Genomic DNA, 72,089 nt, shown 5'->3' on the forward strand with positions numbered 1-72,089 from the left:
TTGGATCTTCAGCTTTGGCATCAAATGAATATTGTTCTGCTGCTGATGCTAAGTTGCTTTAGTCATGTCCGACTCTGTGCGACCCCATGGGCAGCAGCCCACCAGGCTCCCCCATCCCTGGGATTCTCCAGGCAAGAACACTGGAGTGGGTTGCCATTTCCTTCTCCAATGTATGAAAGTGAAAAGTGAAAGTGAAGTCGCTCAGTCATGTCTGACTCTTAGCGACCCCATGGACTGCACCCTACCAGGCTCCTCCATCCATGGGATTTTCCAGGCAAGAGTACTGGAGTGGGTTGCCATTGCCATCATGTTCTACTACTTCCCAAAACAAAACACATGCTTTCAATCACGTGACAAATAGTCAACTTCGGGAAAGATTAATACCACTGGGGTCCTGTCCTCAATACTGTCTCCACTCCAGGTGGAGAGAACTTATATCCAGCTTCCCCAACAGCAAGGTAGCATGCCAGTCTGAGTGTAGAGTCAAAATTCTGAATTTTAAAGCCAATTAAGTAATGTTTTGTTATGTGCAGATCCCCTGGAGGAGGAAGTGGCATTCAATTCCAGTATTCTTGCCTGGGAAATTCCATGAACAGAGGAGCCTGGAGGTCCATGGTGGTCACAAAAAATTCAGACACAACTGAGCAACTAAAGAACAAGAACAACAAATGGCAGGCAACACTTTTCATTCACATTAGTCAGTCTATGAATTAGCACGTGATCTTCCCCCTGCCATGGCAACTGGTGACACTGCAGATGGTGAAGCATTCATCAGTCTGTATCCCAGGAAGACAATGTCCCAGGTCAGAGCCCCAGACAATAGTGAGATTCTTTCTCAGTGTCTCCCTCCATGCCCCACCCTCTTGTCCTCTCTGCTTTACGTCCAAGTTCCCTAAGCCCAGGACTAAGGAGCAACTGGATTAACCATTAGACAGATATGAATTTAAATCTTGGCTGTACTACTTAAGGCCCTATATCCTTCAGGAAGATGCTTAATGCCTCTCAACCTCAGTTTCCTCATCTGTAAATTAATGACAATTTCAAGCTTTCAAGGTGCCCATGAAAAGCACACAGGAAAATGAAGTCAGTGTCTATGGGCTTTTCAAAAGGATCAGGCTCTGTGCTTGTGATACTGGAGTGGGCAGAGAAGACCTGCCTGAGGAAGACACATTTGAGATGATGCTGAATGTGGAGAAGGAACCAGCTATGCAAAAAGCTGGGAGAAGAACATTCTACATGTGAGAAATAGCCATTGCAAAGGCCCAAGGTAGCCAAGCTTAATAAATCATTACTTTTTCACCTCCAATCTTCCTTCCACTCTTGGAACTTGGCTACAGGTCACCCGCCAAGACTTCATCAAATACTTCACTCATGAGATACCAGCAGGGAACCATCTCAACCTTCCAGAAGGGAAACCCTGGGGCTGTCACAGGGCTGAGTCAGCTCTGAGCCCGGGGTCCAGTACACAAGGCGGTTATTGCCAGGGGCACCACAAGTGACTCTTAACTTCTCCATGTGCTTGTCCTTTCCCCTAAATCCCCAGGGAACTGATTGAGCTAAGAGACAAGTAATAGCTCCTGACTCATCTTCCCCTGTCTGATGGTCCCGTGATCCCCTGATCATACTGCTCTCTGGACACAATCTGTTTCCTCTAGTCCTTCTCTGGAGGTGGCTTGTGAATAACGTCAGCACCTGACCCTGAAGACTGGTGTCTGGAACTTAACTCACAGTCAGCTGTGACTCAGGGATGCCTAGCCTTGTCCTGTGCATCTGTCCTTTTTCTCCAACCAGATGCATAAACCAAATCCTCAGAGAACATGACTGGTTTACTCCCTCTCAAGGCCTTCACAGTTCCAAGGTCTATTTTGAGCATCAAAAAGGGAACATATCCCTTGAATTTAGGCTAGTCTCAGCCTCCAACCTCACTCCACCAGGGGTTTCCTGAGGAAATAGTAATATACTGCATCAAATTTGCCAGAGGGTTGAACAGAAAATGCTCCTCACTGTGAACACAGGTCCATGTCACCCAGTCTCCCAATGGTCTGTGTTGTGTGAATGAGGAGCGAGAGCTCTGGGCCTGCTGAGCTGGGAGTGAGTCAGTTACCACCTGCATGACAGCTTCCTGGGGCCACTCCAGCTGGGGCTGCCCCCACTGTGTCTGGAACCCAGCAGAATCAGCTCCCAGTATTGCTTTTCTGCTGCTACTGGAAGGCAAGTCAGCTGATAGAATTGCAGCCAGACTGGAGGCACAAGGGGAAAGTCCTTTCACCCTCACGCTTGCAGACCTCTGAGGGCTGCCCAGCATTGGATGCAATTGAGTTTCCTCAGATCTTTCCTTTCTCAGAGGTCTCCCAGCCCAAAAACCAGAGGTCTTGGGTCCCAAGTCTTCACTAATTTACCTGCAGCCTTAGAGTGAGTCATACACCCCAGGGTTCAGTTTCCCATCTCTTGGATGAGGGAGACTGGACTTGCTCCAGAATACTTGTTCCAGACTGAAGCTCAATGTCAATCAGTGGACAAGTGGCTCAGAGGTGCATGTTGCCAAGGATGCTGAGGCTGCATGTGGTGGGAAGGGGGCCATGACTGCCTGGTGATGCTCATGGATCCTGAGCTCAGGACTGGGAGTTGTAGACCACTTGACACACAGTTGTGTGAGGCCTTGCCCACTGACACTTTCCATCACTTGGGTTCTGTACGATGAGGTTCTGTGCGATGAAATCAGGTAGTTATAAATCAGAAGTTACCAACTGGAAGGCTGTAGATTCCTCTGCAGAAACCTGAGTTGGGCTAATGAATTAGCTCTCCTAAAGGAATTCTGGACAGGACATGCCAGGATTCTTAGATAAATTAGGAAGTATTTTAAATGCTTTAGATGACCTGCCATTTTGCTGTCCAGCTTGGGATGATGCCCACAGTTAGAGTGGAATCAAAGGGCCCCTGGGGGAGGCTGTCCCTCTCCCTGTGGCTCATTAGCAGAGAGTACGGCTCTATCCCTTCATGTCCAGAGCAGGAATTCCAGCAGGAAGGAAGTGACCTCCAGTAAGGTTAACCAAAAGACAGTAGGCCTGGTCCCCTGGCAGGCACCATTCTTTTCCCAGTGCTTATTCCTTCCTGGATCCTGAGCAATCTGCCCACCTTTTAGTAACTGGGTTATGAACTCCTCTTCTCTTCCCTTCCAAATGTCCCCACAGCCCCTCTAGTGGTTCCCTCCCTACCCAAGCCCTCTCCCTCACTTGCAGATGGCATTAAGAAGAGAAAATCAGGAAGGGGGCTGTCCAGTTCATTTTTTAAAAATATGTTCCCATTCCTTCCACCTCCAGGCCCTGACCTGATTCATCAAAATCTCCAGCTGGATGAACAAGCAAGTTAGCAGGAGGGTGCAGATGGGGGTGAGGGTGGGGTTGTTGGCTGTGGGTGATGGTGATCAGATGACAGAAGAGCTGGACAGAGAGCACGTGGGTCTCCAATCACTCAGTCTTTGGGGGACCTGCCCAAATCTGCTTTGCTTGGGCCCCTCAGGGTACCACTAAGACCGAGACTTCAAAATAGACATTTTTTAAACTTCTTACTACAAAATGACTTCAAACATAACAAAAATAATAAAGAATAGTGCCATGAACCCTGTATTTCATCATTCGGCATCAATAACTGCAAAACTACTCTCTTAGTCCCAGAGGTTGTCATAGACTGGAGACTAGAAGTGCAAAATCAAGGAGGGAACAATTGGGTTCCTGGTGAAGACACTCTTCTTGACTTGCATCAGTTCTCGTCTGGCTGTGTTCTCATATGTGGTAGGAGAGGGGACGGAAGAAGAGGGAGAATAAGAGAGAAAAAAAGGGAGAGGCCGAGAGATTGAACTGAACTGAACTGAATGCCATCACGAAGACCCTACTATCATAACCCCATGTCAACTTAATTACCTTGCAAAGGCCCTACCCCCTAATACCATCACATCAGGATTTAAGAATTCAACATCAGAATTGGGGGATGGACACAATTCAATCCATAGCAGCTATGCAGATCTGTTTTTAAATCAAGACAGATCCTCACTTAGTTAGTTTTTACTATTTATTAAATTTCCTGAAATATATTAAGGAAGAAATGACCATTTCACAAAATGTACATAACCACAATGTGTTTTGTTTCAAAACAATTAACATTTAATATCCAGCCCATGTTCAAATTTCCCTGATTCTCAAAAAACAGATGTCTTTTCACAGTTTATTTAGAGAATGTGTTCATATGTTGCACTTGATTGTTCTCTCTCTTTTTTTTTTTTAACTTTACAATATTGTATTGATTTTGCCATACATCAACATGAATCTGCCATGGGTGTACACGTGTTCCCCATCCTGAACCCCCCTCCCACCTCCCTCCCCATACCATCCCTCTGGGTCATCCCAGTGCACCAGGCCCAAGCATCCTGTATCCTGTGTCGAACCTGGACTGGTGGTTTGTTTCTCATATGATATTATACATGTTTCAATGCCATTCTCCCAAATCATTTCTTTTAAAACTAAATTAACTGTCTCTCTCCCAATTTTTATGCCATTTATTTGTTCAAAAAGTGGGAGGAGTTAGGCTGGCTTGTCGAATATCCCAAGTATTGGATTTAGAACAGGGGTCCACAACGCTGGTACCAGGACCAGTACCAGTCCTTGGTCTATTAGGAGCCAGGCAGCACAGCAGGAGGTGAGCAGCAGACCAGTGAGTGAGGCTTCATCTGTATTTACAGCTGCTCCACATCCCTCTGCCATCACCCCCAGATGGAACAGTCTAGTTCCAGGAAAACAAGCTCAGGGCTCCCTCTGATTCTGCATTATGGACAGTTGTATAATCATTTCATTGTATATCACAATGTAATAATAATAGGCATAAAGTGCACAATAAATGTAATGCCCTTGAATCACCCCGAAACCATCCCCCAACCCTGGTCTATGGAAAATTGTCTTCAAGGAAAGCAGCCCCTGGTGCTGAAAAGGCTAGAGACCGCTGGTTTAGAGGATTGCTTCTCTTTTCCTTTCTATGTGTTTCAGTTTCCCTGAAAACTGGTAGTTAGATCTACACTTGAGTTCAAACTTTTTTATTGGAAAATTTCATATACAGATACGTATTTCTAACAGCACCACTTCAAGAGGCTCATAATTTCTAGTTGCTTCACTCTGATAGATGCTCATATGCACTAGGTCCTGATGTTGCCAACCTCACACATGCATTATGTACTCCCTCTCTAGCTTTCATTCACTGTTTTAGCATCCATTGACACCCTTTGCCTAGATCCGTTTTTTTCACAAAGATAGTGCAAAACAGTGGTTTCCTGTTTCCACCACTCTTTTGGATTTAAATACTGAAAATTTTCAATTAAAAAGAAAATTCCTTTGACTGTTTGTAATTACATGAAATATGCCTCATAGAAAGAAAAAGCATATATATTGATGATTATTTTCCTTTCTCAGGGCTCAGAATGGTGAGTTGGTGCTCTAGCAATTGTCAGAGTGACAAATTAGATGTTGTCCATTAGCATGTAGAACATCTGACTTTTTATGCATTTAATTTGTTCCAATTGATTGGATGTTATGCTAAACTAGCCCCAAGTTTGGCCTCTTTATGTGGATTTCTAAACTTTATGTCTAGTCCCCTCTGGTCTTTGACGTCCCTCAACTTTCTGGTTCTTCAAGATTGCTAAGATTATTTTGTGCATTTCTTTACCCAATTCTGAAATCAGTCATCTCTTTAAGAATCCATGGATCCTCTGGTGGGAAATGCATTTAGTAATCACAAGTTAGACCTCAGGATAGCTACTGTTATCGACTTATCTTTGCTTCTAGGCTTTTCAGTGGTCAGAGCTAGGAAGTCAGATATTCTTTAAAAAATAAAAAAATGAAAAATTTGATTGGTACAGACTTATGCTTTCAATAGAAATTTTAAGATAGCAGGGTTTACTTAAGCTTTTTTTATTTTATGTGTGAACGTCTTTTCTCTAACCACTGTAAGCTTTACTTTAGAAGAATTTTAGCATTTATTACTGACTTGCTTTAACCTGTAACATACATATGATACTGTCACAATAACAGAAGCTATATTAGTAACAATAAGTTGTTGAATATTTTTTGTTTTTGTTTTGAATGAGGGGGTTATATTTGTTTGTCTTTGTCTTTAGAAGACACTCTAGTCTGAATGTTGAGTCATAAGGCTGAAATTTAAAGCCACTTAAGTAATGCTTTGTTATGTGCAGCTAGTAATCAGCTTGATACAATTAGGTATATTAGTCTTTGTTCTCAATTTGACAGGTGTGATTATCTGTTTTTTGATTCTGTAACACATTTGCATTGCATATCAAGGTATAAAACAAGAAAGATCTCACTTTCCTGTCCCTCACCCATAAATTATATTTTAGTTGTTTTTGTCTGATTCTACTGTTTCTAAATGAAAATAGACATATATGTGTATACAGAAGCAGCAAACTATAAGAATTTTTTGGATTTTCTTTTAAAAAATAAATACACAGTACACCCTGAACATCTCACCCACTCCACTCCTTATTCCATCCACATTTTACCCAGTTGTTGGGATGCTCTGTGCCTTATTCCACACACTCCTGTGGATGGTCACTTCTGGTATCTTGCTGATATTTTGCTTTTAAAAACAATGTGCAGTAGACAGCTTGTGCAGGTGGTTTTTTATATTCTTGGCAGTGTGTATAGTTGGGATTGATCCCTAGAAGTAGAACTGCTGAGTTAAATGGTGTATGTGTGTGTCATTTGTTAGATATTCCCTCTGTCGGTATTGAACCAGTGAAATTGAATTTAAACAATGTGTAAAAATGAAGGTTAAGACACAACGTCCCATCTATCCACACCTGGTGAGCATGCCAGGTTCCCATTGTTGTATCCAAGGGATAGGCCGGGATAGACCTCATTTGGAAATAGGCCCTAGGACACCTGCAAGCAACCATAAAACACTATTGCCTTTACTTTGGCTGAAGTAAGAATTTAACAGGTAGCCCTGTTCATCTCAGGCTTCCCTGATAGCTCATTTGGTAAAGAATCTGCCTGCAATGCAGGAGACCCCTGTTTGATTTCTGGGTCAGGAAGATCCTCTGGAGAAGGGATAGGCTACCCACTCCAGTATTCTTGGGCTTCCCTTGTGGCTCAGCTGGTAAAGAATCCGCCTGCAGTGTGGGAGACCTGGGTTCGATGCCTGGGTTGGGAAGATCCCCTGGCAAAGGGGAAGGCTACCCACTCCAGTATTCTGGCCTGGAGAATTCCATGGACTGTATAGTTCATGGGGTTGCAAAGAGTCGGACACGACGGAACGACTTTTGCTGTTCATCTCAGGCTGGGCAGGAGCTCTGAGTGGTTTTCTTTGTCTTCTTTGACTGATAAGACATTCCAAAATTATTTCTTTATATGTTTGGTTGGGCAGACAAAATTTTTCATGGCATGGGCCCTACTGGGAAATTATATCAGAGATATATCCATTTATCTTGAGCAAATGGACAGTATTAAATTCATTGGTTTATATGTGCCTGGTGACTTAGTTTATAAATAGAAAGAAAACTAATATGTTTAATATGGATTCAATCACTTTACATCAACCAACTTGAATTAAATCCCTCTCTGTCCCCACTGCACTCTCACCTCTAGGCCAGAAATAAAAACCTACATAGACTGAAGGCCGAATCCAGCACTCTGTTGTGGAGATTTTATTCTCACTATTTTTTTTCTGAAAAAAGAAAAAAATGTTGCTAACATTAAAATTAGGAGATTGTACACAAGTATCCAGACTTCTGACTTCTCTTGAAAACTTGGCCTACTGGCCCGCTTTCCAGCATGATTGGAGCGGAGGAGAGGCTGCCCTCAGTGGTAAGGCTTGTGCTGCCCAGTGTTTAGCATAGCCACCTAGTCCTTGTATTCATTTTCTTGCCTCCTGGGCCATGAATTTGTGAGAACTGCCCCAGACTGCTAGCTTGCTGAAGATATGGACCACTTGTGTCTTGATCCTCTTTGACTCTTTCCAGCATCTAACCCAGACACCAGCACACAGGGTTTTCTGTATAAGCTTGTTGGATTATATAAAGTATCTTGTGGATGCATGACGTTTATTCCAATATTGAAACCATGCAATTGAAATATTGCTCTAGTCTAGCTCTTTGATGCAGACTGGCATCACAGGTGCCCCTGATCTGTGCCATCTCTCCCACTACCTAAAGTGACTCGTATGTCCCTGGGCTGCCCCTAAAGTCTTTTTGATGGCTTTTCCTTCTTGCAATCTCCTCTCCAACTGAGGACATCAATGCATATCTCACGAAGTGGCTAGGAAGACCACATGAGATCACAAATGTCTAGCCTGGCCCCTAATGTTCACTTTTATCACGTTAATAGCAGTGTTTTGTCTCTAGGTCGGCAAATTTTTCCACACTCTCAGATAATGCATGCACTTCAGTTTAGTTTTCTAGCCAAGCCTCAAGGAAGAGATTATAGTAGACTCTTTGTATTCTGAGAATCTTCAAAGTCCACTCCCCAAGGGCACTGATTGAGGTAAAGATTTTATCGAGAGGTTTCTATTTTTATCAAATCTAATAATGGCCTAAAGGGAACAATTAAGGTAGTTCTGAACATATATAACTGGAAGGGCCTGATCACCACTGCAGACCAGAACCGGATCTTCTGCGAGCACTTGGAGCCAGGAAAGAAGCATGAAGTGGCTTGTGCTCCTTGGGCTGGTGGCCCTCTCAGAGTGCATAGTCATGTAAGTACAGGGACTGTAAGTGGCATCAACTTCCTTTCTTTTTTTTTCTTATTTTCCTCATATTCTTCTACCTGTCAAGGTTAGAAGGGAATATAATCATTCCAAGATGGTCTTAAAGTTCAACTCTCACTTATTGGCAAGTACTTTGCCATGGGAAATGTGGGTTCCAAGGGTCTTGAGGTAGACCTGCAGGGTTGTACAACTCTGGGCGTGCGGTCATGACCTATATGAAAATGGAACACCTTGCAATTGTTCATTGCTCATCCTATGCAAATGTACGTGTGGTCCTGCTGAGTAGCATTTTCTACATTTTATTCTAGGTGTCCTCTCTGTTCTCTCTCTACTTCTGTGTGTATGTGTTCACGTCTGCATCTCTATATCTCTCTCATTTATCTCTTCATCTATTTATTTCTCCATCTCTTTGATGTCTCTGTTCATGTAGATCTCTCTGTTTTTTTTTTTTCCTTTTCTTTTCTCTTTTCAATTTTGACTCTTTCTTGTTTCTCTAGCCTCTTAATTTCTCTAATTTGTTCTCCTTCTCCTGGATTCTTCTCTCACCCCTCTCTTTTGCTTCAACTCTGGAGAACGATTAGGCTACATCTAGACTGTTTTTACCTCGAACAAGCCATGTGATCACAGTCACTTCACAAACACCTTGCATTTCAAATTTCTTCCCTGTAAAGAGAGAATCAGAATCCCCCTTCTTCCTCCCTCCCTAACCTTCTATGAGAAAGATATAGTGGGGTGGCAACAGCAATGGTAATGGCTGTCTTTGTTGAGACTCCCTATATATCAGGTACATTATATCCAAAATGTTATTTAACAGCCAAAGCATTCTATATGGGGGGTGGGTGGGGGTTATCCCTTCCACCTTTTTACCGATAGGGAAACTGAGACTCCAAATGTTCAATTGGCTGACCCTAGATAACACAACAGAATCTGTATTCAAACCTATGTCTCTGCCCTGTGTTTGCACAGCATTCTGATAATAGATGGCAGTCAAAAAAAAAAAATGCTTGGAAAATATACAGTGCTATTACAATGCCAGGTATGACTGTTATACTATAACACTGACAGTTGACTACTGTTCCTTCTTTGTTTCCTTTTCCTCATGCTTGGTGAAAGAATGCCTCTAACTAAAACGAAGACAATGCGAGAAATCCTGAGGGAAAAAAACTTGCTGAACAGTTTCCTGGAGGAACAAGCCAATAGAATGTCCGATGATTCTGCTAGTGACCCCAAATTATCTACTCACCCCCTGAGGAACGCTCTGGATGTGAGTGGGTTGGGAGGCTGGTGCTCCACAGCGCCCCCTTGTGCTCTGGCCTAGCAGTGGGGCTCATCTAGAGGTTCCAGGTGGGATATTGGATCTGGGGCTCCTGCAGGAGGCAGAAATAGTGGGGAACAGGGGCCCCATTACCAGAGGAGAAGACATTCTCATCCTTAACTCTTGGTCTGTGGTAACGGCCCAGCAATGACCAGGTGGCAGGTAAACATCTATTTCTGTGCCAAAGATGTGGCATTAGTTTGAGGGAGACTGTTCTTTCTGAACTAAGTGAGCCACTCAGTTACAGGTGAAGTGGTAAGCCATCTCTAATAAAAAATAAAGCCAACTGGAAATCAAGTGTGAATCCCCAGGTAGAGGAATTCAGCTTCCAGAGATCCAAGAATCAAAACAGCAAAAATTTACTGAAACCCTATAGCACATGATGCCATAAGAATCTAACACTATAATTATTATTGACTTGAAAAAGGTCTCATCTCTTATTCAAGAATGGCCAAGCTACCCTGAGAGATGTGCAAAGAGTAAATACATGTTTAGTGAAAGGGCCAATTGTGTGGTGTTGATCAAACATGGTCTGAGTTTAGAAGGAGTGGCTGGGGTTGATTAAGGAGGATTTCCTGGAAAAGGAGGTGCTCAGGATGGGTTTGAAGAGGAGACTAGAGAGCTTCTCAGATGAGGTCACCGGACTTCCTTGGGGGTTCAGTGATTATGACTCTGGGCTTCGAATACAGAAGGTACTGCTTCAATGCCTGGTCATAGAGTTAAAATCCTGCATACCACATAGCACAGGAAAAAATATCAAATGCAGGCACTCTGAGCAAAGGTTGTGAGCTGAATGGTGGTTGGAAAGTGATTTCAAGAGCCATGTGACACCCAGAGGAAGGCAGCAGTCTGGGAATCGAGGGGAGCCCTATCTGCACTAATCCACTTCTTCCTGGCCCCTCTAGATGGCCTATGTGGGTAACATCACCATTGGAACACCCCCTAAGGAGTTCCGGGTTGTCTTTGACACGGGCTCATCTGACTTGTGGGTGCCCTCCATCAAGTGCATCAGTCCTGCCTGTCGTGAGTACCGCCTTCCCCATCTTGACTCATCCCCTCCACCCTATGACCTGACTGACACTCATCTCTCATGTCTGCAGATACACATATTACCTTCGACCATCACAAATCTTCCACCTTCCGGCTTACGCGCAGGCCCTTCCACATCCTCTACGGATCTGGGATGATGAACGGAGTTCTTGCCTATGACACTGTTCGGGTAACATGGAAACAGAAGCTGAATCAGATTTGCACTAACCAACCCCCTCGTGGTCCCCATAGATGGCCTATGTTAGGTCAGAACTGGCTATGGAGTGACCACTGCTTACACAACAGATGCAGGACCAGCTGGCAGGGCCCATCCTTCCCTAACTCCCCTTGTGACTAGCCGCCTTACCTGCAGAATCCTGTCCCTGGGGAGACAGGGCCCCTGCTGACACTCAAACTCCCAGAGTGGCTAACCCAGAGAGTGGCTTGGGATGTGGACTTGCAGCTCCTTTGCCCGTGAGAAGCTCAAGGTTCATTTGGCTGGGAACAGGGACAGGGAAAAAAGCACCCACTTTTATATTCTCAAACTGTGCTGGGTACTTTCATGGTAATAACTTGTTTAATCCTGCAACAACCCCACACAGAAGTTACTATGATTAGTTCCATGATACACATGAGGGAACTGAGGTATAGAGAGCAAGGGCCTTGCCAAAGTCACACATCTGGGAAGTGGTAGCTGGGCTGGCTTGTCAGGACTCAAGCAGGTGTGGGGTTATTTGAGAGAGAATAAAACTGATTGGGCAACCCTGGGGGCAGCCTAGGGCTTCAGATATCCAGGCAGCAAAAGCAGGGGCCCACACATACGGGAGGGACTTGATAAATGGGTTCTCACTCTAGGGGGCCACTGAAAGTCTAGTAAAATCTATGGCCTCCCCCCCCAAAGTGCCTGAGGATTTTCCCTGTCTCTCTATTTCTCTCTCTCTCTCACACACACGCCCCTAAATGTATATTTCCCAGGTGGCATATTCATAAGAACCCTACCAGTGACATTGTAAAATGGGCTCCTGCCTTCCTTGGCAAACGCAGAATCCATAATACATTGCAATAAATTCAGTCCATTTCTGTCATCAGATCATAGTGATGCCAAAGAGAGGACTACCCTGCTCTCTACTCATTTTGTCCTCAAGAGGGCACCATTGGGTCCAGTCCTGACTCTTGGTTTCCCTACCTGTGCAGAAGGCATGAGGCCAATTTGACTCAGATGGTGTTTGCAGAAATGGCTGGTGTTGATTAAAATTCACGTCCGCACACCAATGGAACCCGAATTTCTGTCCCAGCTTGTTTTAACCATTTGAAGTCCACCCAGGGCACAGCCAGGACTCAGTTCTTCTCTGAGGTTCTAATGTCATCTGCACCCCCGAGACCAGTCCCACTTCCAATCCTTTATGTGCGAACACTCTTCTCTCCCACAGATCGGGAAACTTGTCAGCACTGACCAGCCGTTTGGCCTAAGCCTGCAGCAATTCGGGTTTGATAACGCACCCTTTGATGGTGTCCTGGGCTTGTCCTACCCCAGCCTCGCTGTCCCAGGAACCATCCCCATCTTTGACAAGCTGAAGCAACAAGGTGCCATTTCTGAGCCTATCTTTGCCTTCTACTTGAGCACGTAAGTCTGAGCTGGACAAGCCCTCTCTCCAAATTAGCTGTGAGATGCTTTCAGTTGGATGAATATTATAGAACACTTGTTACAGAAGTATCCTGAAAGACTGTGTAGCCCAGGATAACTATGGCCCCAGGGCTTCACCTGGCTTCACCACTGGCTTTTGTAAATGAAGTTTTATTGGAACACAGCCTAGCTCATGGGCTCAAGGGCGGTGGCTTGGTCTCGGGGGTGAGGGGAGTGGGACAGCAATGGAAGGTGTCAGGATAAAAGTTGGAGGAAAAAGTAACACAGTTTGCTGACGAATTTGAAATGGAATGAAAGTGAGCGATGGTGGAAATCTTTCCTTCCTCACTAACATTTCACTGGGACCAACTACATAATTTTCAGGAGACAGTGCAAAATGGAAGTGTGGGACACCTTATCCAACAAGTCTTAGGAATTTCCAGACAGAGATAACAGAGGTGGGGGGCCCTGCTGAATGTGGGGCCCCATGGACAGCACAGGTCACAGGCAGATGAAACCAACCCTGGGTGACCTGAAGCCACACCCTTAGCACTCTCAGGCCTTGATTTTTCTGAAAAAATTACAGGCTGGACAAGGGAAGCCCAAGCCCTTCAGCACACTGTCCTTTGAGGGTATTCAGGTTGCAGGAGGTACAGGGCCTCTTCAGAAGCCTAGGTGGGTGGAACCTGGCCAAGTGACTCAGCTTCTAACCTGCTCTGTGCCACTCTAGCCAGTGACTAATCTTGGTCTGGATCTCAATCCCTCAATTTCTGCATCTGTAAAATGGGGACCCTATTAGGGCCTTGTTGGGTGGACAAGCACAGCCCTCAGACTGCCCAGCATAACAGTCCTCCAAGGAATCCCCCTCTTTTATTCTCTCGACAGCCACAAGGAGAATGGCAGTGTGTTGATGTTAGGTGGGGTGGACCACTCCTACCACAAGGGAAAGCTCAACTGGATACCAGTGTCCCAAACCAAAAGCTGGCTAATAACTGTGGACCGGTAAGCCTCTTCCTCTGAATGCCACCCCAAGTGATGCTCCCACATCTATACATAGACACATGCAAGCACACAAACACATGCACAGATACATGGTCACACACAGAGATATGCTCCACCCATAAAGCCACACATATAAGCACACACAGACACATATAAACACACATATAGGCACACATATAAACATACTTAGGCAGACAGATACACACAAGCACACAGAGAGACAGACACACAGAGCCACATAAATACATACACAAACACACAAACACATAGATACACAAATCACCCATGGGTTCATAATCATCCCAGGCCTTCTGACCAGGGCTCAGACTAGGGTCCTTCACAGGGTCCAGAGAGGTCTGTGCAGCTGGGGGAGGGCTGCACCCACTGCTCTGTGATGTGGGGAGCATGGTTAGAGGACCTTACAGTGTGGTGAACAGAGGATCAGGGAGAATTTCCTCAGCCTGAACAGAGTTGTGATAAGATGACCAATTGTCTAGGTTAAGGAGAGTTACGACCAACCTAGACAGCATACTAAAAAGCAAAGACATTACTTTGCCAACAAAGGTCCGTCTAGTCAAGGGTATAGTTCTCCCAGTAGTCATGTATGGATGTGAGTTCGACTATAAAGAAAGCTGAAGGCCGAAGAATTGATGCTTTTGAACTGTAGTGTTGGAGAAGACTCTTGAGAGTCCCTTGGACTGCAAGGAGATCCAACCAGTCCATCCTCTCCAGTCCACCCAGGAGATCAGTCCTAGGTTTTCATTGGAAAATGAATGGAAAATGAAATGACTAATGTTGAAGCTGAAATTGCAATACTTTGGCCACCTGATGCGAAGAGCTGACTCATTTGAAAAGACCCTGATGCAGGGAAAGATTGAGGGAGGAGAATGGGATGATAGAGTATGAGATGGTTGGATGGTATCACTGACTCAATGGACATGAGTTTGGGTAGGCTCTGGGACTTGGTGATGGACAGGGAGGCCTGACGTGCCGCAGTTCATGGGGTCACAAAGAACTGGACATGACTGAGTGACTGAACTGAACTGAACCCAGGACTGAGGAAGTTCTCAGTACATATAAATGTCAGTTTAAAAACAGAGAAAGTCCTGAACAAACGGGACAATCTGGTCTCCTTAGGGAGAAGCTACCCAGCTATGTAGAGAGGTTGGCTGCAGTCTTGAGACCTGAAAGCAACTCATAAAAAGAGACACTCCACATAACCATAGCTACCCACCCCTGACCCCCATCCTGAGCACACAGTGGAGGAGGCTCTGTGATTGATAGAATCAGGAAGGTGGGATCCAGGAGTGGCCTGATAACTAGCATAGTAATTGATGGGAATCTCTGTGATACCCTCAGACAAAAGTTGCCCTGTCCTTTGGAGATTCCGTGGGCTATCAGGTATCATCTGGCCAGGGCCTCAGTGTCTGAGCTTGGTGAATGAGCAGTAATGGTAGACACCCTCTCCCAGGGCAGCTTGTCTCCCACTATGAGAATCTGCTGCCCCAGGGAACCTCCATCTTCACTGTGCGTTTGACCCGTTATCGTTGAGACACTGGATATAGCTCTTTGGATGTTCCTGATTTATTATTTTCACATTCATTCATTCACTCACTGTGCATCCACTGTGTGTCAGGCACTTTAGCGAGGCAATGAGAATAAAACTTGCCCTCACACCTAAGAAGATGTACATGAAATGACTCACACACATAGTGAATTGTCACTTTGGTAAATGCTAGACATGAGGAAGGGTCTACAGAAAATGACCAAGACAGGAGTTTGATATACACTGGGGGAAAGACTTCACTGAAACCATGACAGTTAAGCTGGAATTTGAAAGATGAGGAGAAATTAGCTAGTCAAAGGGGAGTGGGGTCTTCTAGGAAGGAAGACCAGCTTGTGTCATGGTCCTGAGGTAGGAAAGAACCTATTCAAGTACTGCATTTTATTTTATTTTTTTTTACATTTAATTTAATTAATTTATTTATTTAACTTTACATTATTGTATTGGTTTTGCCATACATCAACATGAATCTGCCATGGGTGTACACGTGTTCCCCATCCTGAGCCCCCTTCCCACCTCCCTCCCCATACCATCCCTCTGGGTCATCCCAGTACACTAGCCCTGAGCATCCTGTATCATGCATCAAACCTGGACTAGCGATTCGTTTCACATATGATATTATACATGTTTCAATGCCATTTTCCCAAATCATCGCACCCTCACTCTCTCCCAGAGTCCAAAAGGCTGTGTCTCTTTTGCGGTCTCGCATACAGGGTTATCATTACCGTCTTTCTAAATTCCGTATATATGCATTAGTATACTGTATTGGTATTTTTCTTACTGGCTTACTTCACTCTGTATAATAGGCTCCAGTTTCATCCACTTCATCAGAACTGATTCAAATGTATTCTTTTTAATGGCTGAGTAATACTCATTGTGTATATGTGCCAAAGCTTTCTTATCCATTAGTCTGCTGATGGACATCTGGGTTGCTTCCATGTCCTGGCTATGATAAACTGTGCTGCGATGAACACTGGGGTACATGTGTCTTTTTCAATTCTGGTTTCCTCGATGCGTATGCCCAGCAGTGGGATTGCTGGGTTATATGGCAGTTCAATTTCCAGTTTTTAAAAAAATCTCCACACTGTTCTCCATAGTGGCTGTACTAGTATGCACTCCCACCAACAGTGTGAGAGGATTCCCTTTTCTGTGCACCGTCTTCAGCATTTATTGCTTGTAGACTTTAGGATAGCAGCCATTCTGACTGGCGTGAGATGGTACCTCATTGTAGTTTTGATTTGCATTTCTCTGATAATGAGTGATGTTGAGCATCTTTTTATGTGTTTGTTAGCCATCTGTATGTCTTCTTTGGAGAAATGTCTGTTTAGTTCTTTGGCCCATTTTTTGATTGGGTCATTTATTTTTCTGGAGTTGAGCTGAAGGAGTTGCTTGTATATTTTTGAGATTAGTTGTTTGTCAGTTGCTTCATTTGTTATTATTTTCTCCCATTCTGAAGGCTGTTTTTTCACCTTGCTTATAGTTTCCTTTTTGTGCATAAGCTTTCAATTTTAATTAGGTCCCATATGTTTTCTTTTTGCTTTTATTTCCAATATTCTGGGAGGTGAGTCATAGAGGATCCTGTTGTGATTTATGTCGGAGAGTGTTTTGCCTATGTTCTCCTCTAGGAGTTTTATAGTTTCTGGTTGTACGTTTAGGTCTTTAATCCATTTTGAGTTTATTTTTGTGTATGGTGTTAGAAAGTGTTCTAGTTTCATTCTTTTACTCATGGTTGACCAGTTTTTCCAGCACTACTTGTTAAAGAGATTGTCTTTTCTCCATTGTATATTCTTGCCTCCTTTGTCAAAGATAAGGTGTCCATATGTGCGTGGATTTATCTCTGGGCTTTCTATTTTGTTCCATTGATTTATATTTCTGTCTTTGTGCCAGTACCATACTGTCTTGATGACTGTGACTTTGTAGTAGAGCCTGAAGTCAGGCAGGTTGATTCCTCCAGTTCTATTCTTCTTTCTTATGATTGTTTTGGCTATTCGAGGTTTTTTGTATTTCCATACAAATTGTGAAAATATTTGTTCTAGCTCTGTGGAAAATACCATTGGTAGCTTGATAGGGATTGCATTGAATCTATAGATTGCTTTGGGTAGTATATTCATTTTCACTATATTGATTCTTCTGATCCATGAACATGGTATATTTCTCCATCTATTAGTGTCCTCTTTGATTTCTTTCACCAGTGTCTTATAGTTTTCTATATGTAGGTATTTAGTTTCTTTAGGTAGATATATTCCTAAGTATTTTATTCTTTTCATTGCAATGGTGAATGGAATTGTTTCCTTAATTTCTCTTTCTATTTTCTCATTGTTAGTGTATAGGAATGCAAGGGATTTTTGTGTGTTGATTTTATATCCTGCAACTTTACTATATTCATTAATTAGCTCTAGTAATTTTCTTCTGGAGTCTTTAGGGTTTTCTATGTAGAGGATCATGTCATCATCTGCAAACAGTGAGTTTTACTTCTTCTTTTCCAATTTGGATTCCTTTTATTTCTTTTTTTGCTCTGATTGCTGTGGCCAAAACTTCCAAAACTATGTTGAATAGTAGTGGTGAGAGTGGGCACCCTTGTCTTGTTCCTGACTTTAGGGGAAATGCTTTCAATTTTTCACCATTGAGGATAATGTTTGCTGTGGGTTTGTCATATATAGCTTTTATTATGTTGAAGTATGTTCCTTCTATTCCTGCTTTCTGGAGGGTTCTTTTTTTCTTATCATAAATGGATGTTGAATTTTGTCAAAGGCTTTCTCTGCATCTATTGAGATAATCATATGGCTTTTATTTTTCAATTTGCTAATGTGGTGTATTACATTGATTGATTTGTGGATATTGAAGAATACTTGCACCCCTGGGATAAAGCCCACTTGGTCATGATGTATGACCTTTTTAATGTGTTGTTGGATTCTGATTACTAGAATTTTGTTAGGGATTTTTGCATCTATGTTCATCAGTGATATTGGCCTGTAGTTTTCTTTTTTTGTGGGTCTTTGTCAGGTTTTGGTATTAGGGTGATTGTGGCCTCATAGAATGAGTTTGGAAGTTTACCTTCCTCTGCAATTTTCTGGGAGAGTTTGGGTATTATAGGTGTTAGCTCTTCTCTAAATCTTTGGTAGAATTCAGCTGTGAAGCCGTCTGGACCTGGGCTTTTGTTTACTGGAAGATTTCTGATTACAGTTTGAATTTCCGTGCTTGTGATGGGTCTGTTAAGATTTTCTATTTCTTCCTGGTTCAGTTTTGGAAAGTTGTACTTTTCTAAGGATTTGTCCATTTCTTCCAAGTTCTCCATTTTATTGGCATATAATTGCTGATGGTCTCTTACAATCCTTTGCATTTCTGTGTTGTCTGTTGTGATCTCTCCATTTTCATTTCTAATTTTATTGATTTGATTTTTCTCCCTTTGTTTCTTGATGAGTTTGGCTAATGGTTTGTCAATTTTATTTATCCTTTCAAAGAGGCAGCTTTTGGCTGTGTTGATTTTTGCTATGGTCTCTTTTGTTTCTTTTGCATTTATTTGTGCCCTAATTTTGAAGATTTCTTTCCTTCTACTAACCATGGGGTTCTTCACTTCTTCCTTTTTTAGTTGCTTTAAGTGTAGAGTTAGGTTATTTATTTGACCGTTTTCTTGTTTCTTGAGGTATGCCTGTATTGCTATGAACCTTCATCTTAGTACTGCTTTTAAAGTGTCCCATAGGTTTTGGGTTGTTGTGTTTTCATTTTCATTCATTTCTATGCATATTTTGATTTCTTTTTTGATTTCTTCTGTGATTTGTTCATTATTCAGCAGCGTGTTGTTCAGCCTCCATATGTTGGAATTTTTAATAGTTTTTCTCCTATAATTGAGATCTAATCTTACTGCATTGTGCTCAGAATAGATGCTTGGGATGATTTCACTTTTTTTGAATTTACCAAGGCTAGATTTATGGCCCAGGATGTGATCTATTCTGGAGATGGTCCTGTGTGCACTTGAGAAAAAGATAAAATTGTTTTGGGGTGAAATGTCCTATAGATATCAATTAGGTCTAACTGATCTATTGTATCATTTAAAGTTTGTGTTTCCTTGTGAATTTTCTGTTTAGTTGATCTATCCATAGGTGTGAGTGGGGTATTAAAGTCTCCCACTATTATTGTGTTATTGTTAATTTCCCCTTTCATACTTATTAGCATTTGTCTTACATATTGCGGTGCTCTTATGTTGGGTGCATATATATTTATAATTGTTATATCTTCTTCGATTGATCCTTTGATCATTATGTAGTGTCCTTCTTTGTCTCTTTTCACAGCCTTTGTTTTAACATCTATTTTATCTGATATGAGTATTGCTACTCCTGCTTTCTTTTGGTCTCTATTTTCATGGAATATCTTTTTCCAGCCCTTCACTTTCAGTCTGTATGTGTTCCTTGTTTTGAGGTGGGTCTCTTGTAGACAACATATATAGGGGTCTTGTTTTTGTATCTATTCAGCCAGTCTTTGTCTTTTGATTGGGGCATTCAACCCAGTTATGTTTAAGGTAATTATTGATAAGTATGATCCCATTGCCGTTTACTTTATTGTTTTGGGTTCGAGTTTATACACGCTTTTTGTGTTTCCTGTCTAGAGAAGATCCTTTAGCATTTGTTGGAGAGCTGGTTTGGTGGTGCTGAATTCTCTCAGCTTTTGCTTGTCTGTAAAGCTTTTGATTTCTCCTTAATATTTGAGTGAGATCCTTGCTGGGTACAGTAATCTGGGCTGTAGATTATTTTCTTTCATCACTTTAAGTATCCCCTGCCATTCCCTTCTGGCCTGAAGAGTTTCTATTGAAAGATCAGCTGTTATCCTTATGGGAATCCCCTTGTGTGTTATTTTTTGTTTTTCCCTTGCTGCTTTTAATATTTGTTCTTTGTGTTTGATCTTTGTTAATTTGATTAATATCTGTCTTGGGGTGTTTCACCTTGGGTTTATCCTGTTTGGGACTCTCTGGGTTTCTTGGACTTGGGTAATTATTTCCTTCCCCATTTTAGGGAAGTTTTCAACTATTATCTTCTCAAGTATTTTCTCATGGTCTTTCTTTTCATCTTCTTTGGGATTCCTGTGATTCAAATGTTGGTGTGTTTAACATTTTCCCAGACATCTCTGAGATTGTCCTCATTTCTTTTAATTTGTTCCCCCCCCCTTTGTTTCATTTATTTCTACCATTCTATCTTCTACCTCACTTATCTTATCTTCTGCCTCTGTCATTCTACTCTTGGTTCCCTCCAGTGTTTTTGATCTCATTTATTGCATTATTCATTATATATTGACTCTTTTTTATTTCTTCTATGTCCTTGTTAAACCTTTCTTGCATCTTCTCAATCCTTGTCTCCAGGCTATTTATCTGTAACTCCATTTTGTTTTCAAGATTTTGGATCATTTTCACTATCATTATTTGGAATTCTTTATCAGGTAGATTCCTATCTCTTCCTCTTTTGTTTGGTTTGGCGGGCATTTATCCTATTCCTTTACCTGCTGGATATTCCTCTGCCTCTGCATCTTGTTTATATTGCTGTGTTTGGGGTGGCCTTTCTGTATTTTGCATTTGTGGAGTTCTCTTTATTGTGGAGTTTCCTTGCTGTGGGTGGGGTTGTACAGGTGGCTTGTCAATGTTTCGTGGTTAGGGAAGCTTGTGTCGGTGTTCTGGTGGGTGGAGCTGGATTTCTTCTCTCTGAAGTGCAATGAAGTGTCCAGTAATGAGTTATGAGATGTCAGTGGGTTTGGAGTGACTTTGGGTAGCCTGCATATTGAAGCTCAGGGCTGTGTTCCTCTGTTGCTGGAGAATTTGCATGTTATGTCTTTCTCTGGAACTTGTTGGCCCTTGGGTGGTGCTTGGTTTCAGTGTAGGTATGGAGGCATTTGATTAGCTCCTGTCGATTAATGTTCCCTAGAGGCAGTTCTCTGGTGTTCTGAGGATTTGGACTTAAGCCTCCTGCTTCTGGTTTTCAGTCTTATTCTTACAGTAGCCTCAAGACTTCTCCATCTATACAGCACCATTGAAAAAACATCTAGGTTAATGATGAAAAGTTTCTCCTCAGTGAAGGACACCCAGAGAGGTTCACAGAGTTACATGGAGAAGAGAAGAGGGAGGAGGGAGTTAGAGGTGACCCAAATGAGATGAGGTGGAATCAAAAGAAGTGAGAGCAAGGTAGCCAGTAATCACTTCCTTATGTGTGCTCCACAGTCTGGACTCCTCAGAGATGTTCATGGAATTACACAGAGAAGAGAAGGGGGAGGAAGGAGATAGAAGTGGCCAGGAGGAAAAAGGGGGGAATCAAAAGGAGAGAGACAGATCCAGCCAGTAATCATTTCCCTAAGTGTTTTCCACAGCCCAGAACACACAAAGAGATTCACAGAGTTGGGTAGAGAAGACAAGGAGGAGGGAGGAGATAGAGGTGACCTGGTGGAGAAAAAGGAGAGTCCAAAGAGGGAGAGAGCAGTCAAGCCAGTAATCTTGCTCCCAAGTAAAAATGGGTACTGAAGATTGGGTTCTTAAAGGTACAAAATTGATAACAAATACCAAAAAGCAAAGATTAAAAATATAGAGTAGAGGTTGGATTTTAAAAAATACAATATTAAAGAAAAAAAATAAAGTCACAAAATTTATAAAATATATATAGTGAAGTTTGCTTTAAAAAATAGGGTCTCTCTCTTTTTATTTTTGCAAAGTAATAGTAGGTTATAAAAATGAAAATTAAAGGAGTAATAGAGGACTTAAAATTTAAAAAAAATTAAAAAAATAAAGAATGATAGTAAATATAGTAAAAACATATCTAGGACTTTCTCTGGTGTTGTTGTGGGCAGTATGGGGCCAGTTCATTTTCAGATAGTTCCTTGTTCTGCTTATATGTCTGTAGATCTATAGGTCCCTTCCTATGTAGTTGGTACTAACTACAGGGTTTTAATCTATTGCACCTGTCACTTTCAAGGTGGTTCCCTCTGTTTTAGCTTCTTCTGTTTGCTGGTCTCTCCAGTGTCTAATTTCCGCCCTGACACAAGGGGGAGGTGGTGGACACGTTTTTAGGCTCACTTGTTCAGTCGTGCTGTGGGGAGGGAGGGACGCTGCCAACAGATAACACTGGCGTGTGCTTGCAGTAACTCGGCCACACTGGGTTTGCTCCCGCTCATGGCGTGTGTGCTTTCCCTGTCTATACTGCTTAGGCTCTAGGTTGCTCTGCTGGGAACTGTCTGAGGCCGGCCCTGGGTTGTATGCACTTTCCAGGTCTAAGACGCTCAGGTTTAGGTACTTGGGTAGTCCTCAGTGGCACAGACTGGGTTGGGCCTGCATTTTGTGCCCTTCCCAGGTCCGAGCAGCTCAGGTGACCAGGTGTTTGGCAAGTCGCTGTGACTTATCGCCTCCCCCGTCCCTGCCTCTCGGTTTTCTGGGTGTAAACTGGTGCACCTTCTCAGGTGGATGTTGCCCATCCAGAATCCCAAGAAGTCTTAGTTAACAACAAAGCCTGCTTGCAGTTTGGTAGATAATGCCTCTCTGGGGCCGCGATTGCCCCCTTCCGGCTCTGGCTGCCTGTCACCGGAGGGGGATGGTCTGCAGCTGGAAAGTTCTGCTCAGTCCTTTGTTCTATGAGTGGGCCTGATGGTGTCTTCAGATCAGATCAGATCAGTTGCTCAGTCATGTCCGACTCTTTGCGACCCCATGAACCACAGCACGCCAGGCCTTCTTGTCCATCACCAACTGTGTCTTAGCTTAGGGCTTTTCGCGTAGCTCTAGTCAGTCCTTTGTTCTGTGAGTGAGCCTGGTGGTGTCTTAGGTTAGGGCTTTTCGCATGGTAGCTATCCCACAGTCTGGTTTGCTACCCCAAGTTAGTTCCTTCAGATTGCCCTTGGGGCATTGAGGCCCAGTCCTTACTCTAAGCAATGCAGCCTGTGCCTCCCCGCCCAAACCCTGGTTGCTAGTCGCGGATGCAGACACCTGCGCTGCTTCTCCGCTGGGGGAGTTACCATTGGGCACATAATCTGTGGGTTTGAATTATTTATTTTTCCTCCCGGTTATGTTGCCCTCTGTGGTTCCAAGGCTCGCCACAGACTCGGCAGTGAGAGTGTTTCCTGGTGTTTGGAAACTTCTCTCGTTTTTAAGACTCCCTTCCTGGGATGGAGCTCCGTCCCTACCTCTTTTGTCTCTTTTTGTCTTTTATATTGTTTCCTACCTCCTTGCAAAGACAATGGGCTGCTTTTCTGGGTGCCTGATGTGCTCTGCTGGCATTCAGAAGTTGTTTTGTGGAATTTGCTCAGCATTCAAATGTTCTTTTGGTGAATTTGTGAGGGAGAAAGTGATCTCCCTGTCCTATTCCTCACTTTAGGACTGCTTCTCAAGTACTGCATTTAAGGATATCAAAGAAGGTGACATGATGAGAGCAAAGAAAAACAGAGTCAGGGCAAGAGCTGAAGGACTGTTTGGGAGTCAGTCGTGGAGAGGGCAGCTGTGAGGGAGACTTCTGAGTAATCTTGATGCCCACTTTGTCCCACTGTTTCTCAGCATCTCCATGAATGGGAGAGTGATTGGCTGTGAACACGGCTGCGAGGCTCTTGTGGATACCGGGACATCACTGATCCATGGCCCAGCAAGACCAGTCACCAACATCCAAAAGTTCATCCACGCTATGCCCTACGGTTCCGAGGTGAAGGGTCATGACACAGGTCTCTCCCAGTTCCCCTACACAAGGATCTCCTGGGCCAACCTCTCTCCCTCTTTCCCCAACAGTACATGGTTTTGTGTCCTGTCATCAGTATCCTGCCTCCTGTCATCTTCACCATCAATGGCATCGATTACTCAGTGCCTGCTGAAGCCTACATCCAAAAGGTGAGGGGCCAATCCAGAGAGCTGCTTCTCAATTCTGGGACTCCCAGATGGAGCTAGTGGTAAAGAACCTGCCTGCCAATGCAGGAGATGTAAGAGACACGGGTTTGATCCCTGGATTAGGAAATCCCCTAGAGAAGGGCATGGCAATCGACTCCAGTAGACGTGCCTGGAGAATCCCATGGATAGAGGAGACTGGCAGGCTGCAGTCTATAGGGCTGCACAGGGTCAGACACGACTAAAGTGACTTAGCAAGCACATAGGCAAGAATTCTTGGGTTGCTGCTGGGAGGAGGGGTCCCTCTGCAGGCCAGGTCACACCATTGCAGATGCTGCTGAGCCCCTGTGGCTGGGCCAGTGCCTCCCACAAAACCAACCACTTGAGAGTAAAGGGCAGTCTGGGACATCCATCATCCAGAAATAAATGTTGAGACACTACTCTGTGCTGGCATGGTGGGAGTCACAAGGAGAGGGGAACACTAAGGGCCTCAGTCCTCACAGAGCTTCAGTTCAACCAGAGCCCTCAGGTGCACGAACACGGAAAGTCAGCTCTAGCAACCCCTCAAATAGACCATGTGACAAGCGGGGTTGGCAGTGTGCTGTCCCACCATAGTGATTAGCAGTCTCCCATTCCATCTCAGAAATGTCCAGATTGGGGTGATAAATAACACAATTACCTTAATACTTGGCTGCAACTTCCTTGCTAAGCCTCAGTGCTCTCTCTCTGAGTTGGGATACTAGTCCCCTCTGTGGGGATGTTGGATGCTAAGGTGAATAAAGGGTGCACAGTGACTGCAAAGCCCAGGTATAGGGTGGAGGCTTCCTATCAGCTCCCTGTGGGAGTTCAGAGCAGGCTGATGGGCTCAAAGAAGGCTTTGAGGAAGAGAGGGAATTTCAGTAATTCTAAAATGCAGCCTCATGGAGGAAAGAGGAGATGCTTGGGTTGAGGCAAATCTATACTGGATTCCATGCAAATGGTACCCCGGTAGCTGTGCAAAGGTGTGCTGGGAACAGATTAGGAGTGATGAGGGCCACAGACTATGGCAGAACCAGGGTAAGTCATTGACCCAGTCTGAAGTCTTCAGGGATGGTAACTGTGGGTCCAGGAAGGCTGCCTAGAGAGCTTGAGAGCAGTCTTAAAGAATGCATTGTGGGCACTGCTATTAATCTATTTAGAATGGATAACTAACAAGGACCTACTGTGTAGCACAGGGAACTCTGCTCAATGCTATGTGGCAGTCTGGATGGGAAGAGAGTTTGGGGAGAATGGATGTGTGTATATATATGACTGAGTTCCTTAACTGTCTACCTAAAACTCACAATATTGTTAATCAGCTATACTTCAATACAAAATTAACAGTTTTTTTTTTTAAACAAAAAATAGGTCATGGAAAAGTGGGAAAAAGAAAAGGCATTCTCTGTAGAGAAAGCAGTGAACAGTGGACTGAAAGAAACAGAGACTGAGGGAAACTATGACCACTCTTGTTCATTTTTTAAAAAGATTTGTTTTAGTGTAGCTGATCTTCAGTGTTGCATTAAGTTGTCCTATACAGCACAGTGACTCAGTTACACAAAAACAAGTATATATATTCTTTTTCTTACTCTTTTCCCTTACAGTATATTGCTGGATATTGAATATAGTTCCCTGTGCTATGTAGTAGGATTATGCTATTTATTCATCCTGTATATATTAGTTTCACTTGATAATCCCAAACTCCCAATCCTCGCCTCCCCCACACCCTTCCTCATGGCAACCATATGTCTTGGCCCTTTAACTTTTTGCATGAACTCTCACATTCCCCAGCTTCTAAGGAAACCACTTGATACTTATCAAAAGAAGGAAATAAAAACAAGAAGTGTGGCAGGTCTGGATATTGAGGAGGGTTGCAGACAAGGGCTCAGGCTAACTGGTGTATATTTCTGTCTCCCTCAGATTTCTAATAGCTTATGCCTTAGCACCTTTCATGGGGACGACACAGACAAATGGATCCTGGGTGACGTCTTCCTGAGGCTGTATTTCTCAGTTTATGACCGAGGAAATAACAGGATTGGCCTGGCTCCTGCTGTGTAAATGCTTGGACTTGTTCAGGAATCATTCAGGCCAGTCCTAACACACACTTGCTCACACTTAGGGCACTCCTGCCCAGGATGCTGGTAAACTGTGTTTGGTGCTCTGAAAGTCATATTCTCACTGAAAAATAAAAGGTTTCACTCTTAACCGTTCTAAAACAAATGGATGCCTCTGTTTGTATCTGGGAGGTACATAATGATCGGGGAGAATCTAGGAACAGTTCTGAATCACAAGTGAGAGAAGCCCAACTCCAAATGGCTTTCAGGAAAGGGAGAACTCATTGGAAGAATTCTGGGGATCCAGGACACAGGAACTAGAGCAGATTCAAAGATCTCAGTGGCTGGACCCACGAAATCAGAAGTCATCAGTTCTCTCTCATCCTCACTCTTTCCCCTCTCTCTTCTTTGATTGTCTTAGTCTGACAGCTTTCTTTCTTAAGGCTTCTACACCTAGTGAGGGAATCCAAAGCTACCTGCCCTAGGGTTTTATATCCTGAAGACATCTAACCAGGAAGGAAGAAGCTTAGAGCTATCAAGGTTCAAGGGAGTGCTCTGAATGGCCCATCTCAGATCACAAGTCCAGCCCTGGACCAACTATCCTGGCAGAGCCATGGGGTCCTGTGACTGGCTTTACAAGGTCACATGACCCTGTTCCTGTAGCAAACATGATTGTCAGTTTCTTAAAAAAACCACATGACTGGAGCTGGAGAGAGGGAGCCCCAAAGATAGTGACTGGTGGATGGTTTAGTCCATGAAAGAGTTTATGATGGCACCACCAACTCCACAGCCTCCTCATTCTGAGGGATTATAAGGGGTAATGAAACTAGACTCTATTTGTCCCATCTCAGATGAACTTTGTCAGTGGATTTATGCTCCAGGGTGTTCTGGGTGAGGTCCTTTATACTGGGCTGGTTCCCTTATGTCCATTTCCCACCCCAATCCAGTCACCAGCTCTCTGCCACACATGCCTGCTGGGTCCTTTCCTGTCCCACTTAGCAATGACGGCCCCTGTGGATGCCTGATCCATCCCCATCCTCCAGGGCCCAGCACACCCCTTTCTTGGCCTCCAGTGCTGCTGGGGAGGTTGACATTCGTGTAATGGGGTACCCAGGATACATAAAGTCTTCAGCCTTTCTGAGCTTCCTCCAGGGAAGAACTGCAAAACATTTGGTTGGAGCTGCCATGGTTAGGCACTTTTGGAGTGGAAGCATCAGTTCTTTCCACCTGGATACCCTTGGTAGAGGCCAAAGCTGGGACAGCAGGGGTCAGAGGTTGATTTCCTTTCAGATTGACTGGTTTGATCTCCTTGCTGTATAAGGGGACTCTCAAGAATCTTCTCAAGCACTGCAATTTGAAAGCATCAATTCTTTGGCACTTACCCTTCTTTATGGTCCAAATCTCACATCTGTACATGACTACTGGAAAAACCATAGTTTTGATACTACAAACCTCTGTCAGCAGAGTGATTCTCTGCTTTTTCATACACTGTCCAGGTATGTCATAGTTTTTCTTCCATCCAGGGAGCAAGTGTCTTTTAATTTCGTGGCTGCAGTTAAGGTCCATATTGACTTTGGAGCCCAAGAAAATAAAATCTGCCACTGTTTCCACTTGCCTCCCATCTATCTGCCATGAAGTGATGGGACTGGATGTCATGATCTTAGTTTTTTGAATGTTGAGTTTTAAGCCAGCTTTTTCACTCTCCTCTTTCACCCTCATCAAGAGGCTCTTTAGTTACTTTTCCTTTCCTACCATAAGGGTGGTAACACCTTCATATCTGTGGTTGTTGATATTTCTCCCAGCAGTCTTGATTCCAGCTTGAGATTTATGCAGCCCAGAATTTCGAATGATGTACCCTACACATAAGTTAAATAGCCAGAGTGCTTGTCATGCTCCTTTCCCATTTTGAATCATTCAACTGTCCCATGTCTGGTTCTAACCATCACTTTCTGGCCTGCATACAGATTTATCAGGAGACAGGTACAGTGATCTGGTACTTGCATTTATTTAAGAATATCCCATAGTTTGTTTTGGTCCACACAGTGAAAGGCTTTAGCACAGTCAGTGAAGCAGATGCAGATGTTTTTCTGGAAACCCCTTGCTCTCTGTATGATCCAATGAACGTTGGCAATTTGATCTCTGGTTCCTCTGCCTTTTCTAAATCCGGCTTGTACATCTGCAATTTTTCAGTTCATGTACTGTTGAAGCTTAGCTTGAAGGATTTTGAGCATTACCTTGCTAGCATGTGAGATGAACACAATTGTATGGTAGTTTGAACATTCTTTGGAATTGCCTTCCTTTTGGATTGGAATGAAAACTGACCTTTTCCAGTCCCATGACCACTGCTGAGTTTTCCAAATTTGCTGACATATCGAAAACAGCACTTTCACAGCATCATCTCTTAGGATTTTTAACAGCTCAGCTGGAATTCTATCACCTCCACTAGCTTTGTTCGGAGTGCTGCTTCCTAAGCCCCACTTGACTTCATACTCCACAATCTGGCTTTACATGAGTGACCCCACCATCATGCCTATCTGGGTCATTCAGACTTTTTGTATAGTTCTGTGTATTTTTACCACCTCCTCTTAATCTCTTCTACTTCTGTTAGGCCTGGCCTTTTCTGTCCTTTATTGTGCCTATCTTTGTATGAAATGTTCCTATGGTATCTCCAATTTTCTTGAAGAGATATCCAGTCTTCACAATCCTATTGTTTTCCTATATTTCTTGCACTGTTCACTTAAGAAGACTTTCTTATCTCTCTTTGCTATTCTCTGGAAGTCTGCATTCCATTGGGTATATCTTTACCTTTCTCATTTGCCTTTGGCTTCTATTCTTTTCTCAGCTCTTTGTAAGGCCTCCTCACACAACCACTTTACCTTTTCACATTTCTGTTTCTTAGGGATGTTTTAGGTGTCTGCCTCCTGTACAATGTTACAAATGAGCCATCTCATCCCCCTCAGAACGGAGACTGGGGCTGTCACAGGGCTGAGTCAGCTCTGGGCTCAGGATTGTGTACACAAACAGTTATTACCAATGGCATCAGGTGCCAGGGGCACCACCAGTGACTCTGACAATCTCTGTCAGAGAGATTGTTCTCAGGGGTGGAACTTCCAGGGAACTGATAGAGCAAAGAAACAAGCAATCGCCCTTGTCTCATCTTTCCCTGTGTGATCCCGTGGTCCCCTGGCCACACTGCTCTCTGGGCAAAAACTCTTTCCTTTCTATTCCTTCTCCAAAGGTGATTTGTAACTAACATCAGCACCTGACTCTGAAGCCTGGTAGCTGGAACTCAAGTTGCAACCATCTGGGACCCAGAGATATCCAGCCTTGTTCTGTTGTCTGTCCTTTATCTCCAACCAGGTCCATAAAGCAAAGTCCTGAAAGAACATGACTATTTCACCCCCTCTCAAGGCCTTAAAAGTTCCAAGGTCTTTTTTGAGCATCAAAGAGGGAACACAACCCTTGAATCCAGGCTAGTCTCAGCACCCCCTACCTTTCTCAGCCAGGGGTTCCCTGATGAAACAATAAGACACTGCATCGAAGTTGTCAGAAGGCTTAGCAGAAAACATTCCTTACTGTGAATGCAGGTCCATGTGACCCAGCCTCCCAGTGGTCTGTGTTGTGTGGATGAGGAGAGGGAGCACTAGGGCTGCTGACCTGGGAGTGAGTCAGGTGCCACTTGCACCAATGTCTCCTGGGACCACTCCAGGAGGGGGCTGCCTTCACTGTGCCTGGAACCCAGAAGACCCAGCTCCCAGTATTGCTTTCCTGCTGCTACAAGAAGGCAGGTCTGCTGATAGAATCAGAGCCAGACTAAAGAGCAAGGGAAACGTACTTCAACTCTGTCACCAGAAGACCTCTGAGAGCTGCTCAGCAGTGGATGCAATTGAGCTTTCTATGATATTTCCCTTTCTGGAGCTTTCCCAACCTGAGAACCAGGAACCCTGGGACTCAGCACTTCCCCACCCCACCTGCAGCCTTAGAGTGAGTCATACACCCCAGGGTTCAGTTTCCCATGTCTTGGATGAAGGAAACTGGATTTGCTCCAGAGCATTTGCTCCAGACTGAAGCTTAATGTAAATCAATGGACAAGTGGCTCAGAGGCACATGTTGCTGAGAATGCTGAGACTGCATCTGATAGGCAGGGAGCTGTGACTGCCTGGTAATGTCCATGGATCCTGGGCTCAGAATGGGGTGGAGAGGGCAGACCAGTTGGCAAACAGCTGCTGTGAGATGGAGGACCTTAGATGCCTTGCCCACTGGAATTTTCCACCACTTGATTTCTGAGGGATGAGATCGGGTAATAATAAGTCAGAAGTTACTAACTGGGAGGTTGTAGGTTTCTCAGCAGAAACCCAAGGTGGGCTGATGAACCAGTTCTACCAAAAGAATTCTAGATAGCATATTCAAAAGCAGAGACATTACTTTGCCAACAAAGGTCCATCTGGTCAATGCTGTGGTTTTTCCAGTGGTCATGTATGGATATGAGAGTTGGACTGTGAAGAAAGCTGAGCGCCAAAGAATTGATGCTTTTGAACTGTGGTGTTGGAGAAGACTCTTGAGAGTCCCTTGAACTGCAAGGAGATCCAATCAGTCCATCCTAAAGGAGATCAGTCCTGGGTGTTCATTGGAAGGACTGATGCTAAAGCTGAAACTCCAATACTTTGGCCCCCTCATGCGAAGAGTTGACTCATTGGAAAAGACTCTGATGCTGGGAGGGATTGGGGGCAGGAGGAAAAGGGGATGACAGAGGATGAGATGGCTGGATGGCATCACCGACTCCACGGACCTGAGTATGAGTGAACTCTGGGAGCTGGTGATGGACAGGGAAGCCTGGCGTGCTGCAATTCATGGGGTCTCAAAGAGTCAGACACGATTGAGTGACTGAACTGAACTGAACTGAAAAGAACTTTGGGTACAAGACATGCCAAGACTCTTGGTTAAATTTTGTAGTATTTTGAATAGGTCATCTCTCTGATGACCTGCCATATTGTTGTTGAGCTTGGGATGATGCCAACAGTTATAGTGGACACAAAAGGCCCCTGGATGAGACTGTCCTTCTCTCCGTGGATCATTAGCAGCGAGTTCCACTCTAGCGTTCCATGTCCAGAGGAGGAAGTCCAGCCAGAAGAACATGATCTCCAGCAAGGTTAACTGGAAACCGCTGCTGTGTCTGGCCCTCTGGTAGGCATCATTCTTTTCCTAGTGCTTCTTCCTTCCCTCCTGGGTCCTGACCAAGCTGCCCACCTCTTGGTTACTGGGATATGAACTTCGCCCTTCCCTTGGAAATATCCTCGCAGCCCCACTTGTGGCTCCCTCCCTACCCAGGCCCTGCCTTTCACCTGCAGATGACAGTAAAGAAGAGAAAACCAGGGAGAGAGTGGTCCAAATCATTCTTTCTAATAATGTCCACATTCCTTCTACTTCCAGGCCCTGATCTGGCTCATCAAATTCTCCAGCTGGATGAACAAGCAGATTAGCAATGGAGTGGAGATGCAGATAGATTTGGGGGTGGGGTTGTTGGGTGTTGAGGATGGTGATCAGATGACAGAAGAGGGGGATAGAGAGCAGGTGGGTTTCCAACCACTCACTCCCTGGGGGCCTTCCTGAATCTGCTTTCCTGGGCCCTGCAGAGTATTACTAAAGACAGAAACTTAAAAATGGACATTTTGTAAACTTCTTATAATGAAGTGATTTCAAACATAACAAAAGTAAGAGAATAGTATCGTGAATGCTGTATTTTGCCATTCGGCATCAATAACTACAAAACTACTCTCTTAGTCTCACAGGTTGTCATAGACCAGAGACTGGAAGCCAAGATCAAGGTGGTGAACAACTGGATCCCTGGTGAAGACACTTTTTGACTTTCTTCAGTTCTCTTCTTGCTGTGTTCTCACATGTGGTAGGGATAGGAAGGGAGGAAGAGGGAGAATAAAAGAGAAAAAGAGGGAGAGGCTAATCCCATCATATGGGCCCTACCATTGAAACCCCACATCAACTTAATTACTGCCCAAAGGCCCTACCACCTAATACCATCACATCCGGAGTCAAGGATTCAACATCAGAATTGGGGGGTGGACACAAACAATTCAATCCATAGCAGCTATGCAGATCTGTTTTTAAATCAAGACAGGCCCTCATTTAATTTCCCTTTTTACTCTTTATTCATTTTTCTGAAGTATTTTAGGGAAGAGATGACCATTTCACAAGTTACATATAATGAATATTTGGGAGAAAATGATATTATGTGCAAAAAAATACTATTTTGTTCCAAGGAAAATAAACATCTTCTGTCTGGTCCATGTCCAAATTTCCCTGATTCTCTAAAGACAGATGTTTTTTTCACAGTTTATTGAAAGAATGTACTCATATGTTGTACTTGGTTATTCTCTTTTAAGATGAAACAATTTTTCTCTTGAAATTTTAATGCCATTTATTTGTTTAAAAACTGATAGGAACCAGGGTGGTTTGTCTTATAGAATGTCCCAATATTGGGTTTAGAGCAGGGGTCCACAACACTGGTACCAGGACCAGTACCCATCCTTGGTCTTTTAGGAATCGGGCAGCATAGCAGGAGATGAGCAGCAGGCCAGTGAGTGAGGCTTTGTCTGTATTTACAGCTCCTCCCCATCACTCTCCCATCACCCCTAGATGGGACAGTCTAGTTGCAGGAAATCCAGCTCTGGGCTCCCACTGATTCTGCATTATGGACAATTGTATAATCATTTCTTTTTATATCACAATGTAATAGTAATAGAAATAAAGTGCACAATAAATTAAATAACTATCCAGAAAATATCCCCCCACCCAGGTTTGTGGAAAAATTTTCTTCCAAGAAACCAGCCCTGGGTGCCAAAAATTTGTGGGACTACCTGTTTAGAGGATTTTTTCTCCATTCCTTTATTTGTGTTTTCCCTGGAAACTGGTAGTTAGATCTATACTTGAGTTCAAAATTTTTTATTGGAATATTTCATATGCAGATATATATTTCTTATGGTTCCACTTCAAGAGGGTCATAATTTCCTTCTGCCTCACTTTAAGAGATGCTGAAATGCAGTGGATTCTGGTGTTGTCATCCTCATGCATCCATTATATACCTCCCCTTCTATTTTTCACTTGCAGTTTCAGCATTCATTAATGACACTTGCCTAGAATAATTTTATGAGGATATTTCAAAATAGAGGTTCTTGTTTCTACCATTCCTTCTAATTTATTTCTTGAAATTCTTCAATAAAAATAAGATTCCTTTTACTGTTTATAGTACATTAACTATGCCTCATACAAACAAATATAGCATAAATATAGCTGATTATTTTCCTTTCTCAGTGCTCAGAATGGTGAGACTTGATGCCTTAGCAATCTGTCACAGTGACAAATTAGATATTGCCTATTAACATTTGGACACCTTTGGTGGGCTTATAACTAGATATTAAAACACTAAGATCATGGGATCCACCCCCATTACTTCACGGCAAATAGAAGGGGAAAAGGTGGAAGTAGTGACAGATTTCCTCATCTTGGCCTCTAAAATCACTGTGGATGGGGACTGCAGCCATGAAATCAGAAGACGCTTGCTCCTTGACAGGAAAGCTATGACAAACATAGAAAGAGTGTTGAAAAGCAGAGACATCACTCTGCCAACAAAGGTCTGTATAGTCAAGGTTATGGCCTTCCCAGTGGTCATGTACGGTTGTGATGGCTGGACCATAAAGAGGGTGGAGCGCCAAAGAATTGATGTCTTTGAACTGTGGTGCTGGAGAAAGCTCCTTAGAGTCCCTTGGTCAGCAAGGAGATCAAACCAGTCAATCTGAAAGGAAATTAACCCTGAATCCTCATTGAAAGGACTGATGCTGAAGCTGAAGCTCCAGTATTTTGGTCACCTGAGGCAAACAATTGACTCATAGGAAAAGTCCCTGATGTTGGGCAAGATTGAGGGCAGAAGGAGAAGAGGGTGTCAGAGGATGAGATGACTGGATGGCATCACCAATGCAATGGATATGAACTTTAGCAAACTCTGGGAGATGGTGAGGAACAGGGAGGCCTTGCATGCTGCATTCCATGGGGATTGCAGAGTTAGACATGACTACATGACTGAACAACAGCATAGTATTTGGAATTTCTGACATTTATACATTTAATTTGTTTCAATGGATTTGATGCAATGCTAAAATTGTCCCAATTTTGGCCTCTTCAAATGGATTCCTAAACTTTCTGTCCAGTCCTCACTGGTCTTTGAAGTTCCTCAACTTTCTGTTCTTTGAAGATTCCCAAGATTATTTGCTGCATTTCTTTACCAGTCCTAAAATCAGTCATCTCTTTAAGAATTCATGGATTGTCTGGTGTGAAATATATTTAAAGGCCATGTGTTAGGCTCCAGGATAGTCACTGTAAAATCAAGTTGCCATTGCTTCTAGGCTTTTCAGTGGTCAGAGTCAGGAAACACAGATTTTCCTTAAAAAAAAAAAAAAAAAAAAAAGGAATATAACTGGCTGTACAAACTTATGCTTTCAGTTCAAGATTTAAGACAGCAGGGTTTTACTTAAGCTTTTTAATTTTATGTGTGAATCTCTCTTCTCTAACCATTGAAAATTTTACTTCAGAACAATATTAGCTTTAGTTACTGACTTGCTTTTACCTGTAAAATACATACGATACTGTCACAGTAACAGAAGCAATACCAGCAACACAAGTTGTTGAATATAGTTTCAGATTTCTTTCCTTTTCTGCTTTTGGGTTTCTTTCACTTTTGTTTTGGATGGGCAATATTTTTGTTTGCCTTTGTGCTTAGAAGATATTCCACTCTGAATGTAGAGTCATAATTCTGAACTTTAAAACCACTTAAGTAATGTTTTGTTATGTGCAACTGGTCACCAACTTTATACAATTAAGACTTATTAGTCTTTGCTCTCAATTTTGACACATGTAATTGCCTATTTTTTGATTCTGCAACACATTTGCATGGTTGAAAATCAAAGTATAAAACAAGAAAAATCTCATTTCCTTGCCCCTCATCTGTAAATTATATTTCAGTAGTTTATGGCTTATTCTTGTATTTTTAAAAAATGAAAACAAACATAGATATGTATGTAGAAGCAACAAACTATAAAAAATTTTTTGGACCTTCTTCTTTTTAAAAATAAATACACAGTGCACCTTGAAGTCACCCATTCCATTCCTCCCTCCATCCACATTATACCCAGGTGTTGGGATGCCCTGTGCCTTATTCCACATACCCCTGTGGATGATCACTTCTGGTATCTTGCTGATATTTTGCTCTTTTTTTTTGATTATTTAATTTATTTTAATTTGAGGATAATTTCTTTACAATATTGTGATGGTTTATGCCATACATCGACATGAATCTGCCACAGGAACACATGTGTCCCCTCACCCTGAAACCCCCTCCCTCCTTCCTCTCCAGTCTTTCCCTCTGGGGTGTCACAGAGCACTGCTTTGGGTGCCCTGCTTCATGCACTGGACTTGTACTGGTCATCTGTTTTACATATGGTAATACACATGCTTCAGTGCTATTCTCTCAAATCATCCCACCTTCATCTTTTCTCACAGAATCCAAAAGTCTGTTCTTTACATCTGTGTCTCTTTTGCTGATCTGCATATAGGATGGTTGTTACCATCATTCTAAATTCCATATATATGCATTAATAAATAGTATTTGTGTTTCTCTTTCTGACTTACTTCACTCTGTATAATAGGCTCCAGTTTCATCCACCTCATTAGAACTGACTCAAATGCATTCCATTTTTTTAAGTTGAGTCATATTCCATTGTGTATATATACTACAACTTCCTTATCCATTCATCTGCTAATGAAAGTCTAGGTGGCGTCTGTATCCTAGCTATTGTAAATAATGCCACAGTGAACATTGAGGTTCATGTGTCTCTTTCAATTCTGGTTTCCTTGGGTCTCTGCCTAACAATGGGATTGCTGGATTGTATGGCAGTTCTATTTCCACTTTTTAAAGGAATCTCCACCCTGTTCTCCATAGTGGCAGTACCAGTTTTTCTCCACACCCTCTCCACCATTTATTGCTTGTAGACTTTTTGATGACAGCCATGCTGAATGGAGTGAGATGATACTTCATTGTGGTTTTGATTTGCATTTCTCTAATAATGAATGATGTTGAGCAACTTTTCATGCGTTTATTAGCCATCTGTATGAGTTCTTTGAAGAAGTGTCTGTTTAGTTCTTTTGCCCACTTTCTGATTGGGTTGTTCATTTTTCTGATATTGAGCTGCATGAGCTGCTTGTATATTTTGGAGATTAATTCTTTGTTAGTTGGTTAAGTTGCTATTATTTTCTCCCATTCTGAAGGCTGTCTTTTCATCTTGCTTATAGTTTCCTTCATTGTGCAAAAGCTTTTAAGTTTAATTAGGTCCCATTTTTTTATCTTTGTTTTTATTTCCATTACTCTGGGAGGTGGATTATAGAGGATCTTGCTGTGACTTATGTCGGAGAGTGTTCTGCCTATATTTTCCTCTAAGAGTTTTATTGTTCCGGTCTTACATTTAGATCTTTAATCCATTTTGAGTTTATTTTTGTGTATGGTGTTAGAAAGTGTTCTAGTTTCATTCTTTTACTCGTGGTTGACCAGTTTTCCCAGGACCACTTGTTGAAGAGATTGTCTTTTCTCCATTGTATATTCTTGCCTCCTTTGTCAAAGATAAGGTGTCCGTGGGTGCATGGATTTATCTCTGGGCTTTCTATTTTGTTCTCTTGGTCTATATTTCTGTCTTTGTGGCAGTACCATACTGTCTAGATGACTGTAGCTTTGTAGTAGAGCCTGAAGTCAGGCAGATTGATTCCTCCAGTTACATTCTTCTTTCTCAAGATTGCTTTGGCTACTTGGTTTTTTTTTTTTTTTGCATTTCCATACAAATTGTGAAATTGTTTTTTCTAGTTCTGTGGGAAATACCACTGGTAGTTTGATAGGGATTGTGTTGAATCTATAGATTGCTTGGGGTAGTATACTCATTTTCACTATACTGATTCTTCCAGTCCATGAACATGGTATGTTTCTCCATTTATTTGTGTCATCTTTGATTTCTTTCATCAATGTTTCATGGTTTTCTATATATGTCTTTTGTTTCTTTAGGTAAATTTATTGCTAAATATTTGGGTGCCCACATCACCACTACTATTCAGTGTAGTTTTGGAAGTCATAGCCACAGCAATAAGAGAATAAAAAGAAAGAAAAGGAATCCAGATTTGAAAAGAAGTAAAACTCTGACTGTTTGCAGATGACATGATCCTCTCCATAGAAAACCCTAAAGACACCACCAGAAAATTACTAGAGCTAATCAATGAATATGGTAAAGTTGCAGGATGTAAAATGAATAAACAAAAATCCCTTGCATTCCTATACACCAACAATGAAAAATCAGAAACAGAAATTAAAGAAACAGAAATTATATCAGAAATATATCCATTTATCTTCAGCAGTTAAATTTTGTTGGTTTGTATGTCCCTGATGATCTTTCTTTATAAATAGAAAGGAAACACACATGTTCAGTATGCATTCAGTCTCTTTGTAAATCAACCAACATGAATTAAATTCCTCTCTGTCCCCACTGCACTCCCAACTCTAGGCGAGAAATAAAAACCTGCAGAGACTGAAGGCTGATTCCAGCACATTGCTGTGGAGATTTCATTCCCACTGTTTTTTGGAAAAAAATTTAGTTGCTAACATTAAAATCAGTAGATTGTACATAAATATCCAAACTTCCGATTCTCTTGAAAACATGGCCAACTGGCCTGCTTTCCAGCATGGGTGAAGTGGAGGAAAGGCTGCTCCCAGTGGTAAGGCCTGTGCTGCCCAGGGTTCAACATGGCCACCTAGTCCTAGTATCATATCTCCTGCCTCCTGGGGCCATGAGTTTGTGAGAACTAGACTGCTAGCTCTCTTAAGATAAAGACTACTTTTGTCTTGATCAACTTTGACTTTGAAGCCTTTAACCCAGAACCTAGCACACAGTTCTTCCTTGTACATTTGTTGGATGATATAAAATATCTTGTGGATGCATATGACATTTCTTCCAATACTGAAACCATGCAATTGAAGTACTGCTCTGCCCTAAATCTTTGATGCAGACTGGCATCATAGGTGCCCCTGATGTCTGCCATTAGACCCACTACCTAAAGCCAGTTGTATGTCCCTGGGCTGTCCCTGAAGTCTTCACTTTGCCATTTGACAACTTATCCTCCTAGCAATCTCCTCTCCAATGAAGACAGCAATGCATATCTCATGAAGTGGCTAGGAAGATGACATGAAACCACAAATGTCAAGCATGGCCCTTAGTATCCATTTTTATGATGTTCTTAGCAGTTTTTTTTCCAAGTAGTATGCAAGGTTCTCCATCTTCTTAGATGTCCATGCAGATCAGTTTGATTTTCCAGCCAAGCTTCAAGGAAGAGATTACAGTTCAATTCTCTGTATTCTGAGAAGCTTCAAAGTCCACTCACCAAGGACACTGATGAAGGTAAAGATTTTATTGAGACCTTTGTGTTTTTTTTAGACCTATTATTGGCCTAAAGGGCTAAACTAGGGCATGTCAGAGCATATATAACTAGGGGCTCCCGGTCACCACTACATGCTAAGAACCTGAACTTTCCTGAGTACTTGGAGCCAGGAAAGAAGCATGAAGTGGCTTGTGCTCCTCGGGCTGGTGGCCTTCTCAGATTGCAGAGTCATGTAAGTATGGAGACTGTAAGCCACATCATCTTCCTTTCTGTGATTTTTCTTTTCATCTGATTATTCTATTCATCAGGTTTAGAAGGGAATGGAATATTTCCTGACAATCTTAAAGTTCAACCCTTACTTATTGATAAGTACCTTGCTATAGGAACTGTGGGTCCCAAGGTTCTTGGTGTAGATTTGCATAGTTGCACAACTCTTGGGGTCCAGTCATGTCATGACCTATTGAAATTGGAACTCCTTGCAATTGTTCAGTGCACAGTCAATGCAGATGTAGGTGTGGTCCTGTGGAATAGCACTTTTCTACATTTTATTTAGCATGTCCTCTTTGTTCCCTCTCTACTTCAGTGTGTATATGTCTATGTCTGCATCTCTGTATCACTCATTTATCTCTCCATCTCTTTGGAAGTCTCTGAGTGTATTTCTCTCTGTATTGTTTTCCTTTAATTTTTCATTTGACTCATCATTCCTTCTCGAGCCTCTACATTTCCTTAACTTGTTCCCTATCTCATGGATTCTTTTTTCAGCTATCTCTTTTTTTTCAACTTGGGAAAGATTGGGAGAGCTACTTATACACTGTTTTATATCTGACAAGCAGTGTGACTACAGCCAATTCACAAGCCTCTTGCATTTCTAATTCCTCCCATGTAAAAGAGGAGAGGAATCCCCCTTTTACCTCCTTCCCTGAGCTTCTATGAGAAGGATACAGTGGGATGGCAACAGCAGTGCTAATGGCTGTCATTGTTGAGACTTCATATTTATCAAGCACCTTATATCTATCACTTCACTTATCCCCAAGATATTCTATTTGGAGGGTTTGAATCATTACATTCCACCATTTTACCGAAGGGGAGACTGGAACCCCACATGGTCATATGGCTTACCTAACATTACAAAACAGAATCTTTATTCAAACCTATGTCTTTACCATGGCATATGCAAAAAATTCATATAATAAGGTGACTCATAAAAATGATGAGAAAATACACAGTGCCATTGCAATGACAGTTATACCTTAACACTGACAGCTAATTGTAGCCTCTTCTTTGTCAAATCCTTGATGAAAGAATACCTCTAACAAAAGTGAAGACCATGAGAAAAACCCTCAGTGAAAAAAACATGCTGAACAATTTATTGAAGGAACATGCTTACAGACTGTCTCAGATTTGTTCTCGTGGCTTAAATATAACTATTCATCCCCTGAGGAACATCATGGATGTGAGTGTTTTGAGGGGATGCTGCACCACAGCGCCTCCTGGTGCTCTAGCTTAGCACTGGGGCTCATCTGGAGATGCCTGGTGGGATGCTGGGGCTGGGGCTCCTGCAGGAGGCAGAATCCCTGGGCAACAGAGGCCCCACCCAGGAGAAGGCACTATCATCCTCAAGTCTTTGTCTTGCTGACTGGGCCCAGAAATTACCAGGTGGCAGGTAAACATCCATTTCTGTGTCAAAGATGTGTCATTAGTTTGAGGGAGATTGTTCCTTCTGAGCAGAAGGCAATGACCACCAACTGCAGTACTCTTGCCTGGAATAACCCAAGGACAGAGAGGCCTGGTAGGCTGCAGCCCATGGGGTCGCTAAGAGTTGGACACGACTGAGTGACTTCACTTTCACTTTTCATTTTCCTGAATTGGAGAAGGAAATGGCAACCCACTCAAGTGTTCTTGCCTGGAGAATTCCAGGGACGGTGAAGCATGGTGGGTTGCTGGCTATGGGGTTGCACAGAATCAGATACCACTGAAGCGACTTAACAGCAGCAGCAGCAGCAGCTCCTTCTGAACTAAGGGAGTCAACTAGTTACAGATGAAGAGTGAACCACCTCTGATCAGAAGGTAGAACCAACTGCAAAGCAATTGTGAATCCCCAGGCAGAGTAATTCAGTTTCCACAGATGCAGGAACCACAGCAGGAAAAAGTTACTGAACCCGTATTCCATGTAAGGCGATAATAATCTAACACAGTGCTTACTGCTTTTAGATTAGAAAAAGGGCTTATTTGTCTTCAAGAATGCCCATGTCAGCCTGAGAAATAGGCAAACAGTAAATACATGTCAAATTAAAGGGTCACTTTTGTGGCATTGATTGAATGTGGTCAGAGTTTAGAGTTAGAACCTGGGGTTGATTAAGAAGGACCTCCTGGAGAAGTGGAGAAGGCAATGGCAACCCACTCCAGTACTCTTGCCTGGAAAATCCTATGGATGGAGGAGCCTGGTAGGCTGCAATCCATGGGGTCGCTAAGAGTCAGACATGACTGAGCGACTTCACTTTCACTTTTCACTTTCATGCATTGGAGAAGGAAATGGCAACCCACTCCTGTGTTCTTGCCTGGATAATCCCAGGGATGGCGGAGCCTGGTGGGCTGCCGTCTCTGGGGTCACATATAGTCGGACACGACTGAAGCGACTTAGCAAGAGCAGCATCAGCCTGGAGAAGGGGGTGCTAAGGCTGCGTTTGAAGAGACTATAGAGTTTCTCAAATGAAGGCACCAGGACTTCCCTGGGTGTCCAACATTCCTGGAGGTCCAGTGGTTATGCCTCTGCGCTTCCAATGCAAGAGGTACCGTTTCAATGCCTGGTCATAGAATCAATATCCTGCATACAATGTAGCACAGGAAAAAAAAAAATCAAATGCAAGCACCTCTGTGATCAAAGGCTGTGAGCTTCACAGTGGTTGGAAAGTGATCTCAAGAGATATATGACACCCAGAGGGAGACATCAGTGTGGGAATAGAGGGTAGCCAGTTCTGCACTAACCCACTCCCTCCTTCTCTCTGTAGATGCTCTATGGGTAACATCACCATTGGAACACCCCTCAGGAATTCCAGGTTATCTTTGACACAGGCTCATCTGACTTGTGGGTGCCCTCCCTCTTTTGCCCCAGTCCAGCCTGTTGTGAGTACAGACACCCCCTACCCAGACCATCCTTCACTTGCCCTGCTGCCCTGTTTCCACCCTTGGCACCTGATGACACTCATCTCTTGTGTCTGCAGCTACACAAGTTAGGTTCAGACATTACAAGTCTTCCACCTTCTGGCCTACCCAAAAGACCTTCAGCATCGCCTATGGATCTGGGAGCATGAAGGGATTTCTTGCTTATGACACTGTTTGGGTAACATGTAAAGAGAAGCTGAGTCAGGACTGGCTATGGAGTGACCCCTGCTTGCAAAACAGATGCAGGACCATCTGGCAGGACCCTTCCTAGCCTAACTCCCATAGATATTGGCCATCTTACCCACAGGATCCTGTCCCTGGGGAGGCAGTGCCCATGGTGACACATGAGCAAACAGATTAGCTAACCCAGAGAGTGGCTTGAGGTGTGGACTTGCAGCTCCTCTGCCCATGAGCAGTTCAAGGTTCATTTTGCTGGGAGCGAGAAGAGGGGGGAAAAAAAGCACCCACTTTTATATTCACAGACTGTTCCAGGCACTTTCAGGTAATAATTGGTTTAATCCTGCAACAACCCCACACAGCAGGTGGTCTGATTAGCTCATGAGACATATGAGGAAACTGAGGTGCAGACAGCAAGGGCCTTGCTGAGGTCACACATGTGGTAAATGGTGGAGCTGGGCTGGCTTTTCAGGACTGAAGTTGCTGTAGGGTGTTTAGGGACAGGATAAAACTGATCTGGGGACCCTGGGGGCAGTCAAGGGCTTCAGGTATCCAGAGTGGGAAACTGGAGGCCAGAGATGTCAAGGGGCCTGATAAATGAGTTCTCACTCTAGGGTGCCTTTGAGAGTCTAATAAAACCTATGGCCTGCCTCCCCAAAGTACTTGAGTAGTTCCCCTCTCTCTCTCTCTCTCTCATACACACACACACAAAAACACACATATCCCCAAAAGTGAATTTCCCAGGCAGTAGTTTCATAGATCCCTGCAAGCAAGACTGTGTTTTTGGCTTCTGTCTTCCTGGACAGATGCAGAATCCACAGTACCTTACAGAGAATTCAGTCCATTCCTGTCATTAGGTCATAGTGATGCCAGAGAAGGCTACCTTGCTCTCAACTCATTTTGTCCACAAGGGGGCACCAATGGGTCCTGGCCTGACTCTTGGTTGCCCCACCTGGACAGAAGCCACAAGGCCAATTTGACTCACTCAGGTGGTGTTTTTCAGAGGGGCAGATGTTTTAAAATTCACAGCCTCTCACAAATGGAACCCAAATTCCCCTCCCAGCTTGGTCTAACCATCTGAGGTCCACCAAAGACACAGCCCAGCCTCAATTCTTCTCTGAGGATTTAATGGCAATGCACCCCAGCCCAGTCCTAGCCCCACTTCACATATCTGTAAGTGGGAACACTCTTCTCTCCCACAGATTGGGGACCTTGTAAGTACTGACCAGCTGTTCAGTCTAAGCATTGTGGAATATGGGTGTGAGGGTGCACCTTTTGATGGCATCTTGGGCTTGAACTACCCCAACATATCCGTCTTTGGAGCTATCCCCATCTTTGACAACCTGAAGAATCAAGGTGCCATTTCTGAGCCTGTTTTTGCCTTCTACTTGAGCAAGTAAGTCTGAGATGGACAATCCCTTTCTCCAAATTAGCTGTAAGATGCTTTCAGTTGCACAAAATTATAGAACACTTGATAAAGAAGAATCCTGAGAGATAATCTAACCCAGGATAAATATAGCCCCAGGGCTGTACCTGGCTTCACCACTGGCTTTTATAAATAACGTTTTATTGGAACACAACCCTGCTCCTGGGCTCAAGACCAGTAACTTGGTCTAGGGGGGTGAGTGAGGAGGAAGACTAATGGAAGGCAACAGGAAACAAGTTGGAGGAAAAAGCAATACAATTTGCTTATGAATTTGATAAGGAAGGAAGGAGAAGGATGGTGGATATCTTTCCTTCCTCATTAGCATTCCACTGGGAGCCCAGGACCAGCTACCCAATTTGCAGGAGCCAGTGAAAATGAAAGTGTGGGACACAAAACAAACATGTGGGACCCCTTGTTCAAGAAATATTAGGCATTTCAAGACAGGGAGAGCAGAGGTGGGGTCCCTTCTGAGTGTGGGGCCCTTTGAACAGTAGAGGTCACAGGCCAGCAGAGCCAACTCTGGGTGACCTGAACCCACACCCTTAGAACTCCCAGGCTTTGATTTTCCTGAAAAATGACAAGCTGGACAAGGAGAAAAGCCAATATGCTTCAGCACCATGTCCTCTGAGTGTGTCTGAGCACTCAGGTCAGGGAGGTAGGGCATCTTCAGAAGATAGAGTGGGTGGAGCCCAGCCAGGTGACTCAGCTTCTAACCTCCTCTGTGCCACTCATTAGCCAGTAACCAACCTCAGTCTGGATCTCAATCGCTCCTAGCCTCGATTTCTGCATCTGTACATGGGGACCTTATTAGGGCCTTGATGGGTGGACCAGCACAGCTCTCAGACAGTGCTGTTGTTACTGTCCTCCAAGGATCCCCCCTCTTCTCTCTACACATGCAGGGGAAAGGCAGTGTGGTGATGTTTGGTGGGGTGGATAAATCCTACTACCAGGGAGTGCTCAACTGGGTACCATTGATCCAAGCGGGAGACTGGAGTGTACACATGGACCGGTAAGCCTCTCCCTCTGAGGGTCAGCCCAAGTGATGCTCCACTACTGTACATGGACACAGGCAGACACACACAAATGCATTCTCAGACACACAGTCACACAGACATATACACCACCCACAATGACACAGACAGACACACAGACACATGGAAACACAAGCAGACACATATAAACATACACAGACACATATAAACATGCATAGCTAGTCAGAGACACAAAAGCACAATTAGAGACACATACAAACACATATACAAACAAACACACAAACACATAGATATACAAAACAACCCATGGGTTCATAATCCCCAGGCCTTCTGACCAGGGCTCTGACCAGGGTCCTAAAAGGGTCCAGGAGAGGTCTGTGCAGCTGGGAGAGGATTGCACCCACTGCCCTGTGAGGCGTGGAGCATGGTTAGAGGACTCTACAGTGTGGTGAACAGAGGATCAGGGAGAATTTCTCCAGCCTGAACAGAGGTATAAGATGACCAACTGTCCAGGGCTACCTGGGACCAAGGAAGTTCTCAGTACAGATAAATGTCAGTTTAAAAACAGGGAAAGTCCTGAGCAAATGGGGAGAACTGGTCTCCTAAGGGAGCAACTACTGAGCAGTGTAGAGAGATTTGCTGAAGTCTTAAGACGTGAAAGCAACTAATAAAAAAGACACCCCACGTTCATGGGCACACAGTGGGGCAGGGGCTATAACAGAGAATCAGGAAGGTGGGATCCAGGAGTGACCTGAGGACAAGAGGCATAATTGATAGGATTCTGTGTGATACCCTCAGACAAAAGCTGACCTGTCCTTTGGAGTTTCTGTGGGCTAGTCATGTATTTCCTGGCCAGGGTCTCAGGGTCTGAGCTGGTTGTAGGAGCAGTGCTGGCAGACACCCTCTCCCAGAGGAGCCCCTCTCTCCCACCACTATGAGAATCTGCTGCCCTCAGTGAATCTCCATCTTCACTCTGCAATTGACCCATTATTTGTTCCCCACAGATACAGCTCTCTGGATGTTTCTCATTCATTATTTTCACAGTCTTCATTCACTCACTAAACAGACAAGCATTGGGCATCCACTGTGTGCCAGGCACTTTAGGGAGGCAATGAGAATAAAACTTGCCCTCACATCTAAGAAGGCAGATGCACAGGAAATGAGACACACATACATAGTGAATTGTGACTTTGGTACATGCTAGACATGAGGAAGTGTCTACAGAGACTGTCAAGAAAGGAGACTGATAAACACCAGGGGAAAGACTTCCCTGAAACCATGACAATTAAGCTGGAATCTGGAAGATGAGAAGAAATTTGCTAGTCAAAGGGGAGGGGGCTCCTCTAGGAAGGAAGACCAGCTTGTGTCAAGGTGCAAAAGAGCCTGGTGTATTCAAGTACTGCATTCAAGAATGTCAAGGAAGGTGCCGTGTCAGGGAGCAAAGGAAAAGAGGGCAAGAGACAAAGGGCTGTTTAGAAGACAGTCAGGAAGGGGGCAGCTCTGGGGAGACTCAGAGTGACCTTGATGCCTGCTTTGTCACACTGTCTCTCAGCATCTCCATGAAAAGAAAGGTTATTGCTTGTTCTGGTGGCTGTGAGGCCCTTTGTGGATACTGGGACATCACTGATCCTTGGCCCAAGAAGACTGGTCAATAACATCCAGAAGCTCATCAGCGCCACGCCACGGGGTTCCGAGGTGAAGGGTCATGCCCCAGGGTCACTCCCAGTCTCCACACACAAGAAGGATCTCCAGGGCCAACCTCTCTCCCTCTCTCTCTAACAGCACTACATTTCATGTTTTGCAGTCAATACCCTGCCCTCTATTATCTTCACCATCAATGGTATCAACTACCCAGTCCCAGCTCAAGCCTACATCCTCAAGGTGAGGGGAGAACCCTGAGGGGTGGTTCTCAAATAGGAACTTGCAGGAACCCTTGGGCTGCTGCTGGGAGAGGGCGCCCTCTGCAGGCCATCTCACACTATTGCAGATGCTGCTGAGCCCTGGGGCTGGCCAGAGCCTCCCACAACACGAACCACTTGAGAGTAAAGGGCCATCTGGGACACTGATCATCCTGAAATAAATGTGGAGACACCACGCCATGCTGGCATGGTGGGAGTCACAAGGAGAGGGGAACACTCAGGTCCTCAGTGTTCAAAGAGCTTCAGTTCAATCTGAACCCTCAGATGGATGAACACAGAAAGTCAGCTCTAGCAGTCCTTGAAATAAGTCATGTGACAAGGAGAATGGCTGGGGACAGTCCCAGTGTGCTGTCCCACCATAGGGATTAACAGTCTCCCTTCCCTTCTCACAGTTTTCCTGGTTTGGATGATAAATTACATGGTCACCCTAGTTCTCGGATGCATCTTCCCCTAGCTCTGGCCGGGTGCCCCCTTTGTGAGTTGGGATACCTGACCCCTCTGTGGGGAGGCTGGATGCTAATGTGAATAAAGGGTGCACAGTGACTGCTCAGCCCCAGCACAGGGTGGAGGCTTCATGTCAGCTCCCTAGGGGTTCAGAGCTGGCTGATGGGCTCAAAGAAGACTTTGAGGAAGGGAGGGAATTTCAGGAATTCTAAAACTGTAAACTCATGGAGCCATATGGAGGGTTGCTTGGTTCTAGGCAAAACTGCACTGGATTCCATGCAAATGGCATCCCAAGGTGCTCTGCATTGGGGCACTGGGGACTTACTCAGGGTGATGAGGGCTACGGACTGACCAGTGGGGATGGGGAACCAGAGTACATTACCCACCCAAGCCTGGAGTGGCCAAAGAGGGTGAGTGTGGGCTGAAGGAGGCTTCCCAGAGTTCCTAAGTTAAGTCTTCAAGAACGTGTTGTGGGCACTGCTCTATTTAAGATGGATAACCAACAATGAGTTACTGTGTAGCACAGGGAACTCCAGTTAATTATATGACAACCTGGATGGGAGGGGTATTTTTGGGACCAGGATACATGGATACATATGGTTGAGTCCATTTACTGTCCACCTGAAACTCAGAATATTGTTAATCAGCTATACTCCAATACAAAATAAAGTTTTTTTTAAAAAATATGGATTGTGGGGATGCAGGAGGAGAACCAGCATTCTCTGCAGAGAAAACAAGGAGCAGGAGTCAGAAGGAAAGAAACAGGGAGAGAGGAGAACTATGGACACTCTTTTTCTTTTCTAAAAATTTTATTGAAGTGTGGCTAATCTTCAGTGTTGTGTTAAGTTCTGCTGCACAGCAATGTGACTCAGTTATACACATACAGAAATATATATTCTTTTTCTTATTCTTTTTCATGTGGTTTATGACTGGATATTTAATATATTTCCTTATGCTCTACAGTAGGACTTTGTTGTTTATCATTCCTCTGTATCCCCAACTCCCAGTCCTCCCCCCCCACACCCTCCTCATGGCAACCTCATGTCTTGGCCCTTTTTGGTTGTGGATGAACTCTCATATCCCCTGCTAATGAGAAAATCCCCTGATACTTACCAAAAGAGGGAAATAAAACCAAGAATTGTGCTGGGTCTGGATATTTGTGGGAGTCACAGGTAAGGGCTCAGGCTGACTGGTGTGTGTCTCTGACTCCCCCAGGATTCTAGAGGCCACTGCTATACCACCTTTAAAGAGAACACAGTGAGGACATCTAGAGAGACCTGGATCCTGGGTGATGTCTTCCTGAGGCTGTATTTCTCAGTCTTTGATTGAGGAAATGACAGGATTGGCCTGGCACAGGCAGTATAAATGCTTGGAGTGGTTCAGGAATCAGTAAGGCCACTCCAAGCAAACACTAAATCACACTTAGGGTACTCCTGCCCAGGATGCTGGTGAACTGTATTTGGTGGTCTGCACACCCTATTCTCAATAAAGAATAAAGGGTTTCACTCATAATGGTGCTGAAACAAACAGGTGCCTCTGTTTGTGTCTGGGAGGTGTACAATGATTGGGAAGGATCTAGAACAAAGTCTGAATCACAGTTGAGAGGAGCCCACCTCCAACTGGCTTCAAGGAAAGGGGAGACTCATTGAAATGATTCTGGGAATCCAGGACACAAGACTCAGAGCAAATACAAAGATCTCAGTGACTGGACCCAAGAAATCAGAAGTCATCAGTTCTCTATTTCACACCCTCACTCTTTCATTCCCTCTTCTTTGATGGTCTTAGCCTGACAACTTTCTTCCTTAAGGCTTCTACACCTAGTGAGGGAGTCCAAGCTACCTGCCCTAGGGTTTTATATCCTGAAGGCATCTCCAATAAGGAAAGAAAAGATTGAAGACATCAGAGTTCAAGGGTGTTCTCTGAATGACCCACCTCAGATCACATGTACAGTCCTAGATCAGCCATCCTGGCAGGGCCATGGGGTCCTATGATTGGCTTTACATGGTCTTGTGGCCCTGACCCAGCAGCACACATGATTGTCAATTTCCTCCAGAACTACATGACTGAAGCTGGGGAGAGGCAGCCCCAAAGAAAGCGACTGGGAGATAGTCTAGGCCATGGAAGAGTTTGTGATGACCCACCAACTCCACCACCTCCTCATTCAGAGGAATTATAAGGGGTAATGAAATAGACTCTCTTCATCCCATCTCAGATGAACTTATCACTGGGCTTCTCCTCCAGGGGAGTTTGGGTGAGGTACTTCATGGAGAGCTGGTTCCCTTTTGTCCCACACCCAGTCACCAGGTCTCTGCCACATATGCCTGCTCTGTCCTTTCCAGTCCTACTTGGTAAGTGGTGGCCCCAGTGGATCCCTGAGCCATCCCCCTCCTCCAGGGCCCAGAATGCCCCTTCCTTGGCCTCCAATGCTGCTGGGGAGAATGCAACATGTGTATCAGGAGACCCAGGGTACACAGAGCCTTCAGCCTTTCTGAGCTTCTCCATGGGTGGGGCTACAAACTGTTTGCTTGGAGCTGCCATGGTTAGGCACTTTTGCAGTGGAAGCATCCATTCTTTCCACCTGGAGGCCCTCAGTAGATGCCTCAGCTGAGACAGCAGGGGTCAGAGGTTGATTTCCTTTCAGATTGACTGGTTTGATCTCCTTGTTGTATAAGGGACTCTCAAGAATCTTCTCAAGCACCACAGTTCAAAAGCTCAATTCTTTGGCATTCACCATTTCTTATGGTCCAGATATCACATCTGTACCTGATTACTGGAAAAACCATAGCTTTGACACTACAGACCTCTGTAGCAAAGTGAGTCTCTGCTTTTAATACACTGTGCAGGTTTTTCATAGCCTTTCTTCCTTCCAAGGAGCAAGTGTCTTTTAATTTTGTGGCTGCAGTCAAGGTCCATAGTGATTTTGGAGCCCAAGAAAATAAAATCTGCCACTGTTTCCACTTTTCCCTCATCTATATGCCATGAAGTGGTGGGACTGGATGCCATGAATGTTGAGTATCTTTTTGTGAATAGTTTTTTGAATGTTGAGTTTAAGCTAGTTTTTTCATCTCCTCTCCTCATCGAGAGGCTCTTTAGCTTTTTTTTTTTTCTGCTATTAGGGTAGTGTCATCTTCATATCTGTGGATGTTGATACTTCTCCCAGCAATCTTGATTCCAGCTTGGGATTTATCCAGACCAGCATATTGAATGATGTATCCTACATATAAGTTAAATAACCAGAGTGACAATGTATACCTTGTCATTCTCCTTTCCCAATTTTAAATCTTTCAGTTGTTCCATGTCTGATTCTAACTGCTGCTTTTTGACCTACATACAGACTTGTTAGGAGAAAGGTAAGGTGATCTGGTACTCCCATTTCTTTAAGAATTTTCCACAGTTTGTTGTGGTCCACACAGTGAAAGGCTTTAGCATAGTCAGTGAAGCAGATGGAAATGTTTTTCTGGGATTCCCTTGCTTTCTCTATGATCCAATGGATGTTGGCAATTTGATCTCTGGTTCCTCAAACCAGTTTGTATATCTGGAAATTCTCAGTTCATGTACTGTTGAAACTTAGCTTGAAGGATTTTGAGCATTACCTTGCTAGCAAGTGAGATGAGCACAATGGCATGATAGGTTGAACATTCTTTGGAATTGCCTTTCTTTTGGATTGGAATGAAAACTGACCTTTTCCAGCACTGTGGCCACTGCTGAGTTTTCCAAATTTGCTGACATATTGAATGCAGCACTTTGACAGCCTCATTCTTTAGGATTTTTAAACAGCTCAGCTGGAATTTCATCACCTTCCCTAGCTTTTCTTGTAGTGATGCTTCCTAAAGCCCACTTGACTTCATACTCCAGTATATCTGGCTTTATGTGAGTGACCCCAGCATCATCCCTATCCCGGTCATTATGACCATTTTTGTATAGTTCTTCTGTGCATTCTTGCCACCTCTTCTTAATCTCATCTGCTTCTGTTAGGTCTTTGACTTTTCTGTCCTTTATTGTGCCCATCTTTGCATGAAGTGTTCCTCTGGTATCTCCACTTTTCTTGAAGAGATCTATACTCTTTACAATTCTATTGTTTTCCTCTAATTCTTGCACTATTCACTTATGAAGACTTTCTTATCTCTCCTTGCTATTCTCTGGAAGTCTGCATTCCATTGGGTATATCTTTCCCTTTCTCCTTTGCCTTTCACTTCTCTTATTTTCTCAGCTATTTTTAAGGCCTCCTCAGGCAACCACTTTGCCTTCTCACATTTGTTTTTCTTGAGGATGGTTTTGATGACCACCTCCCATACAATGTTACAAACCTCCATCCATAGTTCTTCAGGCTAACAGACCTAATCCCTTGAATCTATTTTTCATCTCCACTATATAATCATAAGGGATTTGATTTAGGTCATAGCTGAATGTTCTAGTGGTTTTCCTTACTTTCTTCAATTTAAACGTGAATATTGTTTGCTTCTGCCTAAGCATTGCTTCCAGATCACCACCCACCACTCCCAGTGGGTGTGGAGCAAAAACACACAATTTGAGGACTGTTACCTGGGTTTGTGCTTGGCTTTTCACATGCTTAGCTGTGTGAGCTTGATCAAGTCTCTTAACCTCAGTTTTCTCATCTGGAAAATGGGCACCATGATGATAATTCCACCTTCTAGATTGCATGTGTGCCTGCAAAGAACAAGTGGCCCTGAGAGGGCTTTCTGGGTTCCTGAGTCTGGAACAAATATGAATTATTCTGCCACCTGGGAGAAGGAAATCTTCTGTTTAGAGGTTATGGCTGCCATCCCCAAGGCTAAATATTGATTCAAGCCAAATGACATCTATTTCTGAACCCTGACCCAGAACTCTGACTGAGCCGATGCTTCTGTTTTCTGGGCTCCCAAAAGAGCTAATGATTACTGGCTCAGATTACTCCCTTCCTCAGCCTTACCAGTCAGCCTTTCCTTTGTCAACTACTTCTCCCCTGAAATCACACTGCAAGGAAAGTCATAAAGGCTCTTGGCCTCTTGTCAGTTTCCCACATCTCCAGCATAGCAACAAGTAGCTGTTATGGCTACTTGTCATAGCAACAACTATGGCAACCTGTACAGTCAATCTCAGCCTGTTAAATGAATCTTTCCCCATTTGGCCCCTCATGTTTAAATTACCTATAGTTGCCTTAGTAACCTTCCTATGCTTGCTGTTTAATGTCAAAATATGTGTGGACCTCATCTAGTTTTCTTTCCCAAGCATAATTCCAACCATGCAATTAAGTAACCAAACATTTAGTCATCTAACTACCCACAGGAATTGACAAAAGCAAACCACCCATCATGCATTTCTTGCTTGCCCCAAAACACCATTGAAATGATCTGCTGAAACAATGTGATACATTGGCATGTACACTCCAGAAGGGACACTTTTTCTCTGGATTTGTTTTCCATCTAGTGCAGAATGTCTACCATAAGCCTGGCCCTCCAGCAGCTGGTCACCTAATTTTTGCAGACTCAGCCCACTCCAGATCCCTTCCACATCCCTCAGTAAAATCTAGAGAACAGACTCAGTCAAAGTTCTCACTCCTGCAGAAAACAGTTTTTTTTTTTTTTTTTTTTTTTTTTTTTTTTTTTTAGCAAACAATATTTGGTAACACATTCAAAATCTTGTGCTCCTTGCCTTGGATTCAAGGACCTGCACCAGAGGATGGGAAGCCTCCCCTTCCACCTAAATCTTTCACCACTCCCACCAGGGCCACAGGCTTGACTGGACCCCAAAGACTTCTGCCTGCTCCCTGATGTCCTCTGTACATCAGTTCAGTTCAGTCTCTCAGTCATGTCCAACTCTTTGCTATATCATGGGGTGCAGCATGCCAGGTTTCCCTGTCCATCACCAACTCCCAGAGCTTGCTCAAACTCATGTTCATCAGGTCAGTGATGCCACCCAACAATTTCATCTTCTGTCTTCCCCTTTGCCTTCTGCCTTTAATCTTTCCCTGCATAAGGGTCTTTTCTAATGAGTCAGTTCTTAGTCTTGTCCAACACCACAGTTTAAAAGCATCAATTCTTTCTGCTCTAATTTTTAAGATTCTTTCCTTCTACTAACCCTCACATCTTCATTTCTTCCTTTTCTAGTTGCTTTAGGTGTAGAGTTAGGTTATTTATTTGACTTTTTTTCTTGTTTCTTGAGGTGTGCCTGTAAAGCTATGAACTTTCCCCTTTTAGTACTGCTTTTACTGTGTTTCATAGGTTTTTTTCCAAGGTTGTGTTTTCATTTTCATTCATTTCTATGCAAATTTTGATTTCTTTTTTGATTTCTTCTGTGATTTGTTGGGTTATTCAGCAGCGTGTTGTTCAGCCTCCATATGTTGGATATTTGCTGGAGAGGGTGTGGAGAAAAGGAACCCTCTTACACTGTTGGTGGGAATGCAAACTAGTACAGCCACTATCAAGAACAGTGTGGAGATTCCTTAAAAACTGGAAATAGAACTGCCTTATGATCCAGCAATCCCACTGCTGGGCATAAGAGAGGAAACCAGAAAGGAAAAAGACACATGTACCTGAATGTTCATCACAGCACTGTTCATAATAGCCAGGACAAGAAGCAACCTAGATGTCCATCAGCAGATGAATGGATAAGAAAGCTATGGTACATATACACAATGGAGTATTACTCAGCCATTAAAAAGAATACATTTGAATCAGTTCCAATGAGGTGGATGAAACTGGAGCCTATTATAAAGAGTGAAGTAAGCCAGAAGGAAAAACACCAGTACAGTATATTAACGCATATATATAGAATTTAGAAAGATGGTACCAATAACCCTGTGTACGAGACAGCAAAAGAGACACTGATGTATAGAACAGTCTTATGGACTCTGTGGGAGGGAGAGGGTGGGAAGATTTTGGAGAATGGCATTGAAACATGTAAAATATCATGTAAGAAACGAGTTGCCAGTCCAGGTTCGATGCACAATCAAGTTTGCACCCATGCAAAGGAGTCACTGCCTAGCATTCACAAGGTATTCAGTGAGTTCTGATTGCAGGGGGACCTCCATTTTAGTCGACATAAAGGAGTAAAGGACACATTTATCCTCCTGTCTCAAATAACTCCAAAATAGAAAAGACAAATGAAAGAGCATTGTTTTACATCAAACATCTGGCAGCAGAGAATGGATTCCTGAGGCAGGGAGCAAGCAAGGAGAGTTCTACAATTGCCCCAACTCTAGAAATAGTTTCCAACACATACATGGAAGATGTACCTAGGCAGAGACAAACAGTCTCCCCAAGAAGACAGATTTATGACTCTGTATAGTTAGAGTTCACAGGAAAGAGCTACATACAGAGAACTGTGGGAAGGTACAGGTGATACCCTTCCAGGTTTCAGCAGAGTTGATAGTACTGGTCTGAATTATAGGGAACAATCCTTGAGTCTCAAATTGCACCAAGTCTAATTGTGTCCCCACCCACCAGTGTGGAAATTACTCATTTTAAAAATATAAATTTATTTTTTTTAATTGGAGGCTAATAACTTTACAATATTGCATTGGTTTTGACATACATTGACATGATCCACCACGCATGTACACATGTTCCTCATCCTGTACCCCCCTCCCACCTTCATCCCTATACCATCCCTCTGGGTCATCCCAGTGCACCAGCCTCGAGCATCCTGTATCATGCATTGAACCTGAACTGGTGATTTGTTTCACATATAATATACATGTTTCAATGCCATCCTTCCAAATCATCCCGCCCTCGCCCTCTCCCACAGAGTCCAAAGACTGTTGTATACGTCCGTGTCTCTTTTGCTGTCTCACATACAGGGTTATTACCATCTTTCTAAATTCCATATATATGCATTCAGTTCAGTTCAGTTGCTCAGTCATGTCTGATTCTTTGCGACCCCATGAATTGCAGCACACCAGGCCTCCCTGTCCATCACCAACTCCTGGAGTTCACTCAAACTCACATCCATCTTGTCAGTGATGCAATCCAGCCATCTCATCCTCTGTCGTCCCCTTTTCCTCCTGCCCCCAATCCCTCCCTGCATCAGAGTCCTTTCCAATGAGTCAAATCTTCGCATGAGGTGGCCAAAGTACTCGAGTTTCAGCCTCAGCATCATTCCTTTCAAAGAACCCCAGGGCTGAACATTTTAGGGCTGATCTCCTTTTTATTTTAATGGAGGTTAATTACTGGATCTTGTTGTTTGCCATCATCAACATGAATCCACCACAGGGACCCATCCCAAACCCCTCTTTTCCAACACCATCCTCAAAATCATCACTGAGCCCTTCAGTGGACTGGTTGGCTTTGAACTCCAACAGTCCAACACCACAGTTCACATCCATGCATGACCACTTTCATAGAAAACATCCATAGACCTTGAAAAACCAAACAGATCTTTGTTGGAAAAGCAATATCTCTGCTTTTTGATATGCTATCTAGGTTGGTCATAACTTTCCTTCCAAGGAGTTAAGCATCTTTTAATTTTCATGGCTGCAGTCACCATCTGCAGTGATTTTGGAGCCCCCCAAAATAAAGTCTGACACTGTTTCCATTGTTTCTCCATCTATTTCCCATGAAGTGATGAGACCAGATGCCATGATCTTTGTTTTCTGAATGTTGAGCTTTAAGTCAACTTTTTCACTCTCCTCTTTCACTTTCATCAAGAGGCTTTTTTGTTCCTCTTCACTTTCTGCCATAAGGGTGGTGTCATCTACATATCTGAAGTTATTGATATTTCTCCCGGCAATCTTGATTCCAGCTTGTGAATCTTCTTCCAGCCCAGCGTTTCTCATGATGTACTCTGCATAGAAGTTAAATAAGCAGGGTGACAATATACAGCCTTGATGTACTCCTTTTCCTATTTGGAACCAGTCTGTTGCTCCATGTCCAGTTCTAACTGTTGCTTCCTGACCTGCATACAGATTTCTCAAGAGGCAGATAAGGTGGTCTGGTATTCCCATCTCTTTCAGAATTTTCCACAGTTTATTGTGATCCACACAGTCAAAGGCTTTGGCATAGTTGATAAAGCAGAAATAGATGTTTTTTCTGGAACTCTCTTGTTTTTTTGATGATCCAGTGGATGTTGGCAATTTGATCTCTGGTTCCTCTGCCTTTTCTAAAACCAGCTTGAACATCTGGAATTTTATGGTTCAAATATTGCTGAAGCCTGGCTTGGAGAATTTTGAGCATTACTTTGCTAGCGTGTGAGATGAGTTCAATTGTGTGGTAGTTTGAACATTCTTTGGCATTGCCTTTCTTTGGGATTGGAATGAAAACTGACATTTTCCAGTCCTGTGGCCACTGCTGAGTTTTCCAAATTTTCTGACATATTGAGTGCAGCACTTTCACAGCATCATCTTTCAGGATTTGAAATAGCTCAAACTGGAATTCCATCACCTCCACTAGCTTTGTTCATAGTGATGCTTTCTAAGGCCCACTTGACTTTACATTCCAGGATGTCTGGCTCTAGGTCAGTGATCATACCATCGTGATTATCTTGGTTGTGAAGATCTTTTTGTACAGTTCTTCTGTGTATTCTTGCCATCTCTTCTTAATATCTTCTGCTTCTGTGAGGTCCATGCCATTTCTGTCCTTTCTTGAGCCCATCTTTTCATGAAATCTTCCCTTGGTATCTCTAATTTTCTTGAAGAGATCTCTAGTCTTTCCCATTCTGTTGTTTTCTCTATTTCTTTGCATTGATCACTGAGGATGGCTTTCTTATCTGTTCTTGCTGTTAGTATACTGTATTGGTGTTTTTCTTTCTGGCTTACTTCACTCTGTATAATAGGCTCCAGTTTCATCCACCTCATTAGTTCTGATTCAAATGTATTCTTTTTAATGGGTGAGTAATACTCCATTGTGTATATATACCAAAGCTTTCTTATCCGTTCGTCTGCTGATGGACATCTGGGTTGTTTCCATGTCCTGGCTATTATAAATAGTGCTGCGATGAACATTGCGGTACACGTGTCTCTTTAAATTCTGGTTTCCTTGGTGTGTATGCCCAGCAGTAGGATTGCTGGGTCGTATGGCAGTTCAATTTCCAGTTTTTAAGGAATCTCCACACTGTTTGCCAGAGAGGCTGTACTAGTTTGCATTTCCATCAACAGTGTAAGAGGGTTCCCTTTTCTCCACACCCTCTGCAGCATTTACTGTTTGTAGACTTTTGGATAGCAGCCATTCTGTCTGGCGTGAAATGGTACCTCATTGTGGTTTTGATTTGTATTTCTCTGATAATGAGTGATGTTGAGCATCTTTTCATGTGTTTGTTAGCTATCTGTATGTCTTTGGAGAAATGTCTGTTTAGTTCTTTGGCCCATTTTTTGATTGGGTCATTTATTTTTCTGGAATCAAGCTGCAGGAGTTGCTTGTATATTTTTGAGATTAGTTGTTTGTCAGTTGTTTCATTTGCTATTATTTTCTCTTAATCTGAAGGCTGTCTTTTCACCTTGCTTATAGTTTCCTTTTTGTGTAGAAGCTTTTAATTTTAATTAGGTCGCATTTGTTTTCTTTTTGCTTTTATTTCCAATATTCTGGGAGGTGGGTCATAGAGGATCCTGCTGTGGTTTATGTCGGAGAGTGTTTTGCCTATGTTCTCCTCTAGGAGCTTTATAGTTTCTGGTTGTACATTTAGATCTTTATTCCATTTTGAGTTTATTTTTGTGTATGGTGTTACATAGTGTTCTAGTTTCATTGTTTTACAAGTGGTTGGCCAGTTTTCCCAGCACCACTTGTTAAAGAGATTGTCTTTTCTCCATTGTATATTCTTGCCTCCTTTGTCAAAGATAAGGTGTCCATAGGTGTGTGGATTTATCTCTGGGCTTTCCACTTTGTTCCATTGATCTATATTTCTGTCTTTGTGCCAGTACCATACTGTCTTGATGACTGTGGCTTTGCAGTAGAGCCTGAAGTCAGGCAGGTTGATTCCTCCAGTTCCATTCTTCTTTCTCAAGATTATTTTGGCTATTCGAGGTTTTTTGTATCTCCATACAAATTCTGAAATGATTTGTTCTAGCTCTGTGAAAAATACCATTGGTAGCTTGATAGGGATTGCATTGAATCTATAGATTGTTTTGGGTAATATACTCATTTTCACTATATTGATTCTTCCAATCCATGAACATGGTATATTTCTCCATCTATTAGTGTCCTCTTTGATTTCTTTCACCAGTGTTTTATAGTTTTCTATATATATAGGTCTTTAGTTTCTTTTTTTAAGTAGATATAGTCCTAAGTATTTTATTCTTTTAAGTTGCAATGGTGAATGGAATTGTTTCCTTAATTTCTCTTTTTCTATTTTCTCATTATTAGTGTATAGGAATGAAAGGGATTTCTGTGTGTTGATTTTATATCCTGCAACTTTACTATATTCATTGATTAGCTCTAGTAATTTTCTGGTGGAGTCTTTAGGGTTTTCTATGTAGAGGATCATGTCATCTGCAAACAGTGAGAGTTTTACTTCTTCTTTTCCAATTTGGATTCCTTTTATTTCTTTTTCTGTTCTGATTGCTGTGGCCAATACTTCCAAAACTATGTTGAATAGTAGTGGTGAGAGTGAGCACCTTTGTCTTGTTCCTGACTTTAGGGGAAATGCTTTCAATTTTTCACCATTGAGGATAATGTTTGCTGTGGGTTTGTCATATATAGCTTTGATTATGTTGAGGTATGTTCCTTCTATTCCTGCATTCTGGAGGGTTTTATCATAAATGGATGTTGAATTTTGTCAAAGGCTTTCTCTGCATCTATTGAGATAATCATATGGCTTTTATTTTTTCAATTTGTTAATGTGGTGTATTACATTGATTGATTTGCGGATATTGAAGAATCCTTGCATCCCTGGGATAAAGCCCACTTGGTCATGATGTATGATCTTTTTAATGTGTTGTTGGATTCTGATTGCTAGAATTATGTTAACGATTTTTGCATCTATCTTCATCAGTGATATTGGCCTATAGTTTTCTTTTTTTGTGGCATCTTTGTCAGGTGTTGGTATTAGGGTGACGGTGGCCTCATAGAATGAATTCGTAAGTTTACCTTCCTCTGCAATTTTCTGGAAGAGTTTGAGTAGGATAGGTGTTAGCTCGTCTCTAAATTTTTGGTAGAATTCAGCTATGAAGCCGTCTGTTCCTGAGCTTTTGTTTGCTGGAAGATTTCTGATTACAGTTTCAATTTCCATGCTTGTGATGTGTCTGTTAAGATTTTCTATTTCTTCCTGGTTCAGTTTTGGAAAGTTGTACTTTTCTAAGAATTTGTCCATTTCTTCCAAGTTGTCCATTTTATTGGCATATAATTGCTGATAGTAGTCTCTTATGATCCTTTGTATTTCTGTGTTGTCTGTTGTTAACTCTCCATTTACATTTCTAATTTTATTGATTTGATTTTTCTCCCTTTGTTTCTTGATGAGTCTGCCAATGGTTTGTCAATTTTATTTATCCTCTCAAAGAACCAGCTTTTGGCTTTGTTGATTTTTGCTATGGTCTCTTTTGTTTCTTTTGCAATTATTTCTGCCCGAAATTTGAAGATTTCTTTCCTTCTACTAACACTGGGGTTCTTCATTTCTTCCTTTTCTAGTTGCTTTAGGTGTACAGTTAGGTTATTTATTTGACTTTTTTCTTGTTTCTTGAGGTATGCCTGTATTGCTATGCACCTTCCCCTTAGCACTGCTTTTACAGTGTCCCACAGGGTGTGGCTTGTTTTGTTTTCATTTTCATTCTTTTCTATGAATATTTTGATTTCTTTTTTTATTTCTTCTGTGATTTGTTGGTTATTCATCAGCGTGTTTTTCAGCCTCCATATGTTGGAATTTTTAATGGTTTTTCTCCTGTAATTGAGATTTGATCTTACTGCATTGTGGTCAGAAAAGATGCTTGGAATGATTTCATTTTTTTTGAATTTTCCAAGGCTAGATTTATGGCCCAGGATGTGATCTATCCTGGAGAAGTTTCTGTGTGCACTTGAGAAAAAGGTGAAATTCATTGTTTTGGGGTAAAATGTCCTATAGATGCCGATAAGGTTTAACAGGTCTATTGTATCATTTAAGTTTGTGTTTCCTTGTTAATTTTCTGTTTAGTTTATCTAGCCATAGATGTGAGTCGGGTATTAAAGTCTCCCACAATTATTGTGTTATTATTAATTTCCCCTTTCATACTTGTTAGCATTTGTCTTACATATTGCAGTGTTCCTAGGTTGCATGCATTTATATTTATAATAGTTACATCTTCTTCTTGGATTGACAGTTTGGTCATTATGTAGTGTCCTTATTTGTCTCTTTTCACAGTCCTTTTTTAAAAGTCTATTTTGTCTGATATGAATATTGCTACTCCTTCTTTCTTTAGGTCTCTATTTGCATGGAATATCTTTTTGCGGACCTTCACTTTCAGTCTGAATGTGTCCCTTGTTTCAAGGTGGGTCTCTTGTAGACAACACATATAGGGGTCTTGTTTTTGTATCCATTCAGCCAGTCTTTGTGTTTTGTTTGGGGCATTCAACCCATTTACATTTAAGGTAATTATTGATAAGTATGATCCCATTGCCATTTACTTTATTGTTTTGCGTTAGAGTTTATACACCGTTTCTGTGTTTCCTGTCTAGAGAAGATCCTTTAGCATTTGTTGGAGAGCTGGTTTGGTGGTGCTGAATTCTCTCAGCTTTTGCTTGTCTGTAAAGCTTTTGATTTCTCCTTCATATTTGAATGAGATCCTTGCTGGGTACAGTAATCTGGGCTGTAGGTTTTTTTTTTCATCACTTTAAGTATGCCCTGCCATTCCCTCCTGGCCTGAAGAGTTTCTATTGAAAGATCAGCTGTTATCCTTATGGGAATCCCCTTGTGTTCTATTTGTTGTTTTTCCCTTGCTGCTTTTAATATTTGTTCTTTGTGTTTTGATCTTTGTTAATTTGATTAATATGTGTCTTGGGGTGTTTCACCTTGGGTTTATCCTGTTTGGGACTCTCTGGGTTTCTTGGACTTGTGTGATTATTTCCTTCCCCAATTTAGGGAAGTTTTCAACTATTATCTCAAGTATTTTCTCATGGTCTTTCTTTTTCTTCTTCTTCTGGGACTCCTATGATTCAAATGTTGGGGCATTTAACATTGTCCCAGAGGTCTCTGAGATTGTCCTCATTTCTTTTAATTCATTTTTTTTTTTTTCTCTCTGTTTCATTGATTTCTACCATTCTATCTTCTACCTCACTTATCCTATCTTCTGCCTCCATTATTCTACTGTTGGTTCCCTCCAGAGTGTTTTTGATCTCATTTATTGCATTATTCATTATATATTGACTCTTTTTTTTTCTTCTAGGTCCTTGTTAAACCTTTCTTGCATCTTCTCAATCCTTGTCTCCAGGCTATTTATCTGTAATTCCTTTTTGTTTTCAAGATTTTGGATCATTTTCACTATCATTATTTGGAATTCTTTATCAGGTAGATTCCCTATCTCTTCCTCTTTTGTTTGGTTTGGTGGACATTTATTCTGTTCCTTTACCTGCTGGGTATTTCTCTGCCTCTTCATCTTGTTTATATTGCTGTGTTTGGGGTCACCTTTCCATATTCTGGCAGTTTGTGGAGTTCTCTTTATTGTGGAGTTTCCTCACTGTGGGTGGGGTTGGATGGGTGGCTTGTCAAGGTTTCCTGGTTAGGGAAGCTTGTGTTGGTGTTCTGGGGGTGGAGCTGGATTTCTTCTCTCTGAAGTGCAATGAAGTGTCCAGTAATGAGTTATGAGATGTCAATGGGTTTGGAGTGACTTTGGGCAGCCTGTATATTGAAGCTCAGGGCTATGTTCCTGTGTTGCTGGAGAATTTGCATGGTATGTCTTGCTCTGGAACTTGTTGGCCCTTGGGTGGTGCTTGGTTTCAGTGTAGGTATGGAGGCATTTGATGAGCTCCTATCGATTAATGTTCCCTGGAGTCAGGAGTTCTCTGGTGTTCTCAGGATTTGGACTTAAGCCTCCTGCCTCTGGTTTTCAGTCTTATTCTTACAGTAGCCTCAAGACTTCTCCATCTATACAGCACCAATGATAAAACATCTAGGTTAAAGATGAAAAGTTTCTCCACAGTGAGGACACCCAGAGAGGTTCACAGAGTTACATGGAGAAGAGAAGAGGGAGGAGGGAGATAGAGGTGACCAGGAGTAGAAGAGGGGAATCAAAAGAGGAGAGAGCAAACTAGCCAGTAATCACTTCCTATGTGCTCTCCACAGTCTGGATCCCTCAGAGTTGTTCACAGAGTTACACAGAGAAGAGAAGAGGGAGGATGGAGATAGAGGTGACCAGGGGGAGAAGAGGGGAATCAAAAGGGAGAGCAAGCTAGCCAGTAATCACTTCCCTATGTGCTCTCCACAGTCTGGATCCCTCAGAGATGTTCACAGAGTTACACAGAGAAGAGAAGAGGGAGGAAGGAGACAGAGGTGGCCAGGGGATAAAGGGGGAATCAAAAGGAGAGAGACAGTTTCAGCCAGTAATCAGTTCCCTAAGTGTTCTCCACAGTCTGGAACACACAAAGAGATTCACAGAGTTGGGTAGAGAAGAGAAGGGGGAGGGAGGAGATAGAGGCGACCTGGTGGAGAAAAAGGAGATCCAAAGGGGAAGAGAGCAATCAGGCCAGTGATCTCACTCCCAAGTAAAAATGGTTACTGAAGATTGGGTTCTTAAAGGTACAAAATTGATAAAAAATACCAAAAAGCAAAGATTAAAAATCTAGAGTAGAGGTTGGATTCTCAAAAATACAATATTAAAGGAAAAAAAAAGTCATAAAATTATATAAATATATATATATATATATATAATTTTGCTTTAAGAAATAGGGTCTTTTTTTTTTTTCAAAGTAATAGTAGGTTATAAAAATGAAAATTAAAGGAGTAGTAGAGGACTTAAAAATAAAAAAAAATAAATTTAAAGAATGAAAATAGTAAAAATATATCTAGGACTTTCTCTGGTGTTGTTGTGGACAGTGTGGGGTCAGTTCACTTTCAGATAGTTCCTTGATCCAGCTTATACTTCTCAAGATCTATAGGCCCCTTCCTATGTAGTCAGTGCTAACTGCAGGGTTTTAATCTATTGCACCTGTCACTTCCAGGGTGGTTCCCTCTGTTTTAGCTTCTTCTGTTTGCTGGTCTCTTCAGTGTCTAATTTCTGCCCTGACCCAAAGGGGTGGTGGTGGACAATTTTTTAGGCTCACTTGTTCAGTTGTGCTGTGGGAGGGAGGAACACTGCAAACAAATATCACTGGCATGTGTGGGGAGTGCTCCCAGTGTCTCAGGCACACTGGGTTTGCCCCTGCTCATGGCGTGTGTGCTTTCCCAGTCTACACTGCTCAGGCTCTAGGTTGCTCTGCTGGGAACTGTCTGAGGCGGGCCCTGGGTTGCATGCACTTCCCAGGTCTAAGCCGCTCAGGTTCAGGTACTCAGGTACTCCTCAAAGGTGCAGACTTGGTTGGGCCTGCGTTTTGTGCCCTTCCCAGGTCCGAGCCACTCAGGTGACCAGGTGTTTGGTGAGCATGGTCACTCCTACTTATTGCCTCTCCCATCCCTGCCGCTCAGTTTTCTGGGTGTACAACCAGCACACCTTCTCAGGCGGATGTTGACCATCCAGAATCCCAAGAAATCTTGGTTAGCAATGAAGCCTGCTTGCAGTTTGGTAGATGATGCCTCTCTGGGGCTGTGAATTGCCCCCTTCTGGCTCTGGCTGCCCTCGCTCCCCTGTCCCTGGCAGGGGATGGGCTGTCCACAGCCAGCTACCTCTGCTCAGTCCTTTGTTCTGTGAGCAGGCCTGGCAGTGTCTTAGTTTAGGGCTTTTCACTGGGGTAGCTATCCCAGGGTCTGGTTTGCTATCTCAAGTTAGTTCCCTCAGATTGCCCTCAGGGCATTCAGGCCCGGTCCTTACTCTAAGCAATGCAGCCCACACCTCCCTGCCCAGCCCCCGCTTGCTAGTGGCAGATGCAGGTGTCTGCACTGCTTCTCCACTGGGAGTTACCATTGGGCATGTAATCTGTGGGTTTAAATTATTTATTTATTTTTCCTCCCAGTTATGTTGCCCTCTGAGGTTCCAAGGCTCACCACAGACTCACCAGTGAGAGTGTTTCCTGGTGTTTGGAAACTTCTCTCTTTTTAAAGACTCCCTTCCTGGGATGGATCTCCATCCCTACCTCTTTTGTCTCTCTTTTTATCTTTTACATTTTTTCCTACCTCCTTTTGAAGACAATGGGCTGCTTTTCTGGGTGCCTGATGTCCTCTGCCTGCATTCAGAAGTTGTTTTGTGGAATTTACTCAGTGTTCAAATGTTCTTTTGATGAATTTGTTGGGGAGAAAGTGGTCTCCCTGTCCTATTCCTCCACCATCTTAGGACTGCCCCTGAAATTACTCATAATTCCCATGAGATCAATAGGGCCCTGAAGACAATATTGCCTTTGCTAGTGGGGAATAGTAAACCTGGTCTAAAGGCTGGTTTCATCTCAGCTTAAAAAACTTTACAAAGCAAAGCCTTCAAAAAATGCAATTGTTTCCAAGAAATTAACAGTGTTTGCAAACAGTGAAAGGAATAATTTATAAAAATTAAAAAATCCAGCATCCAAAGGTAAAGTGACCACATCCACAATCCAATTTAAAATTTCCATATAAATTGTAAAAGTATTTGTCCTAGTTTCATCTCAATATTGTAAGGTAATTATCCTCTGATTAAGATAAATAAATAAATTTAAAAAGAAAAAAATCCAGATGTGTAAAGAAGCAAGAAAATATCCATAACGAGGGAAAAATCAATTAGTAAAAACACAAGTAAAATATATATTACATAATTAGCAGGGAAGGACATTAAAATGCATCAGTTCAGTTCAGTTCAGTTCAGTCACTCAGTTGTGTCCGACTCTTTGAATACATGAATAAATAGAGCATGCCAGGCATCCATGTCCATCAAAGACTCCTGGAGGTCAAAAACTCATGTCCATCAAGTCGGTGATGCCATCTGGCCATCTCATCCTCTGTCATCCCCTACTCCTCCTGCCCCCAATCCCTCCCAGCATCAGAGTCTTTTCAATGAGTCAACTCTTCACATGAAGTGGCCAAAGTACTGGAAGCCTCAGCATCATTCCTTCCAAAGAACACCCAGGGCTATTTAAATGGACTGGTTGGATCTCCTTGCAGTCCAAGGGACTCTCAAGAGTCTTCCCCAACACCACAGTTCAAAAAAAATCAATCTTGGGTGCTCAGCTTTCACAGTCCAAATCTCACATCCATTCATGACCACTGGAAAAACCATAGCCTTGACTAGACAGACTTTTTTTGGAAAAATACAATGTCTCTGCTTTTGAATATGCTATCTAGGTTGGTCATAAATTTCCTTCCAAGGAAATGTCTTTTAATTTCATGGCTGCAGTCACCATCTGCACTGATTTTTGAGCCCAAAAAAAAAAAAGTCTGACACTGTTTCCACTGTTTCCCCATATATTTCCCATGAAATGATGGGACCAGAATACCATGATCTTCGTTTTCTGAATGTTGATCTTTAAGCCAACATTTTCAATCTCCACTTTCACTTTCATCAAAGGCTTTTTTTTGTTCCTCTTCACTTTCTGCCATAAGGGTGGTGTCATCTGCATATCTGAGGTTATTGATATTTTCTCACAAATCTTGATTCCAGCTTGTTCTTCTTCCAGCCTAGTGTTTTCATGATGCACTCTGCATATAAAGTTAAATAAGCAGGGTGACAATATAAGCCTTGATGTACTCCTTTCCTATTTGGAACCAGTCTGTTGTTCCATGTCCAGTTCTAACTGTTGCTTCCTGACCTAATAATAGGTTTCTCAAGAGGCAGGTCTAAAAAATGGTATTCCCATCTCTTTCAGAATTTTCCACAGTTTATTGTGATCTGCAAGTCAAAGGCTTTGGCATAAAATAAAAAAGAAATAGATGTTTTTCTGGAACTCTCTTGTTTTTTTGATGATCCAGCAGATGTTGGCAATTTGATCTCTGGTTCCTCTGCCTTTTCTAAAATCAGCTTGAACATCTGGAAGTTTATGGTTCAATATTGCTGAAGCCTGGCTTGGAGAATTTTGAGCATTACTTTACTAGCGTGTGAGATGAGTGCAATTGTGTAGTAGTTTGTGCATTCTTGAAAACTGACATTTTCCAGTCCTGTGGCCACTGCTGAGTTTTCCAAATTTGCTGGCATATTGAGTGTTCCACTTTTAGCATCATCTTTCAGGACTTGAAATAGCTCAACTGAAATTCCTCACCTCCACTAGCTTTGTTCATAGTGATGCTTTCTAAGGCCTACTGACTGTACATTCTAGGATATCTGGCTCTGGGTGAGTGATAATCAATAATCCTATATACATGAAGCTGAAGAATATTGAGTATGTTAAATAGAGACATGTAAAATAGAAATGCAAAGACTGTGGGAAAAAAATTAATTGTGCATCAGAGAGCTTTGAAGTAACTTTAAGAGTGTTAAAATATATGTAAATGGAATCCCACAGGAAGTGAAAGACAGGAGAATAGAGCAAAGAACTGCATAATTACTGGCTGAAAAATTTCCAGGAATGATGAAAAGTTTAAACCCATTAACACAGAAGCTCAATTAACTCAAGGACAAGAAGTATGACAACTATACAAAGGCACATCATAATTCATTGCTTAAAACAATCAACCAAAGAAATGTAACCAGAAGGAAAAACAGACACAGCAGAACAAAAAATGGGAATGACAGCAGATTAGGCAAATAAAACAATGTTAGCCAGAGGACACTGGCACCACATCTTAAAGTGCTGAGAGAAATATAATTGACTCAGAATTCTATACCCAAGAAAAACACATATCAAAAACAAGATAAAATACTTTCTCAGATGTACAACAACTACAAGACTGCATCACCACCAACAGACCAATGTAATAAATGTTTTATAAAAGGTCTCAAGTCAGAAGGAATTTAAAAGGAAGGAGAAATCTGGATCTACAGGGGGAATGAACAGTAGCCCAAATGATCAACATGTAATATATATTAAAAGGTAATTATAATGACTTTCCCAGTGGTCCAGTGGTTAAGGATCTGCTTTGCAATGCAGGGGATTCTGCTGGTTTGTTTCTTTGCCAGAGAACTAAAATCCCACATGCCACTGAGCAACTAGGCCTGCATGTCTCAAATAGAGTTTACACACTGCAAGTACTGAGCTTGCCCTCCTCAAATAGAGAGTCCCTACCACAAGGAAGATCCTGCATGCCACACTAAGACCCAATACAGCCAAAGAAATGATAAATGAATAAATAATTTAATAATTAATAATTAATAATAATAGATGGCAATTAAAGATGATAGACTGGAAAGTTAAAGATGCATACCATGGATCTTAAAAAAACTACTTAAAAAAGTTACAGTTAAAAATAGACAAAGTCTATAAAAAGGAATCAGAAAAACTACTCAGTCACAAAAAAGTCAGGGATAAAAAGAGACATGGGAAGAAAGAACATGGGACAAACTGAAGATAAAGAGCAAGATGATAGAATTAAACCCAACTAGAGTTAACCCCTCAGATGTGAACCCAGACTGAAGATATAACCCAGGGCCCAGATGACAGCAGATCCCCATACACTGCACTGTGCAGCCAAAACAGAGCCTGCCAGGCCCCAGGGCCCCATGTGCCTGGGCACAGAACAGCACCAAAAGTTTATATGGAACAGTAAATTAGAAGACTTCAATCATACAAAGTACATCCTCTGTTTATAAAGAAATGGCATTAGAAATCAATGTTCACTGGACAGAAGAAGAAGAAGGTGCTAGCATAGTGCAGACCTTCCCTCTTTTACAACTCTAATTCTTCTCAGGAAGGAGCAGATAAATTGACAGGACTTACATCTCTTCAATACTAGACATACTTGACATGCATAGACAATACTAGACATTCATGTTTGATTTTCATGGTTCAGTCTCCTCTCTTTGCTCATCCTGGGCAACAGGGACTGCTCCTCTAAACCACAGCTCAATCACTACACACAAATCCAGATGATATTTGCTGAGTCTTTCACATAAACCAGTGAAAACTTGTTTCCTCCTATTTTGCACTCTTGGCTCTTTTCAACCAACCATGGCTCTTGTCCTACCTCCTGGGATCCTGGTCCTCTGTCACTTGCAGCCATGTTCCCATACACCAGGCCTCAATTACACCCAATGAAATTCCTATTCAGAGTGGCCATAATACATGCAAAAATGGAAAGAACAGGCAGCTCCTTACTCTCCTCTCTTGTTCCTTCACTACATACATTCACTGAAAACCTGTGTAGCAAGTTTGTTACATACAAAAGTTCAAGTTGAAAACTTTCAAACATGTAAAAGTGCATTTGCATGTGCAATCACATCAGTTAGTTCACAGATCTGACACACATTGTCGGGCACATCTAAGACAAGTTGGTGTGCATTTGTGTACTTTACTGTACAGAACTGTATGGAGTACAATAGTGCAGGACTTTTATTTCAAGCCTATGCTGTCTGAAAGGAAGCATAAATGCAGTGGTAATGTAGATGGTACTACTATTCTATTTTTAAAGGTGTGCTTAGTTGCTCAGCTGTGTCTGAATTTTCAACATATGGACTGCAGTCAGCCAGGCTCCTCTTGCCATGGGGATTCTCCAGACAAGAATACTGGAGTGGGTTGCCATGCCCTATCCAGGTACTGCAAGATTAAAAATGTTTCTTTTATTGTTTGTGTTTGTTTTTTTTTGTATTATTTGTGTGAAAAGTATCATAAAGCTATTAAACTACAGTAATATATAGCCAATTGTCTTAGTTGGCTACCTAAGTAACTTTGCTGGATTTATGAAGAAATTGGGATTTTTGAACACCCTTTTCAAATGTAACTTGTTCATATACAGGGGACTTACTGTTCTGCTAAGACCTGTGGATCCAAAAGTGAATGCATCCCCTCCAGGTCCAAGGAAGTCACATTCTTGGTTGGGATTTTAGAGGAAACGTGAGATCTCCATAATTCTAGCCATTTCAGTCTTTTCAAAAGACCTTGATCAGGACAAACAAATACTAAAGTAGAAATAGTCATTGTGTTTCTACCCACTTCTAGAAAGTGTTGCTAAGTTCTCAATACTGGATCTTGTAATGCTGGTGGACTAGATGGAGAAGTGATGTGAACAGAAATAAGGAAGGTGAGACAGGTAGGTCAGAATGTGAGGTAACAAAGACAAGGTATTTAGAAGCTGAAGAATTGAGAGAGATTTGGGACCTGAGTTGGAAAAGCAGTTTTCAAAACAAATTGGGTCATGTGGTATGTATAATCCTCACTTCAGTCCTTAGAAGATCTCTACTGACCAGTCTGCCTCTTTTTTTCTGGAGCACAGTTCAGATCCATCTAGCTGTTTCTCATTGCTGCTCCTTTCCTCCTGGCTCCCACACTGTGCCCAGCTGTTCAGCCTATTCCATTCTTTTTTTTTGTTTTTGTTCTTTTTTCTTTAAGGCAGACACTGCAGGCTACCTACCTACAAAATGATCTATTCTCTGCTTCTCTTTCAAAACTGAAAATAGTTTGTTATATAGCCATGAGCCCAGTAGCTACAGGACTGCATTTCCTGCCCACCCATGCTCTTAGTCATGACTGGTGACTTAGAGATGCAAGCAGATCTGTAAGAGGGATTTCTTGGAAGACTGCTTTCAAGGAGCTGATTTAGCTGAGAGATGAGACTCTTCCCTTCCCCACCTACTTCCTAACTGTTGTCTGGATTTTAGTTGTGATGGCTGGAACTCCTGCAGTTGTATTGGACAATCATGTAACCTTGGAGATGGATACCACCCAAGCTCTGGCTGGCCCACCTCCAGCTTTGTTTCAGTGGGAGAGAAAAATCAAGTTTATCTTGCTAAAGTTATAGTTGTTTTAGTTTTTTGCAATGTGCATCCAAACTAATCCTGATACTACTATGTGTTTAATATGATATAGCCTTATTATTTTGTTGGGTTTAGTGAATATATTTATATTTTACATTTCTCTTATTTTTTTTTATAAAATTGATTCATCAACCATAGGTATATCTAAATTGTATAAATGCAAAATTATGATTATAAGCATACTTTCTCTAGATTTTTGATTTTTTATTTTTTATCTTTCCTTTCTTTTTCTTGTTTTCTCCATATTTGTACAGCCTGGGCCATGTCCTCTTATAACCTCATCCATATCCATATCTGCAGGCCAAAACAGGCTGAGAGCTGTGTGGGGAGAACCAAAGAAGAATGAATTACAGGGACATGAATGAAGGGTGGTGGCCCTTGTTACTCATCATGAATGTTCTGTAGTAGGATCACATTCCTCTGCCCTTCTGTGGACCCACCACCCCCAGGTTTGCCATGACCATGGAAGATACTTCAGCCAGTGGAATTTGAGTAGAGGTGATATGTCACTTCCAAATGGAAGTATTATTTTCTGTCCCACTAGCTGGAATGCAGATGTAATGACAGGAGCTGGAACAGCCATATTAGACCAGAGTTAAGTAGCATAGGTGAAAGATGTGAGAAGAAAGAAGTGGGTCCTCATTTCTGTGGAGAGACCTGCACTAATATTATATGAAAGAGAATTGAAATTGTATTGTATTTAAGACAATGTTATTTAAGGTTTGATTACAGTAGTTGAACCTGTAACCTAACACTCATAATAGAATAACTGATCTTTGTGTTAGCCTTGTCTTGACATTAGGGTCTGAATGAGACAATATCTACTGACATATACTTACAAGTGAGTCAAGTGACAGCCCTGCCCTCTGGAAGCTGTGGTCTAGTGTGGGATTCAGAAACTGAAGCAAGAACAAAGCCACATGGCAGGACAGCTTCAAGATCCTGTAGGAACCCTTGGGAGGGGAACCTCAATCAGTCCTGATCTCAGGAGGTTGCTTGAAGCAGGGACAATCCTCTATCAGTCTCCTCATAAATAGGCCATGGTGCCAAGTTTCATGTAAAAGTGATTTATTTCAAATTCCTTCCAGAGTGTTTTCCCTTTTGATCCAGTGCTTAAGATATGCGTTTGAGACCTGGTTTGGGAAGATTGCAAATGCCCCAGGGCAACTAAGCCACTGGGCCACAACTACTGAGCCTGAGTGCCCTAGAGCCTGTGATCTACATCAAGAGAAGCACAGGATTGAAAAGCCAGTGCACTGCAATTACAGAGTAGCCCCTGCTCGCTGAAAATAGAGAAGTCCTGAGCAGCAATGAAGACCTGCTGCTGCTGCTAAGTCACTTCAGTCATGTCCAACTCTGTGTGTCCCCATAGACGGCAGCCCACCAGGCTCCCCTGTCCCTGGGATTCTCCAGGCAAGAACAGTGGAGTGGGTTGCCATTTCCTTCTCCAATGAATGAAAGTGAAAAGTGAAAGTGAAGTCACTCAGTCGTGTCTGACCCTCAGTGACCCCATGGACTGCAGCCTTCCAGGCTCCTCTGTTCATGGGATTTTCCAGGCAAGAGTACTGGAGTGGGGTGCCATTGCCTTTCTCTGCAATGAAGACCTAGTGCTGCCAAAAAAAAAAAAAAAAATCTCCCAGAGAAACCAGTGAGGTCTCAGGGGAAGCAGGACATGAAAAAGGATGAAACCAGTCTGGGTCTGATATCATGCAAGTCATGGAGAGGGAAGCTACAGCCTGTTTTCACAGGGAACTTGGGATATAAGTTGTGCCTCAAACATGCCCCAACCCAAGGCTAGGGAGCTGGGATTTCACTCTCCCACTAGCGCCTCCCTCTCATCCTTCAACTAACACCCAGCTGGTGTCTCCAAGCCTTTGTATTAGATCCTCCAAAGACAAATCAAAGGTGACACTAGAAGCAAAAAACACCAAAGCTCAGGAAAATGCAACCTCAGATAATGTCTAGATTTCTGCACCCAGTCTGCCATCTCCAGCATCATATCTGAAATCCTGCGAGTCTAAAGAACTCCATGGGTCTCTACATGTAAGCATTAAAAAAAAAAAAATTCAGGTTTTAATTTATATAGGAGTGTAGTTGATTTACAGCATTGTATTAATATTAGTTGTATGGGAAATTAATTTCCATATACATACACATGTATCCATTGTTTCTTAGATTCTTTTCCCATACAGGATATTACAGACTATTGAGCAGAATTCCTGTGCTGTACAGTAGGTCTTTGTTGATTATCTACTAAATAAAGTAGTATACATATATAAACTCAAACTCTCAATTTATTCCCATCATGAGGGACCACCATCAAAACCCGTGTCAACCTGGGTACCTCCCAAAGACCCTACTTCCTATGCATAGCATAGCAGCTATCTGTTTTTAAATCAAGACAGACCATCATTTCATTCTCTCTTTTACTCCTTATTCATTTTTTCCTG

The 72,089-nt window shown here is 42.6% G+C and overlaps 1 protein-coding gene and 1 pseudogene across 1 annotated transcript; both read left to right on the top strand.

Annotated features, from left to right (window-relative positions):
• The first annotated feature begins 8,659 nt into the window (after positions 1-8,659).
• On the top strand, positions 8,660-26,197 carry LOC102287096 (pregnancy-associated glycoprotein 2). Its single transcript, XM_005888405.3, has 9 exons — positions 8,660-8,751; positions 9,877-10,027; positions 10,984-11,101; positions 11,179-11,297; positions 12,538-12,731; positions 13,617-13,733; positions 23,807-23,948; positions 24,032-24,130; positions 26,060-26,197. Exons 1-9 carry the CDS (start codon positions 8,699-8,701, stop codon positions 26,195-26,197), a joined length of 1,131 nt encoding a protein of 376 aa, XP_005888467.2. The 5' UTR covers positions 8,660-8,698.
• A 12,652-nt stretch (positions 26,198-38,849) lies between these two features.
• Positions 38,850-48,155, top strand: LOC102265855 (pregnancy-associated glycoprotein 1-like; annotated as a pseudogene).
• Positions 48,156-72,089: the final 23,934 nt, after the last annotated feature.

The sequence above is a fragment of the Bos mutus genome, chromosome 22 (genome assembly GCF_027580195.1).
Source record: "Bos mutus isolate GX-2022 chromosome 22, NWIPB_WYAK_1.1, whole genome shotgun sequence".
Taxonomy (NCBI): Eukaryota; Metazoa; Chordata; class Mammalia; order Artiodactyla; family Bovidae; genus Bos; species Bos mutus.

Coding starts and splice junctions, on each gene's coding strand:
- LOC102287096 (XM_005888405.3), top strand. CDS start 8,699: ATGAAGTGGCTTGTGCTCCTTGGGCTGGTGGCCCTCTCAGAGTGCATA. Junction 8,752..9,876: donor CTCTCAGAGTGCATAGTCAT/GTAAGTACAGGG, acceptor GCTTGGTGAAAG/AATGCCTCTAACTAAAACGA. Junction 11,298..12,537: donor TTGCCTATGACACTGTTCGG/GTAACATGGAAA, acceptor TCTCTCCCACAG/ATCGGGAAACTTGTCAGCAC.